This window comes from Populus nigra, chromosome 6, assembly GCF_951802175.1.
Source record: "Populus nigra chromosome 6, ddPopNigr1.1, whole genome shotgun sequence".
Lineage (NCBI taxonomy): Eukaryota > Viridiplantae > Streptophyta > Magnoliopsida > Malpighiales > Salicaceae > Populus > Populus nigra.
The window spans coordinates 11757890-11828917 of NC_084857.1; the positions used below are offsets into that span (position 1 = coordinate 11757890).

The 71028-nt window shown below is 32.9% G+C and overlaps 6 protein-coding genes and 2 long non-coding RNA genes across 11 annotated transcripts in view; 7 read left to right on the forward strand and 1 right to left on the reverse strand.

The window, feature by feature from the left end:
• The window catches only part of LOC133696775 (heat stress transcription factor A-6b-like), a 2710-nt gene extending 1982 nt beyond the window's left edge, over nt 1-728 (forward strand). Inside the window, exon 2 of the mRNA XM_062119051.1 lies at nt 1-728. This exon is cut by the window's left edge and continues 317 nt beyond it. Within this exon, the coding sequence (XP_061975035.1) occupies nt 1-454 (454 nt within the window). The 3' untranslated portion in view covers nt 455-728.
• Nucleotides 729-14656: 13928 nt separating this feature from the next.
• Nucleotides 14657-22651, forward strand: LOC133697923 (uncharacterized). Its single transcript, XM_062120751.1, has 18 exons — nt 14657-15106; nt 15327-15566; nt 16251-16314; nt 16399-16528; nt 16622-16766; nt 17197-17445; nt 17536-17620; nt 18071-18173; nt 19134-19259; nt 19353-19466; nt 19779-19897; nt 20025-20106; nt 20226-20318; nt 20421-20510; nt 20686-20805; nt 20910-21001; nt 21097-21154; nt 22294-22651. The coding sequence occupies exons 1-18, from the start codon at nt 14917-14919 to the stop codon at nt 22372-22374; spliced, it is 2181 nt and encodes a 726-aa protein (XP_061976735.1). The 5' UTR covers nt 14657-14916; the 3' UTR covers nt 22375-22651.
• Nucleotides 22652-25631: 2980 nt separating this feature from the next.
• On the forward strand, nt 25632-28286 carry LOC133696028 (transmembrane emp24 domain-containing protein p24beta3). Its single transcript, XM_062118042.1, has 4 exons — nt 25632-25987; nt 26892-27078; nt 27298-27405; nt 27991-28286. Exons 1-4 carry the CDS (start codon nt 25781-25783, stop codon nt 28122-28124), a joined length of 636 nt encoding a protein of 211 aa, XP_061974026.1. The 5' UTR covers nt 25632-25780; the 3' UTR covers nt 28125-28286.
• Nucleotides 28287-34194: 5908 nt separating this feature from the next.
• Nucleotides 34195-36792, forward strand: LOC133697789 (stem-specific protein TSJT1-like). Its single transcript, XM_062120564.1, has 4 exons — nt 34195-34470; nt 35316-35556; nt 35682-35802; nt 36357-36792. Exons 1-4 carry the CDS (start codon nt 34268-34270, stop codon nt 36545-36547), a joined length of 756 nt encoding a protein of 251 aa, XP_061976548.1. The 5' UTR covers nt 34195-34267; the 3' UTR covers nt 36548-36792.
• Nucleotides 36793-39054: 2262 nt separating this feature from the next.
• LOC133696854 (meiotic recombination protein DMC1 homolog) lies at nt 39055-43205 on the reverse strand. Of its 2 annotated transcripts, XM_062119138.1 has the most exons (14): nt 43089-43205; nt 42878-42960; nt 42177-42268; nt 42022-42093; nt 41887-41925; nt 41705-41762; nt 41539-41584; nt 41377-41422; nt 40788-40849; nt 40584-40650; nt 40408-40500; nt 40233-40301; nt 40073-40151; nt 39055-39839 (listed from the first exon to the last, which is right to left on the reverse strand). In XM_062119138.1, the coding sequence occupies exons 1-14, from the start codon at nt 43100-43102 to the stop codon at nt 39619-39621; spliced, it is 1041 nt and encodes a 346-aa protein (XP_061975122.1). In that variant the 5' UTR covers nt 43103-43205; the 3' UTR covers nt 39055-39618. The 2 variants fall into 2 exon arrangements, with proteins under 2 accessions (XP_061975122.1, XP_061975121.1); XM_062119137.1 differs by lacking the exon at nt 43089-43205 and having other exon boundaries at nt 42878-43052.
• Nucleotides 43206-46245: 3040 nt separating this feature from the next.
• Nucleotides 46246-56009, forward strand: LOC133697152 (uncharacterized). Its single transcript, XM_062119542.1, has 11 exons — nt 46246-47117; nt 48563-48827; nt 49638-49800; nt 49930-50683; nt 50795-51224; nt 51318-51499; nt 52823-52982; nt 53085-53312; nt 53854-54204; nt 55015-55116; nt 55331-56009. The coding sequence occupies exons 1-11, from the start codon at nt 46555-46557 to the stop codon at nt 55553-55555; spliced, it is 3423 nt and encodes a 1140-aa protein (XP_061975526.1). The 5' UTR covers nt 46246-46554; the 3' UTR covers nt 55556-56009.
• A 6592-nt stretch (nt 56010-62601) lies between these two features.
• On the forward strand, nt 62602-63597 carry LOC133695708 (uncharacterized). Its single transcript, XR_009842517.1, has 2 exons — nt 62602-62737; nt 63350-63597. It is a non-coding gene; the product is annotated as an uncharacterized LOC133695708 (long non-coding RNA).
• A 5486-nt stretch (nt 63598-69083) lies between these two features.
• LOC133696947 (uncharacterized) overlaps nt 69084-71028 on the forward strand; it is a 3549-nt gene continuing 1604 nt past the window's right edge. The window contains exons 1-3 of one of the 3 annotated variants that reach the window (XR_009842776.1): nt 69109-69673; nt 69851-69995; nt 70470-71028. The exon at nt 70470-71028 is cut by the window's right edge and continues 1604 nt beyond it. This is a non-coding gene — a long non-coding RNA (uncharacterized LOC133696947). Of the gene's footprint in view, nt 69996-70469 lie in introns of all 3 variants that reach the window. The other 2 variants (XR_009842775.1, XR_009842774.1) reach the window with 2 other exon arrangements.

Here is a 71028-nt window from a genome sequence, read left to right on the forward strand (position 1 = left end):
CTTGGCTAGAGCAATGCAAAATCCCACCTTTGTGCAGCAACTAGTCCAACAAAAGGACATGATGAAAGAGCTTGAAGAGGAGATTAGCAAAAAGAAAAGGCGACCGATTGATCAAGGGCGTAGTAATGTTGAGGTTGGAGAATTTGGCCATGGTGAGGGAGTAGGAACATTTGTTAAAATTGAACCTCGGGAGTTTGGTGGTTTTTCTGAGTTTGAAGTTCCAGAATTTGTCAATCTGGCTATGAACATGCAAGAACTAAATGAAAACCAACTGATCAACTTGGATGAAGAATGTATTGAAAAAGGAGAAGAATATGAAAATAAAGGTAAAGACTTTGATGAGGCTTTCTGGGAAGATTTATTGAATGAGGATATTGGCGAACAGGGTGAAGATGAGGAACATGTAAACGTGTTGGTTGAGCAGCTTGGTTACTTGGGTTATAGTCCAAAGTAGAGGGCTTGAGATTTGATGCTGCTTTTTCCTTGTTGCTTCTGTACTGGAGTAGGAGACTTTCTTAACTGTCTGAACTTTATGATTTATTAGTGTGTGTTTGATTCGGATATCCTGGCTGACAAAAGCCAATTGGGTATCTTCAGATGGGTTTGATTTGGTATTGACAGGAGACTGATAGTAAGCAAGAGCATGTTTTCTTTGAAACTGATGGGATCTTTAAAGATACTTTTTTTTTGCGGTTTCATTGAATGTTAACTGATAATTATTGTCAAAATCCAAACTTGTCTATCTAGCTAGGGCAGGTTGAATTTTTATATGTGGCTAGTAGCTATATATCACTCGGTAAGCGTGCATCTTATCTGGCATAGTAGCTAAGAAGCACAAGCTTGGAAAAGCATGTTCAAAGTATCCATCTTCCTTCGATATTACCATTTCTCTTTTTAAGATTCAGATTTATTTCTTGAGCTGGTTATGATTGTTTCTTTTGGTTGTGCGAAATTGAAACATTGAATGTTATGACGTGGTTGTTTTTTTTTGGGGGGGGGGGGGAGGAGGGGGGGGGTAATATATTTACTGATGCCTTAATTATGTAATAGAGTAAATCGAGCTCATTATATGGTTCTGATTTGGCTGAGCTTGATTTACTCTATACATTATGATGCATTACAGGCAAAAACTTGGAAGAGAATTCTCAAAGTATTGTCATTGTTCAGTAGATATTGATTAGATCACTATATATATATGGAATGCTCCTTGTGCCGGAATTGTTTCATATATGTAATAAGATCATAATTTTACCAGTTCAAACTTCAAGGTGTTGTTTGACACATAAATAAGCATATATGTTCAAAGTCTAGTTTTATTCTCTCTGACAAAGTTCGAGAGTGGAGGTAGGACTTGAATTTCATATATATCACGTTTTTGGCTTAATTTGATTTTGTCAAAATAGCTTATTTTATGATACAAATTTCATTTATCCAAATCTCATACAAGTTTTTTTATAAGCTCTCATATGTTTGTGTTTTTTTTTAGGATTCGTTATGATCTTACCTGTGAGATTTTAAATAAATCTGTGTGTAAATTAATTCATGAGTTAAACAAAACTCGACTTATTTATAAAATGGACCTTAAAAATGATCTAGCACCTTTACATCCCTAAATACTAATCATTAGATGTATTGATGAGCTTTTAGTCTAGCAATGAGATCATTTATTATTGTTATATTGCAGGTAAGATTAATTTTTTTAAAAAAAATAAAAAATAAAAAATAATTAAGCATTGTTAACTTATTCTCAAAAAAAAGTCCCCAAGGAACGTAGCGTGGTGGCAAAGGGCTTGAAATCTGCACAGCAGGTCTCGAGTTCGAGTCAGGGCGTGCATCTCTTGTAAGAGCCTGGGACAGCCGGGGTTTTACTTACTCACCTGGGCCCACAAAGTGCGTTTTCCGGGAGGTGGGGTTTCCTCGAATCCAAAAAAAAAGTATTCTCAAAAAAGAAAAAAAATAAATTATGTAGAGATTAATTTGATATGACTCAATCAACTTGATAAGTTAAAACAACTTCGATAACAAAAAAAACGTAGTTTGACTAAAAAAAAATTAAAATAATATTTTAAAAAAATAATGTTGAGATGATAATGTATTAAATTGATCAAGGTCAACATGAAAAAATCTACGACTCGAATTATGAGACCATAATAATCTTATAGAAAGTAAATCAAAAATCATATTGAAGCTTAATTTTCAATCAATCCAATGTTAAAGAATGAAAATTTTAAAAAATCAATTAAAAAACCAAAAAAACTAGAGTTAATCTAGGTTAACCTACCAAATCTAGATTATGAGACTAGGATAACCCAATAGAAAGTAAATTAAAATAAATTGTGAAGCTCAATTACCAATCAATCCAATATTGAATGATTTTTTAAAATATTAAAACAATAATATATGAGATCAATCCAGGATTAACATGTAAAATTCACTACCCGGCCGGGTCACAAGACCATAATAATCACATAAAAATAAAAAATATATATATTGATGCCCATTTTTTAGTCAACTCAAATATTAAAAAACAAAATTTAAAAAGGGATAAAAAAATTTAACTAAACTTGATTAATTTGTTAAACCTTGATCATGAGGTCGAGATAACATAATAAAAAATAAATCAAAATAAATTATAAAACTCTATTTTTAATTAATAACATTGAATAATAAAATTAAAAAAAAAATAGTCATGCTATTGCAACTGTTCCCGGTTGAAACATTATATATAAGAACATCAGGGGTCTTTAAACGGTGGTGATGTGAATAGTGTTTGAAAACTGAATTTCTTTGGAATAACTTTTGTTGGTTTTAAATGGCCTTGTCGGATTTGTGTGAACAACATTTTTTTTCTCTTGTAAAATATTATTCATGATCATATTGTCCAGAGCCCCAATATATACAAATCTTGGCTCCAGTGCGTTTTTTTCTTTGTCCGAGTACGTAGTGTTTGTTGGCTTTGAAAACTAGTTAATTTACTTTTGATAGCTATTTCATCTAGAGCCAGAAGAATTAGTTGGGAACCTTACACTTTAAAAGGAGTGAAATCAGAAAATGAGGTTTATGCATTATTAAGATCCACCACCTTTCTTCCCCACGCCGCCCTCATCACCACTCTCACCTATCTACCGCCACTCCCACCTTCACTGCAAGGTCGATGTGGTTGTCGATCTCTTGGATGAATCAATCTCTCCGAGGAATATGCCTGCACAAAACAAAACAAAATATCTCTCTCTCTCAATGTAAGAAATCAACAGCTAGTTATCAAGGAAACAACAAGAGAACCCAGTAGATCTAGAAATTAGCAATGAATCCTCATCAACAACAAGAAACCTAGTGGATCCACAAGAAAACACGCAACCCAGTTTGTAGCTGTTTCATTGAATTGGCTGATTACATTTATATTCAGTTGCAGCTGAACTTCAACAGTACATTAATTATACATTCATATCCAATGGCGAACTACATGTTTTCGATCATGCTGTCTTGAAATATTGCAGCACTTTTTTCTCTCTTGACTATGTTGTCGGTAATATCAATACTATTGTTCTCTGCGTTGTTCTAGGAGCTTTTGCATTTATATATAGTATTTAATTTAATATAATTTCCTGTAGCGTGGTGAGATTGGTGATGGTGTTACTACAAGTATCATAATTCTTGAAATCTCTATGGCATCTTGAAAAAAACGCATTGGAGTTTTCATTAGCCCTTGTCCTGTGTGTTTGATTAAAACATATTATTTTCACCAAAAAAATCTAGTGCATTCCAATGTTAAAATAAGCTCGCATTGCTGCTCATAGAAAGACATTTTTTTCCTTTTCTTTTCTTCTTCTTCTTTCTTGCTTATGATTTAATTTAAAGATAGCCACCGGCAAGAAGACAATGCCACGAAACTTGGTATTTAACGTATCCGCACCAACCAAATTCTATTGATTTAGGGTTTCTAGACTTGCATTTTTCAGACTGAAGAACAAGGTGAGTGTACATGTGTGTGTCACTTACCATGTGCGATCTAATTAATTTGTATCCTTGTCATGATTGCCAAGACAGAGATAAGAACATCAATAACAAAACTTAACTCATTTTTCGGGTAATTAACCATAATCTGGGATGTGGATGTTGTTGAAGAATCATATTAATCCAATAGTTTAAATTTTTAGGTAAGGTTTCAGGATATGATTTATATTATTCTCTAATACACGTCATCAAGTAAAAACTCTTTAAAATTAAAACTTGTAGAGACTCATGTTACCATGTGTTTAATTTTTATTAAATAAATAGAGATGATGAGATTCGAACTCGTGACAACTTGATCATCAAAGCTCTGGTACCATGTCAAAGAATCATCTCAACCCAATACCTTAAACTTTTAGGTGAGGTCTCGGAATATGATTTATATTATTTTTTAACATATGTAACAAGCCATTGCCTACATATATTTTTGGAAAAATAGTAACACCGTGGGAGCATATTAATTATGATATATGCCATGTGCAGCTCTTAAAGAAACTATGGTAACATCTTTATTTCCTCCTTTTATGAGCGTAAGGGGGGTGGAAAGGTAGATCATGATCAGGTCCCCCTAACGTAGGAATTTATGGTGCCACCACCAGAATTGAGTTGGATCACACCAAGTCTCTCTTTTTTTTCTGTCTTCTGAAGAGATAGGATTGCACATGCTGTGCATGAACATGATCAGCTAGCTAGTATAGTTGTCATGTGCCAAGGGCCTGAAAAGAACGGGAACAAGCCTGTCAAAACTCAAGTTTAATCCTGCCTGTAAGGTTGCCGGTATATATGCTTATGATATTTCCAACAATATTAACAAAAATCCCAGCTACAATTACATGGAAAGTTATTGTTATTCTTTTTCATTAAAAAATCATCATTATTATTTAACTTAGATGGGTTTTTGTTGATGTTGATAAAAGAATGATTTCTTTAATGTATTTTTTAGTTTAATACATTTTATTCTACCTTTCTAATCATCTAACAAAATCTATTAGCTGATCTGGATGGAATTCGTATGAAAGAGTAACGTTGAAACTATTGATTCAATCCACAGACATATGAGGGCTAAAACTGAAAACGATTTTATAGGCTAAAAGTATTTTTGTAATTAATCTTTTTTTTTATATGAATGAAACCCACGAACTCCCAGATCTCGTTGGCGTTAATGTCAATTTTCTTAAGGGGCATAGCGTGGTGGTAAAGAGCTTGAAATCTGCACAACAGGTCTCGAGTTCGAGTCAGGACGTGCATCTCTTGTAAAAACCTGTGACAGTCAGGGTTTTACTTACTCACTTGGATCCACAAAATGCACTTTTCAGAAATGAAGTTTTCCTCAAATCCAAAAAACAAAAAGTTAATGTCAACTTCTCCCAAGGAAAAATGATCTGGTCAATGAAGAGGTATGGATCTTTTCGTAATTTGATACTTACAAGTGCTTAGATAAGTGAAAATAAACCTTAAAATCTATTTGTTAGGTTATTGATCCATTCTTACATGTAATTAATAACTTCGCTTCTTTTTTCTTCTTTTATTTTTTTCATTTCTAATTAATTTGTATTTAATACTAACACTTTACCTTGTTAGCTTTTATTAAATAAATAAAAAGTCTTCTGTGGGGTTGGTCAGTTAAAGCCGAAACCCACCCCTGACCAGTTTGGACTAAGCATTCTTAATTTCCTGCCTTTTAATTTGAAATTTCGCATTAGAGCTGGCCCAATCTTTTCTTAACCGTGTCTACCATGTGGACGCGATCAAGAGTGAGATGAGATATGATAAAGCTATTAATAAAAACTTTTTTAGCAGTATTTATCATCCTGCACAACTTCTATTATAAAATTGAGATACATTTTTGTTTTAGATCGAGTTTGTTTTTATGTTTTAAAATTTATTTTTATTTTTTATTTTAAATTAATATATTTTTAATATTTTTAAATCATTTTGATACGTTGATATCAAAAATAATTTTTAAAAAATAAAAAATATATTATTTTAAGACATTGTTAAATAAAAAAACACTTTAAAATACAACTATAATCGCACTCTCAAAACAACTTAAATTATATTTGATTTATTTTTAAGGATTCATAAAAGATTTAAATGAATTTACGGTTTTAACTTTTAACTTTAAAACACGTATAATATCTAAAATTATTTTTTTTAATATTTGCCTTTTGTTCAAACATTATACATATAAAAACTCATACCAGTATGAAACTAGTATATTAATTGAAATATATCTAACTAGAAATTTAATATCTTCGTAGAAAGAAATTAACTTTTTCATAAATAAATAAAAAACAAACATTTGATTTGATAAAATTCCAATTATCAAGTAAACAGATTAATATTTACTAAAGATGTTTGAAAACATAGTCGTGATATCTGAAACAAATGTGTGATTATTAACAAATAATAAAAGCATGTCGGTCCAAACGAAATCACAAACGTTAAACCAGTGGACAATAAGATTTTTTTTGGCAGTATCAAGCGCAAATCTTTGACATCTCAAATAACTTTCTCGCGTGCCACCATGTCGAACTCCCTCTGTAGTTTTTGCCGAGATTATTTACACGCATCACTTTCACAGGCAGGTTGAACCCAGCCTCCGGTTATTTATAAACCAGACCAAGCCCGGTCCATGGTCTGTCTTTTCAACGACTTTAAAAGTTTGGCACGATTCTAGTGAGTTGGGTTTTCAACATCATGTAGTTGACAAACTCTTGTGGGAGTTTTTTCCATACAACTTAGTCCAAGATTGTACAGAGATCACAAACGATCATCCAAAGTTCGGATTTCCACCTCTCCGATTCTTTCTTTCTTTCTTTCTTTTTAATCCATCAATTTTGATATATTTCATGAAGTGGAAGAATGAGTGAAAAATTATTCTTTTAATTTTTATCATTCTAATTTTGATATATTCATTAATCATTGCTAATAATTTATTTTCTCTCTCTCACTTTCCACCAATATCAAACCCTTCAATTTATGAATATATCAAAAATTATTAAAAATAACTTTTACACTCTAATTTTATTCTTCTGTGACAATTATTCTTATAACAATTCATCCCTCTTTTTACCCTTATACAAATGCTACCTCTGATTAACGTAAGTCAGGAGGAAGGGAAAAATTTTATGATAGTTAACATCTAAGCCCAGAACACAAACCATGTGGGAGGAGGCGTAAAAATGATACATTATGATACTCCAGGAGACAAAAAAAAAAAAAAAAAGTTGATGGCAAGCAAATTGATTATAGGAGGGCAGTAGATTACATAGGGAATTGGTTGAATATGGCCATCAGCAGTTGACTTTCGAAGCATTCAATCCCCTTGACGTCGAACGATATATATTTACAGTGTAGGTAAGCTGAACGCTTGGAATTTTCCGGAAATGAATTATGCAACGGACGGACAGACAGACAGACAGACAGACAGCAAGTTCTAAGAGATCACATGGTATGATGGCAAATAACTTCGGTGTCAATTCGTGTGACTTGTTCCGCCCCTGTCCCGGGTTCGATCCTCTATGTGTACGCCTGTCACCCCCGCGGTGCCTTACATGCTCCTGGACTTGCAGGATGTCCAGCGGGCCGTGAGGAATAGTCGTGGTGCGCGTAAGCTGGCCCGGACACCCCACGTAAATCAAAAAAAAAAAAAAATAACTTCGGTGTCAATTACTCAGCGTTTTATTACTTGAAACCTTGTTTATGGAGATGTGTTTTGTCTACTAAAAATATGAAATTAATTTTCTATGATTATTCAGTCACTGTCAATGTGAGAAGAAATAAATAATACCGTGTTCTTTCTTTTTCAATGGCTTTTAAGGATTGTAGAGTGGAGACAACATAAAAAAGAAAAAGGAAAGAAAAGAAAAGAAACAAGGGTAGCAGACAATTACGAAGAAGGAGATATGGTCCTCGCAGTTATTTTGATGCTGATGATTGATAAAAATTACAAAAAAAAAAACTACGGGTTTTCACTTTTCGTTGTCGAGGTGAAGAATTGGTGACTTTGGTTAAAAAACGGTGCAGTTTAAGTTCAAAAATTTAAAGTGATTTTTTGGCACCATTTAATAATAATAATAATAAAAAGTCTTTTTTGTTTAAAATATGTCGTTTTAGCACCATGATCTGTGAGAAAGAAGCAGCAATTGAGAGAGTTAGAAAGGGAAAAGATCGGTGGAGACATCGAATTCCGGCCACGACCATGGCTTAGACTGCCATTAAATAAGAATTTGTGTTACGAATAATAGTCTATTATAACAAGTGTGTGCTTTTTCACCGTTGGATTTTGAACATTTTGTTTCAAAATTCTAGACATAAAAGTTTCAACCATAACTTTAATTAGATTTGTAATTTTGATATGATTATCGAACTTGGGGTGAAGTTTAATGTTAGTTTTTATGTTTATTTTAATGGTAATAGCGAGTATGGTAATTGTTTTTTTATATATATTTATTTAAAAATATATTATTTATTTATTTTTAAATTATTTTTAACATCAATACATTACAATAACTTTAAAATATTAAGTAAAGGATATTTTGGGTTGTTGACGCTTGGAATGGATATAAATTTTATATAAAAATGCATTTTGGTCTCTATTGTCTGGATAAGATATTATTTCATCTATGTATTTTGCATATTTTTTATTACGTCCTGATTTTGATTTCTTGAGCATTTTGTGTTCAGGACCTGGATTGAATTATTTGTTCTTTTGGTTTTTATCATTTTGTTTTCTATTGAATCTTTGCAATTTTAATTACAATTATTTAAAATCTTGTTTTTTCATGTATGATTTATCAATATTATTATACGTGATTTTTTAATGACATGCATTTCAAAAAACATACTAGATAATTATGTTATAATTAATAATTGATCAATTTATTGTGTGTAGTTTACATAATATTTATACTGATTAGATTTTAGATGAAATAATTTATTTGATTACATGAAATTCGTATACTAAATTGAAAAAATATTCATATGTATTTTAAACTCTGATTAATTTTTTTTATATAGAGACTTAATGAATTAAAATGGGATTTTCTAGTGGATCCACGACAAGTCGCGATCATTTAGTTACCGACAAAAAGGGAATCACGAAATTAAACGTATCGCGGGCATACTTTGAAAAATATCCGTTACATGAGGAATTGAGGATATTCAAATTTTGGAGCAAACGCCATGCTAACGGGGGCTTCTAGAATCCAGAGTGCCAAAAAGGACCCATGATTAGCTCAGCCTCTGGAGGTTATCTTAATATCTTTACCCGCCGACAGCACAACCCAAGATCCATCGTCCAAAACTACCCAACACTAGTAATTCATATATCTATATATTTGGCACTGTGTTAATTTTTGTAATTGTGGTTTGTAAGAAAAATAGATTTAAAAAAAAATAGATTTTAATTTTTAAATAAATAAATTTTAAAAATATATGTCTTTGTTAAAAATGTTGTGGGATGGATTTTTATATATAAAATAAATAAAACAACAAGTTTATATAAATAAAAAATATATTATTTTATTTTTTACAAAGTTAAAATATAAAACGCAATTATATGTGATTTAGTAAAAGCACATAAATTATTTTGTAATTAAATATTTTTTCCATGAAAAAAACATAAATCATATCGATACAATCTACATAATACGTTGAAATTATATTTTTAAAAATTTAAAATTTTTTGTTCAAAATTAATTATTTTTTATTTTTAGATTATTTTGACGTACTATATCAAAAATAATTTTTAAAAAATAAAAAATATATTATTTTAATATATTTCTAAACAAAAATTATTTTAAACTGCTATCACTGCAATATTTCCAAACACTGGATTATAGGAATTAAAAGATTTGAAAAAGTTATAACAACTCAAATTTGCTCCAGATGTTTGCCTTTATTTTTATTGAATCCTGAACTTTTTTTACTGTATTAATTTTACCCTGAATGTTTTAAACATGAGATAAAACTACCCCTGCACGTGTTCTTCTAATTAGCCCGAAAGAATATATAATTTGATCTAAATGGAGTAACTTGAAAAAGGTGAAGATAGTGTTAATAGTGTTGTCAAAGTTCTTGAAGTATATATTTTTTGAAATTATGGAAAAAGAGCATCAACAAAGAATAGTTGACAAAATTGAATAATTTGGATAGAAGGTTTTTAAATTGTCCAAACTGTGGGGTGATTTATTTTCAATTTTATTAGAATGATTGTGCAGCGAATTACGAGTATATATAAAAATAGTTATTTGACCAGGAAGAATGTTTATTTTGTAAAAAAGTAATATATAGGCTTTTTAAGGTGTTTTTGAAATAAAAAAAATTATCAATCATAAACCAAAATGTTTGTACACGTATTTAATTAATTAAATCGATATTTAATCAAGAGATAACCAGGATTAAAATATTTGATTTCGCGGCATGAGCCATGTACTTGATTGTGTTTAATAATTTTGTTTCTCATAGTAAATTTTTTATCTAATCAAATGACTATTAATGCCGATAAAAGGTAAAAAAATCATCAACGAAAGCGAGTTAAATAAAATCATGAAGCTCGACTATAAAACAACTCAATATTAAATAAAAAAACCAAAAAAAAATAATTAAAACCAATTTAATATCGAGGGATAAAATAAAAAAATCAATTTAGAAAACTTGCCAAGGTAAATCCAACAAAGAATGCAAAATAAAAAGAACTAAGATAACCCGAGTTATTTTTAAAATTAATGAAAAATTATATAGAAAGAAAATAAATAAAATCCTAGGCTAGTCTTTAAAAATTGCAATTTATAAAATTCTAAACTTTAACTCAATTCCAAATCAATTTAATGTTGAAGGATGAAACCGAAAAAAAAAAACAATTTAAAAAATCACCAAGATGGAAAAAACAACAATCAAAGGAACATAGATCAAATTTGATATGAAAAAAAATTGGAGTGGGATTAAACTATAAAAAAATTAATTTTAAAAATTATTTCAAACAAAACAAATAACAATTAAAAAAATAAGGTTCGAATCTGAAAGCTAAAAAAAATTGAAGGGGGGTGACATTTAAAAGGAATTCTAATTTTATAAATTATTCAAAATAAAACAAATAATAATTAAAAAATCCAGACCAAATCTAAATGAATAACAAAATGAAGGGCTGCTTGAAAAAATTAAAAGTAAATATACGGAAATCAAGAAGGATAGAAAAAAATAAAGAGACTGTTGGCATCAAACTATATGCTCGTTGGTCACATGTGTCGCCTCAACATGGAGGCGACACCGATACGATCCAAATATTATTGTGAGAGGCGACACATGTTTACTGAAGTTAGCTGCACGTGCCGTTCAAATGATGCAGGGGTTGCCACGTGTTCACGAATGCAACTTGTTTTTTTTAATAACATAGCAGCTTTTATTTAATAATATTCGTATATATTATATTACAAAACCACCCATAAACCAACCTTACCATAAAAAAAAAAAATGATTGCAATTAAGAAAATGCTCCTAAATGCAAGCTATAGAAAATCTAATTTTAAAGGAATGCAAATTATTTTATTGTTCTTTAAAAATGAAAAAAATGAAAAAGTCATTGTAAAGAGCTTTTAAAAAATTTGAACCTAGCAATAGAATGGTTATTTAATTATTTATTATAAAAGCAAAAAGATATAATTGCCCTGTTTTTTGTTTTTAAGAGCAAAATAGGTATTTCTTCTCAAAGTTTGAAAAAGCCATCAATATCCTTTATTTATTTATCACTTTGGTTTGATATCTTTTAATTTCATCATCTCCTGTCAAATTAGTCTAAAATAACTTAAAATTTAGTCTTATATAGACCAAATAAAAAAGAAAAAGAAACCGTTGTAAACAGCAAGTCAGAGGGGATCCATGATGCCATCATGCATAGTGTTTTGCTTAACATGTGTGGACTTTTAATTATCTGACATGAATGATGCATATCAGAATAATCTTGTCTTGCGATAAAAATATTTGAGCTGAGCTATTCTATTGCTAATGGTATATTTGAGTGTGGTTTGTTATTTTTTAAAGTAATTTTTAGTTAGAAATGTATTAAAATAATGTATTTTTTTATTTTTTAAAAATTATTTTTATATTAACATATTAAAATAATAAAAAACATTAAAAAATATTAATTTTAAACAAACAAAAATTAAAATTTTTAAAAACATTGAACCTGTTACTAAATAGTCCTCGGGAGAAATTTGTGGTTTCAACAAAAAAAAAAAGTATCATTATAACCTAGGAGCACCTCAAATCGACCTATCAAGTACCCCACATCCAAACCATCTAAGTGATGACCCAGTAGTAAAAGTTTAAGATCAAGAGATTTGTTCTTTCTGTTGTTTCAGGTTCGAGGCTTGTGGTTGCTCATATAATGACCACTGCAAGCTTACATGGTCGTTAACTTCAGGGTGCGTGGGATTAGTCGAGGTACGCGTAAGCTGACTTGCACATTCACGTTAAACCAAAAAAATACCCTAATAAAATCCAAAATAATAATAATAATGACAAAAATTACACGTCGTGTATGCATTTTCTCTCATGTAAATTGTAAATTATATACATGGGATGTCTACGCATACATCTTATAAAGATTCACGAAGGCGAGCAGAAGGATTGACCTTTTCTTATTCAACTTAACTTTACCGTATATTATTAAAAGACACGGAATCGTTTTCCTACATGTAGAGTACACTTCCTGAAAGTCGAGTCAATCCTAAAGTCGCTGAACTCCAGGTCAACGGTGATGAAATTTATGTGGACATACATCGGTGGCACGTCCAAAAAGGATCACAATTAAAATCAATGGTCGCTTAAGTGTGTTAAGAATTTGTTTTATGATCTTATTATTATTTGTTGCTTTTTAATTTTTGTCTTGAAATATATTTAAATAATAATTTTTTTAAAAAATATTTTTAATATTATTATATCAAAATGATCTAAAAAATACATAAAAAATTAATTTGAAACAAAAAATTATTTTTTTACAAAAACACTTTTCAACTACAAAAATAAACGGGCCCTAGTAATGCAGGGGTGTTTTGTATTTTTATATTATTTTAATATGATGATGTCAAAAAAATTTCAAAAAATATTATTAGAATACATCTATAAATAAAAATTATTTTGAAAAACAACTTTTACCATTATTCAAAATACCCTCCGATGAATGGTATACTTTTAATTAAAAATATATTAAGACTGTATTTTATTATATATATATTATTTTTATATTAATACATCAAAATTATAAAAAATATTAATTTAATATATTTTTAAATAAAAATAACTTGATAAACATTTTTAGATTAAACGCATAACATAAAAAGAAGAAAAGGAAAAAACTAAAAAGCCAAACAGAAAAGTGATTGGCGGGATCAATTAATGTGACGAACACAAAAAAGGAAGGGAAATACACGTGTAAGAACATTTTCAATTGGCATGAAATTCGCTTCACAAAAACTGAAAGGCAGTGAGCACTCAACTAACCAAGAGTTCTTCCCATAACCGACAAGCTAATTCTCCTGGTTATGGGTAAAATAGTGAATTAATTAAAAAAGAAGTGTTTGTAGGATAGTATTTAGCAGATTCCAGGGGCTGCTGCGGATGAAGCAAAAAACAGTGTGCAAATGACAACAAAACTGCGATTAATAGGGATACTCCACCTTCCAATTTTGTACAAAGACTTAAATGCCCCCCCCACCTTCTCATGGTAGGGACACTTTCCATTAATTTTTTTAGCGCCCATAACAAGGTATAGACACGCACATGATCCAGCCTCCCTCCTTATGGAAAAGGCGACTTTAAATTTTTTTTTTTTTTTTTAAGATTAATATGGATGCCCGGCTAGTTTACACACATTACAATTAATATTACATACTCTCAAATTAATAATTATGTAAGCCTCTAATAACTATCATATAAACAATCAAGAATTTAAATATGAGATAAAAAATAAAAATTTAATTCTAAATTTTTATCATAACCGAGGAAAGAGCCTCTCCACTTCTCTTTCCCTTTAAGGAAACAATAGCTTTTCTGGGGGTAACAAAAGGAAACGATATAAAATTTCAAATTAATTGAGACGGAGAGGAATTTGATTAAGGTCACAATTCTGCTGCAGCTACGGCACCGGTTGGCTACCCGGCTGGCTGTTTGTTAGCCAAAAATTTGATTTTTTTTTGTAAAATTAATTTTTTTATATTTTTAAAATTAATAAGTTGAAGTTAAAGATAAATAATGTTGTTTATGTTTTAAAATCGTGTTTTAATTTTTTTTAATTGTTTTGATGGGTTAATATTAAAAATAAAAAATATTATTTTAATAAATCACAATTCATATATATTTTTTAGTTTAATTGGTACCCTACATAACCTTGCCAAGTTAGTCAAATTAAATTAAAGAAAACAACTAAAACAAAACACCTTTGTTTTCTTTAATTACCAAATCTGTGAGGTTATTATATTTTTTTAAAAGAAAAATGAAAATAAATATATTATAAACTTAAATTAAAGAAAACATCTAAAACAAAATACGCATTTGAAAACTAAATAAAAACGGGGAGGACAAGTCAGTCAAATCACTAAAACTAATGAGCCATCATTATCGTTCCAAGATAAAACCCAAAAACAAAAATTTCTACCAAAGCCTTTAATAAAATTTCTTCAAAAACTTCCTTCCTAAGCTCCTCCCTCCCTTCACGAGCACACCTCGATATAATTCTCAGTGTCCATTTCCATTTACATTATCTCTAAAAGGCTAGACAGATCCGAAATCACCATAACTCCCTCACTCTCCATCTCTACGATGCTAACCAATTGAGATCGGCGGACTCGCTTTGTAACCAAAGTTGACTCAGCACTCTTAAACACGACCGACTCAATAATTCCAATGGGAGCAGTGCCTTCTACGCCGCGTCTCTCCGGCGCTCGCCCTCAGGACACGGCCGATTATTTAATCGGTTCATTTGTCGGTGAGAAGACGTTTCCTATAGGTTCTGACTTCTGGCAGAAACTTCTCGAACTCCCTCTCAATCTCCATTGGCCTACTCACCGTGTTCAAGAAGCCTGCAAGCTCTTCGGTCAGTTCATCACCAAACCTCTTTTCTTCATCCGTGCCTAATTCTGCATTACAGGATCTATTTTTTCTTTAATTATTACTACTTTATTTGCATATTAATCTCTTAATTATGTTCTTAGTGTCGTTGCTTGTCTGTTTATTGGATCTGCAATGCTTTGATAATTATAGAGATTATGTAGTTTTGTTTTTAATATTTTGTTCTGGTCTTCTTCTGTGTGCAGCACAAAATAATTGTAATACAAGGCATCTAACGAAGATTTTGATTCACTTATCGTGGTGTTTGCAAGAGTGTGTTTCGAATTCCGGTGCCCCGTCGGAAGTTTATGAGAAGGCTGTTAATGCGGTGTACATTTCATCAGTTTTTTTAAAGTATTTAATCGAAAATGCTCAAAGCAATAGCATCGAGGAATTTCATTTGTCATTGACTGAGAGCGAGCCAGCACCGAATGGTTTCAAAACAGGTACTTTATTTTGATACATAAAATATTTTATTAGCCGCCGGCCGGCCATTTTGATATCATTATGATTTGGTAACTAGTGCAAATTGCAGCCGGTGGCAGTGTGTAGCTTTGTTTCAAAGAATCTGGCAACATAATTATTTAGCCTGTTTTCTTTCATTATTTAAATGGGGTGTTGTTTAGCCATCTTTGCTTCAAAGGAAAATAATCTAATAGCAATGGGGATGCCGATAAGCTGCACTTTTATTGTAATATTTGAAATTAAGCTTTCCTACTGCACGCAATTGTTTCCTAGTTACGAGTGACAACTAGATTTGCATTAAGCTTATTATGAAAATAAATGCAATTGCTATAGAAGTTTCTGAAAGTTTAGTTAAGTTAAACATCTGGGTGAACAACTGCTGAACTATGCCTTTGTGGCTGGCTACACATCCTCAAACATTAAATGATGGAAAGTGATGGAGGTTGAAAGTAAGTTGGATTTAAACTTCTGGACTTTCAAGGTGTAATTTTGGGATAAAACTTGGTGTCTGACTGTTAGAATTTATTTATCCAATTCCCAAGGATGCCAATCTATGTACTTTAGACTCTCTGCTTTCAGTTTTATTGAATTTTTTGTTTGACAGCTATGCTTTCCAGTACTAGTAAATCATTGTAGGCCTGAGTTTTGGGTTTCCACATGTGCAGATCAAAACATCGAGAGTCTTGTCATGCATAATGTGCTTAACTTTATTGGTTCCGTAGAAGTAAGGTACACCATGGATTTCTCACCATGTTTACAATATTGAGATTTCGTGGAATTTGCTCTTCTAAAATGTATTATTTTTGTTACAAGTCCGAAGACATACCTTCTACATCATGAGTTACTCAATTTCATGCTTGTTGCAATGTCAACCCAACTTCTCTATGGGTCAGCACCAGGACCGACTGATATGAACCCTTTTATTGATGCAGCAATGGCTCAAGTTAGTGGATGAAATTTAGCTTAATTTCTTGCTCTAAATTCTGAATTCTTCAGATCTTTCAAACTTATCATGTATGCCTTCCATAATTTGCAGGAAAGTTCTTTGGTTGGTTTGGTTGTTCGGAGATTGCTACTTAATTATATAATACGACCTCGTATCCCATATAACAGTGCATCATACCCAGTATTTTCTGGCGGGAGTCAGCCTGGAGTTTTGCAAAGAGTTAGTTCTGCAGCTGGTATGATGTTCTCTTAGAGTTGTTTTTTTTTTTAATAGTCTTGAACTAGTTAGTTTTCTCACCTACAAAAGGCTTGAACCACACAGGTCTGTTATGTGGAACTTTCTAATAACTATTTACTTTCTTTTCCAATTGTCTCATTTGCATTGCTTGCCGCATGCTTTTAAATTGGGCCATATTTATCAGACTAATACCGAGGCTATCATTGTCATTGCATTGTAATTTTTTCCTTTGTTTAAAGTGGAGCATATACTTCTCCAACTTCTTTTCTCAATTTGATTTGCATGCTTTTGGTAGCTTTTGTATATCATTTTCTCAAGCCAAGGGTTTCAAGAATGCTATTTGAAACTCAGTGACAATTCTTAGGTTTTTCCTTTTCCTTTTCTTTTGCCATCAATGCTTCTGTTGACATTATATATTTGATTTGCAGCCACTCTTGTTTTATTGCCATTCAATTATTTGGTCAGTTCATCTGGTGATGGCTCAAGAAATCCATTGGCAGACAGCAGTCTTCATGTGCTGCTTATACTTAATTATTATCATAAGTGTGTTGTGGGTGATGAGTCCTTGACAGACAGAAGTGATGACAGTGCCACTTCAGATTCTCTCTCCAAAGGAAAAACATACTTCTCTGACAATCCTTACTGCAAAGCCTTAGAAAATGCAAGGGATATAGAATGTGAGATCTTCTTTTTGCCAATTTCCTTTTCAAATTGCTTTGGCATGCTGTAGGTTGTTGCCATATTGCTGAATAGTACCATGTTTTCAGTTGATCGTGTAGATATCGAGGGGAATGCGCACAGTGGGTCACATGTGAGATTGCCATTTGCATCTCTGTTTGATACTCTTGGCATGTAAATATCTTACTCTCTTACCTCCATGACGACAATAATTTCCTTAGTTTGAGTTATGCTAGTGTTTTCATTAGATTGGATGTATACATGCAAATGCATGTGTGGGTACCAGACAAAACAAAAACAAAAACAAAAACAAAAACAAAAAAAGAAACAAAAAGCTCATTGGCACTTGGTTTGTAATATCATTGTTGCTCTAACGCTGCTTGCTTGGTTGCTCCAATTTTCATTGTCCAAGTAACAATGTTTGAAAGTTTCATCCCCCAATCTATCTAGAGACATATCCGAGAAAGGCATTCAGAATTTTTTGTTGCCAAAGGTTGTTGTAGCTAGATATTTTGATAAAAAAATTGTAACTTCTTGAAGGACTTTACTGTAGCCTTTATATAAGAACAGGCTTAACCTGTCTCTATCTCGTGAAGCATTTCCTAACAGGTTCTCCCACTGCAGGTCCTTGGCTGATGAAACTGCAGTCCTATTGCTTTACACATTGGTGCATGGAAACTCTGACTTTTTGGAGTATGTTTTAGTGAGAACGGATCTGGATACATTGGTATGAAATACCAGCTCGATCTTTTTCCTGCTTGATGTAAAGAAACAAAAAAACTTTTTCAAAATTTTGAACCCTGAGGCATTACCAAATGAAAGTATAGGCACTGATGAAGCAAATTACATTCATTACCTAATGGAATTGGAAAGCTTTGTTGCCATTACCCAAGGTTATAGTTTTTATGATCATATCTGTAATGATCATTGCAGTTGCTGTGGCCACTACATTGGAAACTTGTCAATTTTTTACATTTTTATTTTACAAAGTCTTGCTATATCCTATTATTTATACATGCGTTAGATGAAATTGTTGAATTTTTTTTACCATCTACTATGTTTTCAGTCAGAAATTTTGTTGGGACTAGCATTGTCGTTCTAGCAAAATTATTAAAAATATGTATGTCAGACAATTTTCTAAAATTTGTAAACAATTCATGTTCAGTGGTTGCTACCATTATGCGGTCCTGATGACCTTGTAACTGCAACTGTGACAAAAAAAAAAAGACCACGACCATGATTATAAACCAAGCTACTAAATCCATTTTGAAGGTGGCGCCTTTTAGCCTTGGGCCTGAGGTGACTGCTACTAGCGTACTTCTAGCAGCTTTTACCAAGTGTAATCTACAACCACATGATTGTAGAGAGCAGAAATAAAGGGAGCTAAGGAACCATGATTATAGTCTTCTGTGGTGGTTCAAAACAATCTTCAAGATAATTTTGCTTTATTTTCATATTCCTCATAAATGTTACAGGATGTTGATGCAGTTTCTTGAATATACAAGCATATGCTATGCAATGAGTGTATTTTAGTTAAATAGGTTTTGCTTGACATGTTATTTAGCATGCAACTGGCTCTTGAAATCAATGAGATTATTAGGTTTTCTTGATATTTGAGTTGGCATGTGATGCTGTCACATCGCTGTAGTGCAGCTTAATAATCTGTTTTTCGCAATGAGATCTGCAGTTAATGCCAATTCTGGAAACGCTGTACAGTGCTTCAAAGAGGACGTCCAATCACATATACATTTTGCTGATTATACTTCTTATACTTAGTCAGGATTCATCTTTTAATGCAAGCATTCACAAGATAGTAAGAATCACTTTCATTTGCCAACTTTCAATCTTATTTCCAAGATGTGTATTATTTTTCTTATGTTATTATTTCCTTGTACTGTTCCCACAGGTACTGCCAAGCATTCCATGGTATCAAGAACACCTTCTTCATCGAACATCCCTTGGTTCCCTAATGGTCATAATTCTTATAAGAACAGTGAAGTATAATCTATCTAAGCTGCGGGTATGTTTTAAAGTACTTAGCTAATTAATTCATGTTCAAATTGTTGCAATGTCCCTCTTGAAGTTGTTATACCAGCCTGCCATGGCTCATGTTTTGGAAGTTGTTAAATCCAGTAGATTTTTAATATTGCAACAAACCGAAGTTCTCATATATTTTATCACAACAGAAGATCTATTAGGTTCTGCTACAATAGTCCATGTTCTTCTATTGATTCTAGTATATTCATATCTACTTAGTTTGCTTGTAACTGTTATATATGTGTTAAAAACTTCTTCCACTCTGCCTTCTCTTAACATTTTAAACTTGTAACAGGATCTCTATCTTCATACAACTTGTCTAGCAACTTTAGCAAACATGGCTCCTCATTTTCATCATTTGAGTGCATATGCATCACAGAGACTTGTTAGCCTATTCTATATGCTCTCACGCAAGTACGTCACTCTTATTTGGTTTCTTTTCTTCTTCATCTACCACATTACATTAATACTTTGATAACTCATAAGCATACTTTTCTTTTCTGGTATTCTTGCGTTATCTTTTGTTATATTGCATTTTTAGGTATAACAAACTTGCAGAACGGATAGATGATAAAATGGGGAAGAGTGGCTCTTTGGGGCAAGACAGCCTTGCTGAAGATCTGGTAGTCATTATGGTCGTTGTTTATGATATGACTCTCATAGTGGGAATATTATGCCATGGAAGGCTACCACTTTTTTAATTATTTTCCATGTTAGCTAAACTGGATTGTTTTTATTGCAGTCGGCAGAGTTGCATATTTACACGGACTTCTTGAGAATTGTCCTCGAAATATTAAATGCAATTTTGACTTATGCCTTGCCACGCAATCCCGAGGTATAATTTCATGTGCATAGTTAGTGTTATGTGCAATCCTCCTCCTTTACAAGAACAATCATGTACCTTCCCTCTGTTTGTGCTCATTTCTTTTTTTGGCAGGTTGTATATGCAATAATGCACAGGCAAGAGGTTTTTGAGCCATTCAAGAATCATCCGCGCTTCAGTGAACTGATTGAAAATATTTACATGGTATTTATTATCCGTAGTTTTTTGTATGTAAACATCAATGTTCCTGAATAAATCGAAGCAGAACTCTAGGCAGTTGTTTTTGTATCAGTCTATCAGCTTTTCTCAATATCTGGATAATGCTCTTTTCCTTTACCTGATTGTGTTTCATAGCATATGACTCTTTTGGACTTTGTAGGTTTTAGATTTTTTCAATAGTCGCATCGATTCCCAAACACATGATGGTGAATGGTCAGCGGAGAAAGTCCTCCAACTCATAATTATGAATTGTCGATCATGGCGGGTTGAAGGCATGAAGGTTAAAATAACTTTGGAAATCAGAAGCCTTGCCAAACTTTGAATGTATTGTCTGAAATGTATTTTTTTACATTTTAATGTGTTTTTCTTTATTATATTTCACAGATGTTTACTCAATTGCATTTCTCATACGAACAAGAGAGTCACCCAGAGGAGTTCTTTACACCATACATTTGGCGCGTTGCTTTATCCCAACGGTACCATTCCTCTATCTCTTGCCTAGCTCGGAATCATGCTAGATCTAGTTGGATATACAACTAATAACTATGTTTTTGTCATGTGCTCTTTTCAGTGGACTGAGCTTTGATCCCAGTGCCATAAATCTGTTTCCAGTTGATCTGCCAATAGAGGCAAGTTCTAGATTTGCTTTGAATTTCAAAGATATCAACATGTTGATCTTATAGTCCATCTTTTGTTACATATCCTTTCTGCTCTTCAAATGTTTCATCTTTCGAGAGCTATTGAGCCTGAGTTTAATGGCAAATGTTCTGTTTGTGGAAACAGCAAGCGGAAACCATGTTTTTGTCTTCCATTAAATCCCCTATCAATTATCATTCTTAAACCAATCTCTTCTTTTTTTCTCCATTCAGTGTTGGAATCTATGTCAAGCTGCACTAATTCTTGATTTGCTTTCATGACTAATCAACCAGAAGCACTCATTAGTTACTAGTTACAACCTTAATTATTCTGTTATCTCTTTAAAAATAACCCAATTTTTTAAAAGACTAATCAAAATATGGGAGAGGAGCACCCATTCATGGCCTCTGAAATTAGGAGTTTCTAGTTTTTTCTGTAAAATTCTATAGGGGGCGGTTTCCTCTAATTTTTACAGAGGATTTCTTGCAAGGGAGGCTGTGAGAATCCAACTAGACAGGTTAGGATAGGGTACTTTTTAAACATCATCAGACGGAAAAAGTGCTGTTACGGGTAGAATTCAGATATAAGAATGATAAATGGGGTTGCTGATACTTCACATGAAAGAAGGAACAAGAGAGGAACTTCCCGTGTCTCTGTGGTGTAGTAGTTCTTTTTTTCGCTTGGCAAGGTGATTTCACCCGCCTACTTGAAAGATAGACTAACTAGATAGTTTGCTTGGTTGCTGTATGACTACTTTATTCTGCATGTATCTTCAGTGAAATCCTCTTCGGATACTCAAAATGATAAAAGAAGAAGAAGAAGAAACAAACTATCAAAGCAACAAATTCTTAGGAAGCTTATGCTTGCAAAATTTTCTTAATCAGCTATAATATAATTGAAAACAACTTAAGGAGAGGTTTATGTAGACAAATACCAGCAGACATGCTCGTTTGCTTGTTTGTCTAGTTTTTGTAATTACACTGTTTTGAGCAACTACTCTTTGTTGGCTTTGAAGGAAGTGATAAACAATTCAAGACTTCATTTTGATTTATTTCCCTCTTAATTCAAGACTTCATTCAAGTTTTTTACATGCTACTTCTTTAGATTGACAGTTTGCTTTGCTTTGCTGCAGAAACCAAATGATGACGGAGATGATCAAAGTAAATTTCAAAACACGAATCTGAATGAACACAGGGTACTGCTTGACCTGTAGTGGGTGCAGCATTATATCTCTCTCCATTAATGTTCATACTTAGTGGTTATGTAAATAGTACTAAATACATGAAGTAGTAGTAATGTATTCTTCTCATTCTTTCCTGTTTATATGCTTGGAACACTATAGAGGACCCCCCCCCCCCCCCATATATATGAAAATTGAGATGTACGATGTAATGAATAAGAGAGGATGCTATGCTATCCATATCCTGGTTTCCAAGTATAGTCGAGGAAAAGGAATAATGAATAAAATCTGGATTCCAATTATTTGACAAGTGCTTCTTTACAGCGCGGATTCAAACTGAAAACAGGTACGTGATTGTTGCACTTGCGAGTCGTGACTAGCTTAAACATCTCTAGCTGACGTTGATTCATGAGATCAGGCTTTTGTTGTGGGGTCTTGTGATGCAAGATTGTTCAAGTTTAAAATTCCTTGTAGATCGAATGTTTTGAAAACTTTGCTCTATAATTGTACTCCAGCATAACGCAACGCGTCTACATATGCTCGGCAAACGAGCCTCTACTAGCATCGCAATTTTCCACCGCGTTGTTTTGATGCGTGCAACTGAGTCCTTGCTTGTCTCTTCATCAATGGCTATTAGTCAAGAAAATTTGTAAGCTGCATGTAGTTTTCTATGCTTCACAGTTCAGTGATTTTTTTTATTTGACTTGACACAAATAAATATACTTCAGAAGAAGTAACGAATATTTTCAATGCGGAAACAACCTTATTCGAAGTTTCTCATGTTATACCACGGTTCTAATGTCAGAGAAGCATGATCCCGTTTTGAAGGTACTGTATAAAATTTCCCTTATCTAGTCCCGAAAGTCTGCTAACATTTATGGTCATCATCTCCTATTCCTTTTACATCTCGTGTGACTGGCAGTTTCTGAGAATGATGTTTTTGTTAATACCCAAGTATGATCAAAGGTTAAAGTTGTTTATCTAATGTGTTGCACTTTCTGAGAATGAAAGATCCTGACAGTGACAGGGTTTGCTGTATGCCAAGAGTTTCTTACTACTGATCTCAAAAACTACCGGAACCATGTTCATTAAACAGCAAGTTGACGAACATAAAGTCCAAATTTTCTCTCTTGCACAGTAGATCTGTCAAACTGTACTAATGGATAAGGTATCATCTTCACTGAATAAACCAAACAAAAGAATCCACCTTCATAAACACGAGAAGAGGGCAATTTTAGAATGAAGTAGGGGGCTCATATACCAGAGATGGGGACTATGTCGTCTCCCTGATGAAGAAGCCATGCCAGTGCTAGCTGAGGAGGGGTGCAGCTGTGCTTTGTAGCCAAGTTGGCAAGTCGTGTATATAGGATTTTGTTCTTCTGCAGATCCTCCTCCACAAACCGCGGATGTGAAAGTGCCTGGAATTAATACAAGTGTATGAGTGACCATTTTACCAAGCTAAATTTATACTGCTATGCTGCCAAGACATTTTCTGTTGATAGTCACAGTATCCTCTATTGGTACTGAAGCATCCACGCGATGCTGGTAATAAAAGATCGATATAGTCCATGTCAAGTCGCGTAAGACTAGCTTCACAGCATTCTCGTACATATTCAGGGGTACCCTCGGATCCAAATTGGAAATCCTCACACAGAGTTATTCCAAATTTTGTTGCTACCTGAACCATTTCTCGGAGAAGCTGCTTCAAAGCCTAAAAACTAAAAAGTATCAACTTTCTTGATCAAAATTACATTTTTGCGTTGAAGTCAGGACTAATGTTCCTCGGGATATCATATGATATGCCTATCTCAACAGGATATGTTTGTTTAGACAACATTAAGCACATATATAGCCCATCAACTACAATCAAACCCTTGACAAATTGGATACATAACACATCTGCAATCAAAATCTTTCAACACAAAATACGCTGCATCAAACCTGTAAATCATGTTTTAGACCCCTTTGAACCCATCGCTTACTAACTACAGCTACTTGATGGTGATGCCATTATGTTGTCCTCACCACTGCCCCCCTCTTTTGATCTGTCTTTATTTATCAAAACCCAAAATGATCAAGTGGGAGCATATATTACCAAAACTCTAAAATGCTTAGGGAAATCACTATCATTTGTACAAAAAAAAACTATCCATTGCTATATTGAAATTATGTTTTTGTCCTTTGAAGAAAAAACAGAAAGCCTTGATTTTGATTTTGAAGGTAATTCATTCTTTTCTATGACTTATTAGTTATTAAAAACTTATTAGAGGGTTTATGCATCGATTTTATTTTTTTAAAATGGTAAAATAACTAATTTACTTCAAAATAAAAAAAAAAATTACAACTGTTAACCGAGAGTATTTAAATAATTGATACTTTTTTAATATGTGTTTTTAAATAAATTTTTTAATTTATGTTTCAATTAATATTACTCTCCTCTATGATTTTTTGTTTTGCTTATTTAACTTTTTTTAAATTATTTTCATATATTTAAATTTTAAAGATATTATTCTTATTCATCTATAATTATTTTTATGTTTTATATAGATGAATTTTATTTTATTTTAAAAAATATTTATTTTAGAAAACATTTCTAATATATGTAATCTTATATAATATCTTTTTCTCTTTTATTATATTTAATCAATTTTATTTGTATATTTATTTCTATTATTGTTTGATTGAATTAAAAAATAATTTTAATAAACAAATTTAATAAACATAACTAAGTAAATATCTAATATTGATGAGATCAAATATTTTAATTTACATCTATTTTTTTATTTTTCTAGTTTAATTTTTAATTATTATTTATTTATTTACATAAAAAATTATTAATTTATTTAATTTGATGATTGTATAAGCCTTTTAATTTGTATTTAAAAAAATTATATAAAAAAACATGTTAAAAATATCTATATATCTAGATAAAATAACTAGTTATTATTCTAGATGGTCGATGGTCATGATCTCTTTATTATTATTATAAATAAATAAATAATGAGCTTGTACTTTGAATAAGAAAAGTGTATTAGAGTTTATTTTTTATAATATTTTTATTTAAAATAATTTAAAATAATATGTTTTTTATTTTTAATATTATTATATTAAAATAATAAAAAATATTAATTTAAAACTTCAAAAAAAATTAGAAATTTTAAAAAACAGAGTTAACAGCAATGCGAAACGGCATAAGACTAAAGAAACGACTTTCCTTCGTTCATTTTACTTTCACGGGTGAATGAAACGACGTCGGATAGACGTAATAATAAGTATCAGTAAATAACAAATAATAATAACGCAAAAGGCAATTTCACGGACAAAAGAACCCAACTTTCTCTCATCTCTGCAATAAACGAAGAAGCTAAAATAGTTTTTATTATTTTTTAGAAAAAGAAAAAAATCACAAAATCCAGAGAGATAGAGGGATAGATCAGAGATGGAGAGGAGGAGAAAGCAGATCTACGTTGTGGCAGCTCTTTTAATGAGCTTTATTAGCCGCATCTATTCTCTCTCCGTCACCGTAAACGACGTCGAATGCGTTTACGAGTATGTCCTCTATGAAGGCGACACCGTTTCCGGAAACTTCGTTGTTGTCGATCATGACATATTCTGGGGTTCCGATCACCCCGGCATCGATTTCACTGTAAGTTGTTTAGTCTTTCATTTCAGTTTTTTTTAATTCATTTATTTTGATTTTACTTGGGGGTTTTCAATCTTGCTATGTTTCGTATCAGTTGAGATATTTTGGAAATTGAATTCATTATCGGTATAATTTGGTGGTATTGGTTTTCTGTTATTTAATTATCATTTTAGATTTGGATAATAGAAGTGAGAAGGGCACCAAGGAGGGTTAATGATTTAATTAATTAAAAAGAACCAACCTTGTATGGTCTGACGAATCTGTCAAGGGATGTAAAAGCAGGTTCCTTTTGGATTGATGATTGTCACTCGTTGTTGCGGGACACGAATTTCTATCTAACCATATTATGAATGTAAAAATAGAAATACCCTTGAGATTTTAGCTAGATCCTAGGAACTTGTTCGCAAAGTGCTCCCTTTAATCACCGGGGTCCCCTCCAGCTTCCCCCCACCGTAAACGATTACTAAAAAAAAGAGTTTTTACGCTTTGCTTTCAACCGGCCCTAGAGCTTGATCACTGAGCGAAAGGCCTCTTTTAGAATTTAATAGTAGTGCAAAAAACTCCTGTTCTGTACTAGTTTGCCAGACAAAGCAGTTCCATGTATTAATGTGAAGTATCTCTCGGAAAACCTTAGTCACTGTGATTATTTGATCATTAGCAAAAAGGGAGTCCTTCATTATCCTCCACCATGTGAACTTCATTATAATAAGCTGAAGTGCTCTGTTTGATTTCGCGTCAGAAGATGGTGCAAGCATCTTCTCTGTTTTAAAATGTTATGCACCTTTTGTTTACGTTCATTGTGGACTAATTTGTGAACAATCATGCACCTTGTTATTTATGGTTTTGGAATTATTTTAATATTGTTGTTCATTCCAATTTCTTTATCTTGATTTCTGCTGTCATGCAGGCAACATCTCCTGGAGATAATACGGTGCACACTGTGAAGGGGACATCTGGAGATAAGTTTGAGTTCAAGGCTCCAAGAAGTGGAATGTACAAATTTTGTTTTCACAATCCCTACGCAACACCTGAGACTGTCTCGTTTTATATTCATGTGGGCCATATTCCCAGCGAGCATGACCTTGCCAAAGATGGTTTGTTGATTTCTCTCTTAGTAGTTTATTCTTATATTTCAGATGCATCTGTAAACATAGTATCAGGTTGTAAGTTAACTGCAATAGTATTACAGCCTTCTTGTGAAATTTCAATTGCTTATTCTCATTGATTAGTCCATGTTAGTTAGGCTGATTTCCTCTGTGTGAATAGATTTTGTTCTGCTGTCCTTTGACCTGTATAGCATTTGTTCCTTGCAGAGCATTTGAACCCAGTGAATGTTAAAATTGCTGAGCTGAGGGAGGCATTGGAGTCTGTTACAGCAGAGCAGAGGTACTTGAAAGCCCGTGATATTCGACATCGTCATAGTAAGTTTCTTGCTCTGGCATTTTGTTTCTTTCTTTTCCTATCCCTTCTTTTAATCTTTAATTGATGGAATTGCACAATTTTAGGGTAATTCTTAAGCAATTTTTTTTCTTCTTGCCTTTTTCTTTCTTTTCTTTTCTTTTCTTTTCTTTTCATTTGCTTGAGAAAGAGGCATGATCTTTTCATGATATTTTACCATCATGGTGTTCAGTGTCACTAGTCGGAATACCATCCTGCAGATTAACATATCGTGTATGATAGATCCTTATAGGAAGTCTCGACTTTTGTGCATAAAAGATCTAAATATGAACGAATACCATCATGCAGGTTAACATATCGTGTATGATAGATCCTTATAGGAAGTCTCGACTTTTGTGCATAAAAGATCTAAATATGAGTGAATACCATCCTGCAGATTCAGGCAATCATTTTGTGCTGTGAAAAACCTGTTTAGTGTATATCGTGTATTCAGTTTTTGGATACACCAATGCCATTATTTTAACATGAAGAGGCTGCCTTATGAGCATGTTCTTCAAACAATTGCAATTTGCTGATTGCTTGCTAACTATGATTTTTTACTTGTGCAGCTAATGAGAGCACAAGAAGGCGTGTCATAGCCTACACAGTCGGAGAGTACCTTTTGCTGGCCGCTGCCAGCACACTCCAAGTCGTGTATATCCGTCGTCTCTTCAGCAAGTCAGTGGCATATAACAGGGTTTGAGCCCTGATTAAGTCATCGACTGTTGATTAATAACATGCTGAATTTGATAAGAATGGATGACTTTAGACAACTTTTGCACAAATGTATGGTCTGTTGTTTCATGGTTGTTTAGTTTTCGCATTTCATTTATAATACAAAGTTTAGAACCCATATTTATTTAAACTTCTCATCTTTTATTTTTATCTATTATATTCCGAATCTAACATGTTGACGTATTGGGTATCCGCAATGGTCATTATCTAGGAGGCGGCTTTTTTTGGGCCCTGGAAGGTGTAAAACCATGGATCTATAGATAGAATTCGCAATCTCTCTTTCTTTGAGAATGCATAATTCTCATGATTGCTTTTATTGAAAGGTAAGCCTGCGGATAAAATGCTTGGCATAATTTCGGTTAAGCATATTCCTGAAACAAGCAAGATCTTATTGGAAGGAAGAATGAGAGATTAAGGTAATATTTAAAAAGTTGAATGCCTGCCTGTTTATAAAATTTGCGTATAAAGCTTCTGGAGTGACTAAAAGCGTGTGCTTCTTAACATTAAGTTTGCCATGAGAATAGTATGCTCACAGCAATTACTATGTGCATGCCACATGATTAACTATCAATGTTGCTGTCGTGGGTTAGACCTTTTTTTCCTATAAAAAAATTATATTTACAGGTTTTTTAAATATATATTTGTATATAAAAAAGTTATAAAAATAAATTGAAAAGTTTATGTATGTATATAATTGAATAAATTGAGAATCATGTGTTAAAAAAATGTCATTAACAATAAATGAAGATAAAAATAGAAAATTAATAGATACATATAGATGAAGATATTTGACATTACAATATGGGCTTTTCACCTCATTGTGTTGAATGATGTTGTTTATTAAAATCAATTAATATTATGTAAGGTTATAGATATTAAAAATATTATCTAAAAAAAAAGTTTTATTTATATAAAACAAAAAAAATATAGATGAATTAGAATAATATTTTTTAAAAATAAATACATACAAAATAACTAAAAAATAATTGTCATTTAAAAGAGGCTATATAAATAAAATAAAAGAGAGAACGTGTATTAATTTAAATATTAATAAAAAAATAATTTTGAAAAAAAAACCATATAAAGGAAGCATTAATTAAAAAAATAGAAAAAAGTATTGTTCTGCTTTACAAGCAATGCCAACCCGCTTGGCTCATTTCATTAGGGTTGGGCACTTGAGATCATATTTTTTTTTTACTGTTGTTGTAGTGAATAACATGTTGTTTATCCTAATTTTTTTTGAAAAAAAATAAATTAAATGATGCGTTGTCTGATTTTACCTAAATCTCGGCCATTGTGGTGCTCAAGAAATTAGGGTTGACGATTTTTTGACACAAAAACTCATTTTCAACCCTTTTTGTTTTTATCTACAACACCTTAGAAACCTTGATAAACTCATGCATGGCCTTAAAAACCTAAGAACCATCCCAAAAACAACCCAACACCAAAATCTTCTTGGGCTCAAATGTGTTTTTTTAGGAATTTTCAAAGTGAAAAGGTACCTAATATGAATTTCCTTATCAAATAGAATCATTTGACACAAAGATTGACTGTTTTGATTGTAAAAATTGGCACCAATAATATTTTTCTTTCCTACTAGAATCAAGCAGCCTATCTCTCTCCTCACTCGAACCAAGATAAAAAAAATAACAAAAATATATTTTTGTATCAAAATTGAATTGAAAAAATATTAAACTTTGTGTGTGGACTTTAAAACCATCACTCATTTATAGTGCCTATTTTACTTTGATCCCTTGTCTTTTAATTTTGTTTTTAGTCAATAGATTTGATTCAAGTGCTCTTGATTTTGGCCCAAAAATAAAGCAATTGCACACAAAAAAATTAAAGGATCAAATTAAAAATAAAAAAAATTGAATAATAAATACATGGTAAAATATGAGAGGATGATCAGTGATATGTGCACAATGAAAAGGCCATGCCTTTTAGATTTCTATTAATTATTATAATCATAAGGCCTTTTGATAAGTTAAAGACTATTAATGGATCGTAAAGCATATTTTAAATTTGATTATTTAGAACTTTTGCTTTGCCATTCATTAGATGGGGTGGTATTGTGTCTAAACATGATTGGAGCTGCTTATGGAGATCCCATCGAGAGATGGTGTATGTTTGATATTGTGTTAGTTTTTTTTATAGTAGTTTAAAAAAATATATTTTTTTTAAATTGCTATGAAATGGATTTTTGCATACAAAATAAATAAGAAGTATTTCTTAAATAATGAAAAGTATGTTATTTTAACTTTCACATACCAAGATATGAAACGAAATTGCGCATGAGATTGAGTGCAAAGAACATAAGCTATTTGACTAATCAAATATTTTTTTTTCCATGTAGTTGAGTTTTGGTTTTTTCTCTATAGTTTGGGTAAAAAAAAAGCTACCACAATACAAAACTGTTTCAGAAACACATTAACATAACATGTATAATTCCTGAAGGTTTCGGCCGTATTTAGAACGCGCCACTAACATTAAAACATTGCCTAATTATTTTAAGAACATATTTAGTCTGTGTTTGGTATTGTGATGGAATATGCTTTTTAAAAGTATTTTTCAATTGAAAATATATTAAAATAATTTTTTAGATTTTTTAATTTTTAACATTAGTACATTAAAACTATTGAAAAGCATCTAGAAAATATTATTTTAATTTCTTTTCAAATAAAAAGTAATTTGAAAAACATAAACTCTCACAATGCCAAATGCACCGTTAATCTCCTATAAAATTATGATTTTATTAGATATTCTTCATTTTGAGAAGTCTTGTGCATTTAATTAGTGGTCCAGTAAATAGGTGGCCCGCCTTACACCGTGGGCCGACCCAAATTTTTTTCACCGTAAAAAAAATGTTAAGGCGACTTAGGTGTTTTTTAAAAAACCAACGTATGAGTCATTGACTTGATTAGATTTAATAAGATTATATGATTTTGATAACATGAAATGAAAAAATACAATGAAAATAAAATAAATTGACAGAAAAATTTGACAACGAAAAAAAAATTAAAAAAAAAACATTTCTCAATACCAGGGCAATCCCTTCAAAAGCATGTTGAATATTTGAGCTTAATCAGGTTAGTATGCCAAAACTATGACCCAATTATGATACTAGAGCAATCCGGTCAAAAACAAGTTAAATAAAATAATGAAGTTCAACTATCAAACAATTCAATATCGAAAAGCTTAATTGAAAAAAAAAAAAAACTAAGTCAATCTTTGTTAAATCGTCAGCTCGGGTTAACCCATCAGCCCCATAGTCATAGGCATAGAATTGGGATAGGGGTATAGACATGAAAGAAAAAAAAATTCCACAAAGATCAATTTCCAGGAAATCAAACAATAAATGATGAAATTAAAAAAATAAATTAAACAAAACCTAAAAAATAGTGAATTAAGCTCGTGATAAATATTTGAAATCCACAACTCTTGTTATGAGTCCGGAACTAATGCCATATAAAGCAAATTCTAAAAAATATCGAAGTAAAATCCTCAATCAAAATATACTTAGGGATGAAATTGAAAGAAAAAAGCAATAAAAAAAGATCTAAAATAAAATAAAGAAAATTAAAAGAATGACGACAAAATTTGAAATAAAAATAAATCAAGATCAAATACTATAAGATGAAATTGAAAACAAGATTCAATTAGAAAAATAATAAAAATAAAATAAATAACAATTAAAAGAATGAGGATCAAATTTGATACAAAAAAATAAAACCAGATGATGAAGGACTAAATTGAAGAAAACAATTAATCAAAAAATATATATAAAAAATTAAATAGCAATCAAAAGAATAAGGATCAAGAGGAGGATGAAAAAAAATTAAAAGACACATAAATAACAATTAAAAGAATGAAGATCAAAATTTATACAAAAATCAAATAAAATCAAATGACGAGGGACTAAATTGAAGAAATAAAAAAATTAAAAAAAATTAAAAAAATAAGAACTAAATTAGATATAAAAAATATATTTGTACTTTACCAAGGAGAAGGGAGAGAAAGGGGGAGGGGAAGAAAAAATTGCACTAGAACCACACTATACGTTTGTTGTCAACACATGCCCAGGAGAAGAAAATGTACATTGGAGCCAAACCGTATATTGTCACTGATGCGCTCCCAACTACAGTGAAGATCTTGGCAAGACGCTCCTAACACCGTTGTGAATGGTTGTGTTTGTCGGTTAGAGAAGCGCGCACGAGACGCTTGAAGGGTGCAGGTTCCTCTTACTCGCTAGTAAGTGCTCTGTAAATACTAATAACTTTTTTTTTATTATTATTATTTTAATTTATCAAAAAACCATACTACTTCTAGACCAACAAGATTTCAATGAAAAAAACTAACATAAAAAACCAAACAATCCCTTGTAGTAAGTTATATATATATATTTGCTTATAAGGGCACTTTAATAATTATATTATGCTTCCAAAAAATAAACCAAAAATAGCTTTGGCCAAAAGTTAACAAAAAATTATATTTAAAAAAGTATTTTAGATATCACACTTTACTAATAAAAACTAAAAATATTATTTCACCTCCTAAAAGCTTGAAATGATAAACTGAACTTCTTCAAAAGACGAGTCTGCTCCTAAATGCAAGCTATACAAGTTTTACTGTAAAGAATAAAATAATTATTTTATTGTGTGAAAATAAAACACGAGACCCTCAACAATGAAACTGAGCTCTTTTTATTTTTTCACTTAACAAAAAGTTTTTAAATCTTAGCCCACCGACCCTCCGCCACGCAATCAACTTCTTACGGATAAGATCGAATACTAGTTGTCCTAAATTAACAGCGATAAATGAATTTACTAGGATACCCCTCCGATTCCCGGGATTTAATAAAAGAAATTATTTTAGGTTCACAGCGTAGAATTAGACGATGGCTTTGTCTTCCCGAGTACACTCAACTCCAAATCTTTCTTCTTCTTCTTTCTCCCTCTCTCTCGAGAATAAATCAAGATTGTCCCCAGAAAAAGAATAGGAAAATGATATTTGTCATGGCTTGGATCGAGGAGGCCTCTAGTTAGAAAAGAATTGACATGTTTCTTGATTTGAGTTTCTTTGCTAAAAGGAAAGGTGCACCTGGATAGCTATGGATCTGTCTGCCTGCAATAATTACCTCTTATCATGACTTGGATGTGCTGACTGTGAAAGAACATATACCGAGTACATCTCAAACCATGTAATCGAGTAGGTGTCATGTGTATTAAAATATAAAAATAAAATAAAAAACGAAGCTTTCTACATCAATATTTTATCAACTGATACGCACAGTCAATCGACAGCAAGCTTTTTAAAAAATAAATTACATCAACATGGAAGGTTTTGTTAGAAGAACAAACCAACCACATATTTATAGCTAATTCTGTTCTTCTTAAAGATGCACTAAATTAAATTACAGGTAATTAATTATTACAAGTATAAACCCCAAAGTCTCCTATTCTTAGGGTTGAGAGGGTGATTGTGGTTATTTTTTAAAATGTTTTTCATCCTAAAATATATTAAAATAATATTTTTTTATTTTTTTAAAATTATTTTTAATATTAATGCATCAAAACAATTCAAAATAAAAAAAATTAAATATTTTAAAAACACCGGTACAACCCAATTTTAAAGCGCAATCTTAGACAACATCCTTGTTAATATTTTTCTTCATTTCATTTTACTTTGTTAAGTCTTCACTGTGGTAGGAATAAATAATAACAAGTTCAGATTTGAAAGGGCAGTAAAATAATATTTTTCAAATTTTTAGTTTTTTTTTTTAAATAATATTTTTTAGTGTTTTTTATTTTTTTAATGTATTTATATTTAAAATAATTTTTTTATTTTAATGTTTTTTTTAAAAAAATTAAATACAATGCACCGAAATCTGAAACGCTACCTGAATTAATACAAGATACAGAGAGGGATAATTGAATAGACAAGTCAAGTAATGTACGTTGCAATTTATAGAAAATACAAAGGGCAATGTGGTCAATAAAAAAGTATTGCAGAGCCTTCAACTATAACTACCTCAAACCTTCTGTTGTCTCTCCCTCACGAACTCTCCTTGCCTCTACCAAATCCTACAAGCATATTATCCAATCAAGGAAAATGTTGGCAGTTTTTGACAAAACAGTTGCAAAATGTCCCGATGCTTTACAGAGTCCACACTCTGCCCCTGCAGCTTCTGTATTGAAAGATGGCTTCTTGGCTAACCACTTGGCCTCCCTTCACCCTGGCTCCGTCACCGTCAATCTTGGCACTTCTGGTCTCATTGCTTACTCTCTTGATAAGCAAAACCCTCTTCTTCCAAGGTATTTCTTTTTATTTTGCCTTAAAAATGTGACTTTTTTTTTTGGTTCTTGGGACTGATCTGATCTTGATCGATCGCTTGAGGATCGTTCTTGTTTCAGTTTTGGCTTGTGGGATTTTTGCTTGATGATATTTAGTACTGATATTTGCATGCGTATGTTATGATTTGTAGCAACTTGCTTGGATAAATTCTCAACTTTTATTGATTTTTTAGTAGATCTTGTTTTTCATTTATTTATTTTTTGAAATCTTTTTTTAGTTATTTATTTGTTTAATTTGTTGGTACTTTCTTGCTATCAAGAAGGGTTGTTTCTTTTTTTTATATCTTTCTGTCACAAACTTTATGAAACTAAAGGTTTCGTGGAGTTGTTAATTGGTGTTAGGGTGGCATGAGTTTTATCTGGTCATTAATTCCTGCCATAAATAAAAAAACAGGGTTTTAACGCAGCATATAATCCAAATATAAAGATTTTGTTTTGTCTCCAGTTACATGCGAACAATTTATTGTCTCATTTTAGTTTTGGTAAAGAAAAAAGACAGATCTAGCTCACTTTTTTTTTTCAGTCATACTTCTACTTTAGATAGAAATTGTCTGTTCCCTTGGAAGCTTCAGGTTGATTTGTGGAATTGAATAGTCTCATTGGTATTTCAGATAAATTATTTAGCGTCCAACCTTCCACTTAATCAATGTTATATACTTATTTTAGTTACTGTGAGAATCTTTTTATGTACTAATTTAATCATGTAATTTAGATCTACTACTTGGATTAATAGTTTTCAACTTTTTACTCTCTTCTTGATGCCTTGCCCGTACATAACAGTGGTAATATCTCTTTTCTCTGGCTAGGTTATTTGCTGTTGTGGATGACATTTTCTGCCTGTTCCAAGGCCACATTGAGAATGTTGCTGTTCTCAAGCAGCAATATGGTTTAAATAAAACTGCAAATGAGGTGATCATTGTCATTGAAGCTTACAGAACTCTCAGAGATCGAGGCCCTTATCCTGCTGATCAGGTTGTGAAAGGCATCCTCGGGAAATTTGCGTTTATTTTATATGACAGCACTTCAAAAGCCACATTTGTCGCTGTTGTAAGTGATCCTTTCTGCTTGGACTGTTCTCCTCCATTGTCAGTTGTCCTTGTGGTCTTTATTTCTGATTGCTTCGTCTCTGTTACCAGCACAGCTTACATCATTCAAACTTTACCTTTTTGCAGGATGCTGATGGAAGTGTACCCTTTTTTTGGGGAACTGATTCTGAAGGCAATCTCGTTCTTTCAGATGATGTTCAGATTGTTCAGAAAGGCTGTGGGAAATCTTTTGCACCATTCCCTAAAGGTAAAGTTTTAATTCTGGTTCAATCTTCATACTTAAGATCTTTAGCAATTCCTCTCTGCTTCTTTTTGCATGGTTAAACTGTCCTTGAAGGGGAGAAAACGTATGTAAAAAACTCCAGGGCAACAGATAGATAGGCACTGAAATGCAATTAAGAGTGTATTTAGACGTGAGTATTTATTTACATTGGAGAACCCAGCAATGTGGGAAATGTTGGTGCATTAAAATTTTAAATACTATGTCTCGTGATGCTCTCTTAAAAGTTCCCTCCACTTTCCTCGTGTTTTTTTGTTTGTTTGTAGATGTCCTGTTCATTTTCTGCGTTGCATCATTTGCTGAAAGTTAGGGCCAAAATATCTTCACCCCTTTTGGTTATATAGTTTATGTAGAAAAGTTTACAATGATTTATTGTTCTTTCTTCTTACCCTTTCATCATTCCCTAATCCCTTGGTACTTTTGGATGGCCATTCAAGCTCCCTTGGCCTTGATGGGATCCTATTATGATTTGTGCACAAGGGCTGGTTGCATAATCTAAAAGTTTCTGCTGTGTTTATCAGGATGCTTCTTTACAACTTCTCGAGGTTTGAGGAGCTTTGAGCACCCCATGAATGAGTTGAAGCCAGTGCCAAGAGTGGACAGTTCAGGTCAGGTCTGCGGATCAACTTTTAAGGTGGATGCGGAGACGAAGAAGGAATCAGCTGGCATGCCTAGAGTTGATAGTTCTTACAACTGGTCTTCAAACTATTAAGCCTTAGAGTTCTTTTATGGCAAGGCTTTTGTTATATGGTGGCCTTTTGGATTGTATCTTTTTCTTTATCCTCCACTCTTATCTCCATCTTCCATGACACAACTGGCTAATGTGTCCAAAAACTCACCGCTATTAGTACTCTGAAATTCAAGACAGCAATTGATGCGGCTGTATGTTGGATACTCTCAAATGAATTCGAGACCTTTGCTGGATATAACATAAAATAAATTTTGCATTGCATAGAAGATTTCCAATGTGTTGGCTTCCTAATTGGTATTCAATCGTGTGTCCCCTTTTATGGAAATCTTGATGGGGATTTCTTTTTTCTTCAATTTGCTTCAGCTATTGGATGTCATTTTTTATGAATTGTATCATCCTGTTTTATAAGCAAAGTGTTAATTAAATCAAGCGACAAGTGTACTGTAACCCTGCTAATATTTTTATTTATTAAAGAAGGCATTTATCGAAATTATAAGATTTTCTATCATAATAATATACTTGATCATCGTTATTTTTTTTTTCATGATTTCAACAATTCCTCGTGTAATAAAAAATGGGAAGAGAAAAAACTCTAACGGGTCAAAGAGATCAAAAGACGTGTTACTCTATCCTGGCATAAAAGATCAGCAAAAGGAGGACTCTTCTCCAGCTCCACTCCTTGTTTATATATATATATATATATATATATATATATATATATATATATATATATATATATATATATACAGTAACGGAGTGGAAAACTACGCTTGGCATTGTCATTTGATACCAGTGCTGCGCATAAAAGATAACATGCTGACATCATCGTGCAGCAGTCATGGTCGGCACTCTGGCTAGTTCTCATTATATCTCGTCTTGTTCTCTGCTAAAAAGAACAGGTATAAAAGCCTTGGATCTATTGTTCTTCAGAGTTGGGCGACTTCCCCTAAAATAGCTACGGGATATAGCACATCCCTTCTTTAATTTGTCCGACTTCCCCTCCTAAAGTAGACTAACAGAAACTACGAACTTCGTCGCAGAGTCATCCATTCCAATTCAGCATCGGTCTAATTCTTCCGCAATTCCTCACACTGCATTCATTTCAAATGCTGAAATCTGTGATGTTCTAACTTCTACATGAGTCCACGTCGGAAGGGCATCATATGGAACTTAGATAGTGTGTGTGTGTGTGTGTCACTTCTTGCTGTAGATTTGGCTCCCAAAAGGGAATGGGGTTATTGATACTCGTGAAATCCCTTTTCTTAATACCTTTATCCTCCTTCAATACGAGCTAGCCATACTGGGGCTATTTGCACTATACTCGCAGGGATGCTAACACTGAGTAAATTATGCTTCAGCGACTGCCATTTTACTGGCTCTAGTATTTGCTATATGGTGTGAAAAATCTGCAGTAATTATTGATGAATATTGTAATAAAATTTTTATAAAAAAAAACATAGGATTTAACATGATTCAGCAATATATTTATATTCATAGGAGTGATGAACTTTTATTTTTTACTATGTTGAAATATATATTTATAGTAGTTCCTAAACCACCTAAAAAGCATAGCAGCTCGGCCCCTCGCTAAGAAATCCTAACCGTTATACGAGTATAGCACACTAGCTTTTGGGGAACCTTGTTTCACAGCTCGGCACCTCGCTACTCTCGGTTGTCATTTTCCTGGTGAGTTGGGATCTTTGGAATGGCTGAAACCAAGCATCTTGCTTTCATCTGTGCATCCAATTGAAGCAGATGGATTCTACTCTAAGAGGAAGCAGTGGGAAGTGACATGCCATCCTTCGATGAAGGGACATACCTTGCACTTGCTCTACCTTTATCTAACCACCTGATCCAAACATTTACGAGAAAGGCATGGACCTTTTGCTAGTATTTCCCCAGGTCAGGCAACGACCAACGAGCAAATAAGTAAGAATCAACACGATTACAGTGGAACCCTTTATAAAAACTAGTGAGAACCGAGCTAATCTGAAAGTAGGCACCGAGATCTAGTAAGGGGGGCTGCTTTAGTTTTTTGGAGGCTGTAATGTAAATTCCCGGATGGGATTTCTACGACTTGGAGGAAGAGAAACCTGTAGCTGGAGGGGGCTGAACCGCTGGATGTACAGCGCTTCAAGCCATACTCCGACTGTATTGGAGACCAGATTAAGATAAAAGGTTTGGGAGTCAAACATGCAAAGGAGATGAATCGGATAATCTGTTACTTTCAAGTCCCTATCGCAATAATTTGTCTCTAATGGTCAAGATTTGAAGAAAAAGAAGAAGAAAAAACTGACTTCGTCCTTGCAACTTCTTTGAAGAGCTCGTATGAAATAGTACACATGACTACTTGTACTTCTTGCAAGGCATTAGTTTATTTTATGGTCTACTCTTTACGCTAGTTTCATAAGAAAGCTTGAATTAAAGCAAGGGATGATGGAATGCAAGGCCCCTATGTTGTTTGGCTTGGCTTAGCTTGGATGTGCCATTGAACCAAATGGCTTGATTTCTCTACGAGCACCTGACCATAAAAAGGAACCTTGCAGGATTAAATTGTATAAAGGAAGCGGTACAGTGGTCCCATTTGTTTTCAACGAATGCTGCTACTCTACATCTAGGCTCACGTTTGTCAAAGAGGTTAGGAAATTCGAAGCATGGACAAGAGCGGCCACGTGGTTCGAAAACAAAAGGACAAGAACAGCCATGAGAAAACCATTTAAAACAGCATACAGATAAGTTGAATACTGTCAATGGCATTTCTCCAGCAGAAGCACGCATATAACAAATCTACGAGTAGATAGCAGGAAAAATGAGATATTTTACTACTTCCAACTCCTATAGCTCAGCAGAAGCACCTCTAGCAGTGTCATTTTCTAGTCCTTTGCATCTGCAATGCCTCCTGATGTTATCTGAAACACGTGCTTCGGTCAAGAATAACTTCTCAATAACTATTAAACACTTGGCTGGAAATTAGGATCAGAGAAGACGCATTATTGTTCTTCGGATTTTACTTCAGCAGCCTTTTTATCATTTTATCAAAAAAGAAGCCAACCCTGTATCATATAATCATTTTTTCATGAAAACATGATTAATTAAACCAGAATCAAAAGGTAAAGCAAAACCAATTGTATCGAGATTAAGGATATTGCTTCAGCCTCAGGCAAATTTGGGGCATCAAACACCTTGCATACCCGCTGTTCACCTTTGCCTTTCCTGAACATCAACCTGATAGTGGCTGCATGGGCAAGCACATGCCCTCCTGCTGGTTTTTTCGGATCTGATATGAACATTCCTCCACCTGGGTCAGCTATGACTGCAACCAACAAATCGATGTTATATTTCAGCTCTAAAATGCAATCACCAGAAATAAAATTATACCGTGCTGAATGCACCACCATGATTTTCAGCGAGCTACAGGTCATAGGTGTATAGATATGTGGGGAAAAACCAACTAGCTACATAAAAGAAGACCTTATAATGATGGAATCAAAGCTGTGTGGCAAATTATTTATAACTTCCATGAGTGATAATATAAGTCAAGATTACCTTGGTTGGTCATGTAGACTGCAACGTTAAATTCCTCAGCTATCTTTATCAACCGTGACAGCATCTGTGCCAATTTTTGCTGCGAAGGGTAGATGTTAATGTCATTGAAAATAAACGATACGGATATGATATTATAGGCACTAAAGACTTTGGAATTCACCTGACGCTCTGCAAGCTCTCCCCTTCCAGTAAAATCCACCCGAAAGAGAGCGATAACAGAATCAACAATCTGAACTCATAGGCGCACAATCAGACTTCATCATACCAAGCCTCATAGTGCAGGCATCACAGGCAAGTTGGCAACTCACCTTAAAAGAAGAGGGGGGGAAACTCACCAGAAGTCTGTATGGCTCTTCAGACATTTTTGCAGCCAGACCAAGAAGCAAGTTGTATTGATGCTCATAAGTATATGCACGGGCATAAATGATCTTCCACATTCACAGAAAAAACAGTGACAGAGGAGATCAGCTTCCATAAGTCAATTAATAATAGAATAGAAATTCATACTTACATTGTCAAGGACAGCTCCTGGGTCCATTCCAAATCTTTCAGCTATAGGGACAATTCTATCAGGTCGGCTGCAAGAACAGAGTTAAGGAAGCAAACAGGAACTGCCAAGGTATCATATGATTATAATTCTCCATTACTTTTTCATGAAAAAAGGAATTGTATATACTGGAACAGGTTAAGACGGAAGGGAAAACAGAAAGAATACAAAGTTCCTTCAGTATCAATGTAAGCAACCTTTCCATTTCCACCATGCATTTGTGTAGGAAGCTGCAAACGCAATACGAATTCATATTTAGCAAAGCTTAGGGCACATATTGTCATTTCCAAATCTGAAATTCAGATAATGAGTCTTCTGCATAAATCAATGGCAGTGCTACCCACGACATCACATCATGACTGGCACTCTCACTGAAGGACTTCATCAGAAAAACAAGAAATAATGTTCGTACATGACTTCAAATTCTTTTAACTGGAAAATAATTCTCAAGAAAATAATTGTGTTATGCCTAAATTTTGGCAGTAACAATTTGGAGATCAGTGGATCAATGTTGTCCATTTTTAGGCTCAGATTTTTGTAAACTTTTTACTTATTCCAAGAATATCCTTATTATTAACAGATAATCATATTTTTTTCAATTGAAGACAAATTCAACATTCCTTGAAACAGGCATCACCTATCATGCCATATTTTAACAGCACTGATGAGTAACAACTAATATTCTCATTTTAAACAGACACCACAGCCATAGATATTTTACCAGCAACCTTATTAAAGAGTAAAACGATAGAGGAACCTGTGTAGAGACGCAAAGAGTATGAGCGAGCTGTGTCTTCCCGGATCTAAAAATAATATTGCTATGGTTAGTGTACAAGTACAGAGATTTTAGGATCTGTGAGAACGAAGAGAAGATGTCAACAGAAAATACAGTAATTTATAGGAAAAGGTTTGTTCTTACCGGAATTCCCCAAAAGCTTCTGTGATAGCCGAAGTTTCAATCCCACCTTTCAAATCAATCAAGACGATCATATCAATCACAGAAAAACAAATTGCAGCACATTATGTGAATGCATATACACCAGCAGCACAGACAATTCTAAGCGAATCTAGGTATGATAGATTACCCCCTAAGAGTTCATCCAGGGCTTGACTTCCAGTTGTGATGCGAATCACAGATTTCCTCTACAGCATAAAAGCATAAAACAAGAATGAGATTTAAACTTGAAAGGCGATAAAAACCAGAAGCTGGAACTATAAGATTTGAATATCTCCTCAAATTTAGAAAGCAAGAGGAATTTGAACTTACTTTGAGCAGAGCATCACTTCCGGTTATATAGCCATAATTCTGAAAAGAAAATAAAGTGATTTCAACAGTGCATCAAAATCAAGCTTAAAAACATTATCACCATCTTGATTATTATCCTATAAAACGAGCACTAACTACTATCTTTTCAGCAGCTTCACAAATCTTGTCAACTTTGGCCTCGGACAATCCTTTGATTCCAGTCAAGTGCTGCATAAAAAGAAGGTAATGGTAATCAGATGGAGCTAAAACACTTACATTTAAATGACCAGTGTTGGAAATAAGTTGTATACCTTCTTCGTGAACATCATCAAGCCATTGCAGGTGTAAATACCTGCATCTTGAAGCTTCTTGACATCTCCAGCATTGATGCCTTGATTGATCACTGCACGAAATGCATAGATGCATCACAATTCACAAACAAGGAGACCGAGCATTGAGCAACAAAATATAATTAAGTTGATCTTCTCAATAAATCAAGTAAAATTCATCGACAGTAGTACACCAAATCTCAAGGCACGGAGAAAAATTCAAGTTCAATTGAAACAGTAAATACTCAGCAATGATGTCCTAGTTAATCTTCTCATGAATAGGAAAAAAACAAAGAGAAATCAAGAGCAGGACATGTACAATATTCTGTCGCCATTTTTATTTACATTTTTTATAGAACTGAGTTGAAAGCTAAATACTAACACAGCAGATAGATCAAAGAGGAAGCGTCTTTTACCACACCAACATCGAAGGATTTTCGTGTACAAATTCAAATTAAAATAATGAAAAGTGCACACAAATCGAGAATCCGAGTTAAGGAGCAGAAAAAAGGATATATATATATAAGTAAGTAAAATTCGAGTTGTGATTTAAGCATCCACACAAACAAAAACACAAAAGCAGATCATCAACACTGGGGGGGGGGGGGGGGGGGCGAGTAAAAATCGATAGAGGAAACAATCGGTAATGCAGAGAGAAAGAGAGCTTATAATTTGTATCTTACACTTTTCGATTGCTTCGAACAAGTCGTCTTCGCCATCCATTTCTTCTCGCTCCATAAGCTGTAGATGGTTTTGCTCTTCGGCTCTAAAAACAACCATCACGAGCACAGGAAAATTGAGGAATTAGTAAGTAATTGCTACTGTTAATCATGTCTCTGGTCAAATAAAGATCAGAGGAGGGATAAAGTACTGATTAGCTTAATAGACTTTTACTTGAGTGCGGTCATCTTCGCTGACTTGCAGTAGAAGAAACTTCAACTTTTAGACTTTTAGTGTTTGTTAATAGTGATTTGTTTAAGAGAGAGAGATTTTGATTTGAAATGCAAATTGTGTGAGACAGGCGTGAATTTAAAGAGGCGGGAGTATGGAATTCCGGCGGGGGGGGGGGGGGGGGGGGGGGGTTAAAAATTTATTTCACTCGTGGGTTTGTTTGGCGGTGTGGTTGCGGTTGCTTTTCAAATAGTTTTTTATGTCAAAATGCATGCTAATGATATTTTATTATTTTTGACATCAGCACATCAAAATGATTTGAAAACACTAAAAACATATTAATTTGAAGTTAATAAAAAAATAAAAAAATTTTAAATTTTGTCAAAAGCGTTTTTGAAACGCAGAAACAAACAGGCCCTAGTCACAGACGGTTGAGATCCACGATTATTTCATCTGATGCCGCTCGTCTTGTGTTAAGACAGCGTTTTGGAACGCGGCTGTGGCTGTGTTTCTAAAAAAATTGAAATTTTTTTTTGTTAAAATTTAATATAATTTGTACCTTTTGGATTATTTTGATGTGCTGATATTAAAAATGATTTTTAAAAAATAAAAAAACATTATTATCATGTATTTTGACACGAAAAGTTATTTAAAAAGCACATACAACTACGTTGTCAAACACGCTCTAACTTGTGATACGCCTAGTGGGAAAAGTAATAACACATAATGAGATATTACGAATGTGTTGATATGATTTATAAAAGGATTTTTTTTACTTTGAGTCATAAATCAAAACTATTTTTTTTTATGAATAACTTGTGATAAAAATGATATGTTTAAGAATGTTATTGGGGTTATTTTTTAAAGTGTTATTTATTTAAAAAATCATATAAAAAAATATTTTTTTAAAAAATTATTTTTAACACCTGTATATAAAATGATTCAAGATCACTAAAAAATTAATCTGAAATTAAAAAAAATACTCAAAAAATTTCAAAGGTATAACTGGATGATAATATCGAACGATATCTTAATTTAAAACAATAAAAAATGATTTAAACTATTTAAAAAAAAATGATACAAATTAAAATTCATAAATTAAAAGTTTAAAGTTTTTATTACGATTATGTATTTGATACTAAGAGATCATTTATAAATATATTTATGATATTTTATTGATATATATGATTGGATTAAAATGATGATAACATAAATCGTTTTTAATAAAATATCATTGCTAAATCTATAATATGTTTCTCATTTATCATGTTAAGCAAAAAATAATATTATAATATATGAAAAAAACCATGTCAAATAAATGATATGCAACTACCATGACTCTTATTAGTTCCTACTTAATTATGATATACGTGAAACCAATATATATAAAGTTTTAGTGTTACTCCATGCATATCATGTTAGTATATTTATAAAACCTTAAAAGAAAGATAATGTCACGAGAGCTGAGTGGAAGAATGTAAGATGTGACCCACACAAATAAAACAATAAGTTTTTAAATGATTTAATAAAGTATTAATGTTGAAATCTTATTGGTCAACTTTGAGAAATAATTTTTTATTTTAATAACTACACACTCGATAAATGTGTAAAATAAAAAGTTTTTTTTTAAAAAAACGGGTCATCTCTCCAATCATAGTAGTACATTTGATTCCATTAAAATTTATATAAAGAATATTAAAAAAAATTAAGAGAGAAATACAGTTTTCTGCATCAATTCATATTCAAATTTTTAATTCTCAAAGAGGTTTAATATGGATACATGCATACTTTCTTTTAAAGCTTTTTATAAATATCTATTTTGAATGTAAAAATCATAAAGTTATAAAATCATGGATATTATAATTTTATTTGATGTTAATGTTTACAATTAGAAAACTGCTAACAATAAAGACAAAGCAAGTTTGCTATGCCCTCGTTTCTTTGCAAGGGCTATAGCCTCCTGATGCTCAGACATTGTTTATGAAATAAATATTTTGTTTTTATATTTTAATTTTTTTAAAAAAAAATTTATAATATTTATAATATTTTTATTTGTTTTAAATTAATTTTTTTATGTTTTTAGATCATTTTGATGTTTTGATGTCAAAGATAATTTTTTAAAAATAAAATAATATTATTTTGATATATTTTTGAGTGAAAAACACTTTAAAAAATAACCACAACCATCCCCTAAATACATTATATTTGCTTTCCCATGAACACGTCAAGTCTGAGGTTGGTGGAGAACCTTTTGAATTGTTCGTATTTTTTGGTTATGCAGGTGAAACTTTTTTGAATTTATTTGAAAGTATGGTTGTTGTTTTTTTAAAGTGTTTTTCATATTAAAATATATTAAAAAAATATATTTTTTTAAAAATTATTTTTTGTATCAAAATATATCAAAAAAATATATATAAAATTTTAATTTTTAACAGTGTCCACCAAAATCTCTCGTTTAGCATCGCTATCTTAAGGATATCATGGTCCTTTACAGACAGAGAGGTACTTTATATTTCTAGGTGCGCGCGCGCATATATATATATATATATTAACATTTAAAGGGAGGAGGGAGGTCGAACCTGGATCTTTATATTGCTTGTGTTTTTTCCCTAAGAATATCTGTTTGATCGCCGCAACTACGTTACTTGCCTAATGTCTAGATTTGTTAATCGCTATGGTTAGCGTGAGAAAGAAAATAAAGCAATAATCATTTACCTTTCCTTTATTTTTATTTTAATTACGTAGTTTTTAAAGATATTTTTTAATTAAAATTATATTAAAATAATAATTTATATATATATTTTTCTTAATATTAAAATATCAAAATACTTGAATTTTTTTATAAATATATCAATTTGACGTATTTTTATCAAAAAAATAAAAAAACATATTTAACAATAAAAAAACACTCAACTAATATTTGTTTATTTTATTTTTTTGCTATTGTTGGGTCAATTTCTATGTTTCATCAATATTATTTTGATAACGTTTTAGATTAACAGAAAATGATTATTGCGAGAAATAATCATTAGGTGCCAAAAATTAATAAACAGTCTTGTATTCGGCTCCGAACAACCACGGTCGAATTGGGACTGCATCGTTCGGTTTGGCATAGGATAAATTCAGACACGTCTTGTATTTTCTTTGCGAAAGAGAAACGAAAGTTCCTCCCTACCCTTCCTTTATTGAAAAACGTAAATTGATTAAAATCACAGCAACTCCCTCTAGATTCTAGGGTTTCTTTTTTCGCGCAAACCAAAACTACACAGCAAAAGGGAGCGGTCCGCACCCCCCCCCCCCCCCCGGCTCCTCTAATTTCTCATGCTCCACTCTCTGTCCTTAATTGGTATTCTCTCTCTCCCAAATATCCCAAAAGATCTTCTCTTTCTTTTCACAAGCACAACATGCTCTGAACCACCCTTTTGCTAACAAAAATTCAATTCCTCTTATTCCCTCTCAAATTCACCCAATGCAGCCTTCCAATTCCACCGGATCCAAGTCGAATTCCACCGGATCCAAGTCGAATTCCACCGATAACCCCGAAAACCTTAAATCCCCAAAATCACCCTCCACTGAATTCAATGCCACCGCAACAGAAAACAGTCACAATCATGTCGAAAAAAGAAGTGCTAACGTGGATGATGAGTTGGTTCTTGATGTTACAGGCAAAAGCTTGGAATTTGATTTACTAGAAAAATCTGATGATTCAGTTGAGGGTTTGTATTTGTATAAGAATGCCTTTAGTTTGGTGCCCAAGTCGGTGGGCGGGTTAAAAAAATTGAGGACGGTCAAGTTTTTTGGGAATGAAGTGAATTTGTTTCCGGCGGAGTTTGGGAATTTGGTGGGATTGGAGTGCTTGCAAGTCAAAGTATCATCGCCAGGGTTGAATGGCTTGAATTTTAGTAAATTCAAAGGGTTGAAAGAGCTTGAGCTCTCGAAAGTGCCGCCAAGACCTTCGGTTTTGACGATTTTGAGTGAGATTTCTGGGATTAAGTGCTTGACAAAGCTCTCTGTGTGTCACTTCTCTATAAGGTAAGTGTGTGTGTGTCGGTTTTGAATCATGTTATGTTTTTCTATAGTTTAGAGGATTTAGGAATGGAGAAATGTGAAAATCTCAATGAAAGAAATTAAACTGAATCTTGTTCTATCAAGAAAAAAGAAAGGACACTACATGGGGTAGCTATGTAGTTACAAATTCCAGTCAAATTAAGAATTTTTAATTTATTTTGCTTGCTTTCGATCTAGTAAGAGGTAATTAGTAGGTTAGCAAAAAAAAACTTGCTTAGGAATGATGTTATGAATTCCAGTAAAATTATGAAATTATATTTGATTGTTTATTGTTTCGCTGGCATATGAAAAGAAATAATAGTACTTTCTTTTTTTTGAGGGAAAACTATCATTTATGTTGGAGATGGTGATTTTAAATGTTGTTGATTATTGTGTTCTTGTAAGAACCGCATTCAAGGGCGGTTGTTGGTGAAAGAAACATTATGTTTGAATCCAATAATCTGATTCTTTTGTTTTGCTCTCCTTTATTGTTATTGTTAGCTTCGGTAATAAAAGAATTCCTTTTCAATTTATACGAGGTAGAATTTTTCTGAATGGAAGTTGGACAATAAAGGTGTTGGCTGTAAGAAATCAATGTGTTGCTGAATGATCACTTCTTTTATGGGGAAAACTTACAACTAAGGATAGGTCTAATAGCGTGTGATGTAGGCTACCACATGGTCTGAAATAAACACCACAAGAATGAATCATGGGCATTGTCTGCTTGACCTATTATGCTTGCAAGTATGCATTCGACTAGCTTACAGAGTTCTTCATCCAGACCTTTGTAGTTTAGCTTGTGGAGAAAAAAAAAGGAAAACATTTTCAGTCAAATTATCTTTCTAGGTGCCTGACTCCCCCCCTTTCAACACCTCAAGTTTATCATCTATGTTTTGCTTCCATTGTTTCCATGTTGTTAAGTTATAGAATTATCTTATTCAAAACAATGGTAGACATTTTGAGACATCTTTAAAGGGCTTTGCCAAATCCAATGAAACAAGATAGAGTGGCTAATGCTTGCTATTAAAGAAATAGTCAAAGGTTAACTGGTAAAAAATATCAAGGAAGGAGAGAAAACATTGGGAGCAGAGTCACCTTAAAGTGATAAATTAAACAACACCATTGATATGCATCATATTCTCGGAAAGGTAGACAGGACATAATCTTTAGTGTTACCCTTAAATTTTGGCACCCTTCTGAATTGTTGGGCCTCGATAATATTTGAGTGCTGTGTAATACCTCCAAGTGAATCTAAAATGAAATTCAGTTTCGGTCCTCAGCATTTCCAAGAAGTTGTTAGTACCAAACTTTAGAGATGTAGTTCTTGAATAACAACTCACAAATTTAGTTAGCTACATACTGCTTATCAGAAATTTGAAAAGAAGAAGAAGAAGAAACAGAGAGATCTGATGTTGTACTTTTTCCTGCAGATATCTTCCTCCTGAAATTGGCTGCTTAAGTAACTTGGAGTACTTGGATCTTTCATTCAACAAGATAAAGAGTCTGCCAAATGAAATAACTTATTTAAATGCCTTGATATCATTAACAGTATCTAATAATAAGTTAGTTGAACTACCCTCAAGTTTGTCCTCATTGCAAAGATTGGAGAGTTTGGACCTGTTAAATAACAGGCTGACGTCACTGGGATCTCTTGAACTTACTTCAATGCATAGCCTCCAGTATTTAAATCTTCAGGTACTTTTCTGTAATGAACTTTTAGGGAAGGTTGTGATTTACATTCAGGTTCCAGATGTGTAATGGTACTTCCACTCGGTTCATTGATTAGTCTAGGATGTAATAATCAGCTCTCTAGAATATTACTTGATATGCCTCAAAAATTATGCTGCTGCTACTACTTTACTCAACATGTTATTCTAACCTTTTGCATCAAGCAACTTTAACCATTTCGGTCGTTCTTGTTCATGGCCCATATCTCTGGTCAAAATGCTAAATAATCACTTTCTTACCACATTACTGCACTTTCTCTAGAATCATGTTGATTCTGTTTCTCTGTTAGAACATCTATAATTCGCTCTTCTATTTTTCTTAAGGTTTAAGTTGTTTGTACTTTTTTTTTTGTGATGCTAACTTATACTTTTTTTTTCTTTTTTTTTTTAGTTTAGTGTTTTTCAATACTGTTATTACACCCATGGCATTGGCTGTTTGGTGTGTTTAGATCTTTTATTCATTGCATCTCCTTGCCTGTTGTACTCAAAGCTAGGGGGGAATTGGAGATTATATCTGGTGACTTGGCCACACCTAATTGTGGTTGCAAGTAGTTCATTCTTGATATCGAGAACATGATGGTCATGCAACATTTTGTAGGATATGGCATGAGCATTTTAAATTTTTGCTGGAAATCATTTTGATATGTCAGCAAACTCTGTAATGGAAGGGTGGTCCTGTGGTTAAATTACTTAAATTTTTATACTTTTGCGGGTTCAAAGTTTGGATGGCCTAAACCTATCATGTTTATTGATCTTCTTAATGCTTATTGTTTTCAAGAACAATAGGCTACTCAGCTTTTGTCAAATACCTTCATGGATATGCTGCAAATTGGAAGGAAATGGAAAGGACTTATCAAATGATGATTTCATTAGCTCTTCAGTTGAAATGGACGTGTACGAAGCCTCCTTTCAGGACGATGGCAATAATTTTTCTTGTAATGGTGAGGACTTTTGAATCACTTTCTGTTTATATACTTGAAAAGCTTTTTATTATGGATGTCTTAGGTTTTTTATTCATTGGCTCTACTTTAGTGTCAAATGAACTTTTGATGATCAAAAATGTGATGCAGGTTCCAATCATGCTGCATCAAGCATAGTGACTGTGCCTTCATCAAACAGCAGATGCTTTGCAACTCGGAGGTCCAGTAAGCGGTGGAAACGGCGACATTATTTGCAACAAAAAGCTCGTCAAGAACGATTAAACAACAGCAGGAAGTGGAAAGGTGAGGGCCATGCTGAAGCTTTGGATCTGAAGGAAAGTGAAAGTTTCAAATTGAACAATCTTGATGTCCGTAACTTCGAGATTTGTGAAGAGGGTATATCAGACATCGCAGGTCTGGATGATGATGATGATGGCGAAAAAGTTGAACTTTCTGGAGAAGCTGAAGTCGAAAATCTTCTTATCAGTGTTGAAGCTGATAAAATCAGCTCAAAAAAGGGCGTGGAAAGCTGCTCATGCGACCTTGGGTCTATAAATAAAAATGAGGAAGAAGTATGTTGTGTGCAAGATGAATCTCTAGGTCCTTTACAGGGTGAAGCTGGTAGTCAGGATGAAAATCCATCTTCAGAAAAATCCAAAATCACCTACAAGTCAAAAAGGCATTATGATAGGGATCTTGATAATCCAAAACCTTGTAAATGTCGGAGACCAACAGAAGATAGCTCAAGATTGTCTTGCAAATATAGCAACCTTTCTTTTTGCAGCATTGAGGACCGACTACCAGATGGATTTTATGATGCAGGACGCGACCGACCTTTCATGCCACTGAGGAATTTTGAGCAAATCTTGTCTCTTGACTCACGCGAGGTCATTCTTTTGGACAGGTCAACTCTTATTCAAGACATGCTCATACAAAACACGACTGCGCTATTACTGTGTGGTTAGATAATGCTTATTTAGTGTTAATGACTGTGGTTGCTTATTGTTTCTTTTAGGGAGAAGGATGAACAGTTGGATGCAATAGCTCTCTCTGCTCAAGCATTGGTGTACCGTTTGAAGAGATTAAATGGTTCTACCAAGGAGAGGAATAAGGTTGCTGTTGATAACTTGCAGATTGCATCATTGCTTGCACTTTTTGTTTCTGATCATTTTGGGGGCAGTGATAGAAGTGGTGCTGTTGAAAGGACAAGAAAAGCAGTGTCTGGTTCAAACTACAGGAAGCCTTTTGTTTGCACATGCTCAACTGGAAATAATGAAAGTATCAGCTCTGCTGGTAAACAGACTTTGGAAACTGTAGATGATATTTGTTTCTCCGATCTCTGTGAGAGATCTTTGCGATCTATTAAAGCAAGACGAGGTTCCATTGTGATTCCCTTAGGGAGCTTGCAGTTTGGTGTTTGTAGACACAGAGCGTTGCTAATGAAGGTAATTCTTGTCTTGTGTTTTCTTTCAATATTAGTTGTTGAATAATTATGTTACTTGCAGTACATTTTCAGTTATTAATAGAAATTGCTCCAGTATCTATGTGACCGAATGGATCCTCCATTACCTTGTGAACTTGTCCGGGGTTACTTGGACTTCACGCCACATGCGTGGAATGTCATTCTCAGCAGGAGGGGTGATTCACTGGTCCGGATGGTGGTGGATGCATGCCGTCCACATGATATTAGAGAAGAAACAGATCTGGAATACTTTTCCAGGTCAGTCCTGCTATTTAAAGTGGCGATGGCAATGTTGTTTCGTTATATATGCATGCAGATGCTAGAATTTGTATGCTCAAGTCCATAATATCATGCAACATTGATTTTTCCCCTGGTGTGAATTCTTTTATGTAAAGTTAAGTTAAGCAGGAGGTGATAGGGGTGAAAACTTACCCCTGTAAACCTTTGCCTCTTTTAATGTTGTTGGGTAAGACAAACTGTTGCAGGTTAAAATTACAGTAGGGTGACATTTCACCCCAAAAGTGGGGTGGGACATTACTCCCCAGTCACGGGGGTAAGATCCACCCTTAATCTTTTTTCTTGAAATTGGTGTTCATAACTTGTCTCTATTTCCTCGAACTTGATGTCTCTTTCTCCACCATCTCTCCTTGCTCTCCCATCCAGCCATAGCGATTATCCATGATCTCTCAAACACATCCAACACATATTTCTTGGATTTTTTTTACATGAACTTGCCTATTGCTTAAAGCCTTAATTAGCCCTATCTTTCCCATGTGCAAAAAACTGCAATCTCATTCAGCAGTGATGAGCTTGCACTGATCTCAAGTTTCCAGTATGATAAATCTGACACTCACAACAAAAGAAAAGAAAGATGACTTGAAGCAATTGTTTTGAAGAATACAAAAGAGATTGTAAGATACACAACTAGTGTTTGTTATTAAATTATTAATATATGCAAGTGATTTGTGAATGCTACCAAACAAATAGTTTTTTACCCCCCAAAAAATCCCCCCCTTAAAATTTACACCTTAAAACTTACTCCCTGAATAATTCACGCCCACTCTTTTTCACCCCATACCAAACACAACCTAAACATTGAAGAATATATGATTATTTTCGTGTTTGAGCAGAACTGTTTTGCAGAATTAATATGCAGTTCTAGTGCTATTTAGAGATTTTTTATATTTTGATAGTGTTTTTGTGTCCTGTTTACCATTTGGCGGGTTCTTTTAAGGGAACTGTAGATTGGAGCGCCTTTTTTGTGATCTGTGTTGCCTGTTTTTCTTTATTGGAATGACTTATTTTCCAGCTATCTTTTGTACAACTACTTCATAATGTAACATGTTTGTTTTTCTTCATCTAAAAATAAACAAAGATTTAGAGGGTAAATTGTGGAAATGGAAGAGCAAAGTGTGCACTATATGAAACTTTAGTTGTTCAATGCACATTGAATTACAGGAGCACACTAAAGCATTTGTTCCCCAAACAAGCTCCAAGAATAAGATTATCTTCTTGGTCAACATTCACTCGTCTGCTTATACATTTGATTTCATATTCTCATGAATTTGCTTGTTGCTTCAGGTATCTTCCACTCAGTCGGGCTGAAGTTCCCCTTTCAACCAAGAGCATTACCAGTCCTGGTTGTTCATTTCCTTCTCTGTCAACATCTGATGAGATAAGAAAGGTGGGTTCCAGTACTCTTATTCGGTGCAAATTTGAATCGGTTGAAGCTGCAGCAAAGGTATGTTCAGCTTTTGCAGGTTTGTATATTCATAACCAAGGAATTTCCCCTGTACAACATACAACGATTGCTGACTCTATCTAATGAACTTTTCTGATGCAGGTGCGTACTTTAGAGGTGTGTGAGGCTTCAGCAGATGAAATTAGGAATTTTGAATATAGTTGTCTTGGAGAAGTAAGAGTTTTAGGTGTGCTACAACACTCTTGCATAGTTGAAATGTATGGACACCAGCTATCTTCAAAGTGGATTCCATCAGAAGATGGAAATCCAGAACGCCGCATTTTACAGTCTGTTATTCTTATGGAGTATGTTAACGGGGGATCTTTAAAGGTAATTTTATTCTTTTGTTTTTTTAGTTCGCAGATGCAAACATGATAGTAGCAGAACTAGTTACATGCCCTGGCTTTGCTTCTGGCAACTACAAAGATTAATTTTAGTTTGGGTAATGGGGTTAGTTTTAAACGATTACGTGAACTATATTTTAATTTACCTATTCTGAAAAAAAAATTCCTGCAATTTCACAAGACTGCTCCTGAAAAACCAACTATTTATTGACAATCAAAACCTACAAATCCCTCATCCTTGTACCACATGTCACTCAATGCTTCATCTAATACCCTAACATTAAGCAGCCACTTGTAACTATCCCACGTTTGTAATTTCATATGTAGTATAATTATTTTGCAGAAAAGCTTGGCCTTGGTAGTTTGCCAAGGAGAAATAGGATTCACATAGCTTGCCCTAACTAGTGTTTGTCTGAGACATGGTTGAGTTTAACTGTTTTTCTTACATAGTTATCTGTTTTTTTTACACAATTATTTGATCGCTTTCCACATATTTCTTATTGATTATTGCTCTCATGATGCACTAGAATTATGTAGAGGAGTTATCAAAAACTGGTGAGAAGCATGTACCAGTGGAGATGGCATTTTGTATAGCACGAGATGTTGCATGTGCATTGGCAGAGATTCACTCCAAAGATATAATTCATCGTGACATAAAAAGTGAAAATATTTTGATTGATTTGGATAATAAGAGAGCTGATGGCATGCCTTTAGTGAAGCTCTGTGATTTTGACAGAGCTGTGCCACTCAGGTCTCTCTTGCATACGTGCTGTATTGCTCATAGAGGTATTGCACCTCCTGATGTTTGTGTTGGAACACCACGCTGGATGGCTCCAGAGGTTTTGCGGGCAATGGATAAACGCAGCACATATGGTCTGGTATGTTGCTTCTCCTGTCTGTTAGTTTGGAAAATCATTAATTCTTGGTGCTTGGCTAGATATTTTTTTTCTCATGTGATTGTTAACATTTCCAATGCACTTGTGTTACAGTTATGTGGGTTCCATAGAAGTTAAATGTTTGGAATGAGAGTGATTTTAATCGGTCATTATGTAAACATAAAATTAAACACGTGCATGAAAAATTATAAACACATGCATGTCTTGCTCTCGTTACCTTGAATTGAATATGGAGTGGAAGGGAGGATTTTTTTGGATTGTTAGCAATGATGTGGACAAATTTTAATTGCCCTTTAAGGTTGAAGGGATGTGACAGCTGTTTACCAACACCTGTGTAGTCTTTTAAATGTTTTTATCAACTGCAACGAAGTGTGAAGCTAATTATTACTTCTGCTGTTCAATACTTATCCTAATAATGTGTATTGTCCGGGATTCATAAAATTGAGGGCTTACCTCCATGAATTGGACTGGCTCTATATTCTAAATGAGTTTTTATCAGCAAATACCAGCATTTGAGGAACTAGTTGTGTTGCATATCATCAGATGCAGGATCAAATTTCTGATTTCTCAAAATGCCACCAGTTTAGGTACAAATTTTGATCCCTGTATCAAAACTGTATTAACATTGGCTATACTACTAAGACGGACTATGCCAAATATGTGCATCTTTGTGATGAATTTGTGTTGGGCTATGGCCCCATATTGCATGCAAAAACATACTGCTTTCCATATGCTTTAGTTTGTGAATGTTGATAGTAAGAGTTGTAATGGGATTTTTTCTTTTGGTTGTAGGAAGTGGATATTTGGTCATATGGATGCCTGCTTCTGGAATTGTTGACTTTACAGGTGCCATATTCCGGCTTACCTGACCTACACATACACGAGCTTCTACAGGTACATCTCACTAGAAACTGAAATTTTCTAATGGATAATTGAGGGTGGTTAACACTTGGATGCAAAAAGATTTTAGTGTTGCCGTTGCACTGCAAGCATTACGAATCAGTAAAATCTTTTTCTCCCGTGGTACTATTAGCTTTTTGGTCAATGCTTGATTTTGTTACCTCTGGTCTTGAGCTGTTCTTTTATTGGTTTCTCTTGATATAAGCAGTCAGGTAAACGACCACCACTAACTGATGAGCTAGAGGCATTGGGATCCATTGACGAGCATTTGGCGACTCAGTCTGGCTCAGATCTGGAGGGACCCGAGGTTGAGTCAGAAACTCTGAGATTCCTTGTTGATGTATTCTGTCAATGCACCAAGGAAAATCCAGCTGACCGTCCCACAGCTTCAGACATTTACAAATTGTTGCTTGCACGGACAAGCATTAACTAGTTGAAGGAAAGTTGGGTACAGTTTTAGATTAATCTTTGGGTAATAGTTTAGTCCCAACCCCAAATTTTTGTAGCCTTAGGATGTTGTGTTATTATATTTAATATTAAGGCTTCTGGGAATCAAATCTTTGGGTTTTCTCTAGAGTTAGTGTACCATCATTGTAGTTGAAGAGCTAGAATTAGCAGCATCTTTCAACTTTCTTTGTGAGTAGTGTTCAGGTGATGGGTACAAAGTGGGCACTTGATGTCTTTTTTTTTTAATCTGGAGGTCTGTAAATTTTCTATGTAGTTCTGTGTCTGATTGTGTCATGTCGCGGCTTTGATGTATTTTTCAATGTAAGTAGGCATTCTAATAAGTTACTAACATTCTCAAAAAGGTAAACAAAGCTTTCAAACTTTGATTTACTTGTTTGGAAAAGGAATATGAACTGGTCATGGTTTTGATTTCTTGCCTATTTTGGGGAGGATATTTTTACTTGTTCTAACTTCTCGTAGTAAGTAGGTTGCTAGACTTCTATGGTTATTTTGCAGGCCAAGATTTTTCTGTTACTGCATCATCACGTTTAAACTTGAATTGAAGCACCTTGCATCTTATGGATGATATCCTGGCCAAAGCATTCTGCAGTTGACTGAGCTGAGTTGGGGCTCTGTCGCATAGTTTTGAAACCCAACCCGGTGGTTGACCCGATCTAATGAGTGGGTCACGGGTCAGATGGGTTGACCTGGGTCAACCCGGGTCAACCAAAAAAAATAATTATAATACTTTAAGTGACTGTAAAATCTATTGCCTTGTCACTCTCTGCTTCAAAGTGATCTTCTTGTCAACAACCATCAAGCCCCCACTTCAAATTCTTCACTATCTCTTAAAATCCAGCACCAAAAACTCAAAAAAACTTGAACTTTGAAACAAGAACCTCTAAAATTAGTGAGAATTGGAAGAGATATGTGAGAAAGAGAACAAGGGTTGTGGGATGGATCTGACTTCTGAAGGGAAAAGAACAAGAAGTCAGGGAAGAGAACAAGAGAGAGAAACAAAGGGAGATTCAAAGGGGTGCTGCAGTGATTGTTTAAATAATAAGGAGAAAATTAACTTGTCTTGTTAGTTTAAAGTTACGAGCGAGGAGAACTTGGTTAAGGAATTTGAAATTTTAGAGGTGTGTTTTCAGGTGAGGTAGGGGATACTGTTTTCTTCTTTCTTTTTTTGGATTTCGCTTTATTCTGGCATTGAAATAAATCTATTGTTTTTCTCATCTGTGACTAGATCCCATCAGCTTGGCCCGTAATCTAGGGCTTCAATTCTTATTTTCCCAAATTAGTTCAGTGGGGAGAAGCTTTTGATCATATATGAGAAGTTTCTATGGAGGATTTTGGAGAATATTTGAAAACTTTTGCAAGATTTTTGTTGAGATATTGAAGTACAGATTGGAGATATCTAGTTGTTGAAGGAGGGTTGTCTTCTTGTTTTCAGGCGAGGTAGAGGATACTTGTTTTGATTAAAAAAAAGAAGAAGGTAGCCGGGTCTCAGCCGGGTTTACCCAGGTCAACCGAGTTCTGGATCGACCGGGTTTCGCCGGGCTAACTTCCCAGCGGGTTTTTACTTAGACCCGGACCGATCCCAGGTCCGGGTCGGCCAAGTCCCGGGTCGACCAGCCGGGCCGGTCCGGGTTTCAAAACTATACTCTGTCGAGAACAGGCCAAGTCAGGATATGTTTTACCTAAAGACTAAATTAATCCGACTGAAGAACGTCTCACCCTTGGACTGATTTTGGTAAAACAGCATGAACAGGCCAATAAGGAATCGGTGTTCGTTTTGACGTTATATGTGTTTTGCAGGTAATATCCAATCTGCAGTTCATGTTGGGATGTGGCTAAAACTTCAGGGCTCGAGCAGAGGAGAATTTTCGCACGTTGAACAAATAAACCCTCTATTTTATGATCACATTAACACTGCAAAACCTCCTCGGATACATGGTTTTCCCGTTCTTAAATATGACGGGTTTGAGAAAAGTGTGTGGGCACGTATTCAACTAAAGCAATCTCCTAGGAAGTGTTAACCACACGAGCATACCTGACCGTAGAGCTGTTGGCTTCCGAATAGAGGCAGAGCCAGCAGGCGTAGATTACTTGTGCTCGACTTTCTACAAGCAGGTGTGTGTAATCATGTATCCGTTTCCCACATCTGCAACTGTTTTGGTCAGAGAGAGATGCATGCTGTCTAGATCTAGAGATTATAAAGGAGGGAAAAGTGAGATTTTATGAAAAAATCATCAATCATTCCAACTCGTCATTGCTAGCTGGTTGGTGGCTACCATACCATTTTATACTCTTTCGTCTTTTCAGTTTTGTTTCTTGCGAGTGGGCGCTATATATATGTGGAAAGGAAATTCAAGGTGGGACCAGCTTCACCTTGTATCAGCGCACTGCAATGCACGAGGAACCGTTCTTGCTGGCAGCTCGACTGCACTGCGCAGTTGCCTAGTTCTATGTAACCATACATCAGAAAAAGGATGCAAGTTTGCTAACGCAGAAAGGGAGTGAAATGTTTCTCGTTACTGTACATGGTTGCGGTCATCTAACAATACTGTATGGCCGGGGACCATTCAAGCTACATCACCTCACTGTACCCTAAATTCTGCTTGCCGAGAAAGACCAGATGGGAAGATACAAGAGTTTTCAATAATCTAGGCTTACAGGGGTTACTAGAAAACAAAAACGCCCCTGTCCCTCCCTCTGTGCGTGTATGTTTATGTAAAGTTGCCGTGAAAAAAATAAATTCACCAGCAGAACTGCAGAAGGACACCAGGTACATAGAACCGCGGTCCCTCGATCAAGATCCTCATTGGGTTGTTGACACGCGTGTTTTGACGTATCTAAGCATTTTAGGCCCACGAAGTATGGCCCGCATATTAATGTCTTTGTGGCCCAGCAAAGGCCTCTCGTCAAACATGAAGATTTAATAATTTAGATAGTTTGATTTTTTTTCTTACATTTTTATTTTTTATATATAAATTTAAAAATATTAAATTAATTTATGAATAATTAGCCTTACATATTTTTTTTATAGTCAAAATTCACATGAATTGTTTTTTAACTTTTTGATATAAAATAATTATATATAGTTTACATTCACATAAATTATTTTTAACTTTTCAATGTGAGATAACTATACTAAATTTTATTTTTTTATAACTTACATCTATATGAATTATTTTTATATGTGAAATAACTATATATGGCTATATTTACATGAATTTTTTCTTAATTTTTTCATGTGGGATAACTATACTACACATTATATTTTTTTTATAGTCCATATCTATAAGATTTATTTTTTAATTTTTTAATGTGAGATAATTATATATAGTTTACATTCACATGAATTGTTTTTTAAGTTTTTGATATGGAAAGTATACCACACTTCACATTTCTTTTTTATAACCTAAATCTACATGAATTGTTTCTTAACTTTTTAATGTGGAATAAATATACTACACTTTATTTTTTTTGTAACCTACATTCACATGCATTGTTTCAAAAAAATTCCATGTGGAATATTAAAACCCAAAATATATTTTTTTTTTCTATTGACCTGAGTCAATCTATATGACTTGGGACCCAGCTTCTTGGCTGGATCAATCCCTGATCGAGTTTAATAACTATAAAATATATAATAAATAAATAGATGGGTTGTTTTATTTTGTATGCATTATCCATCAAGACTCATTTCAGTGCTTACTTCCATGTTCAATATCTTTTTTCTTTTTAACCCCTTTTAAGATTTGTTTTTCATTTGTCATTAAATTTTATTTCCTTGTAATTTCATTCTTGCTAGTTATATTAGCATAATTTTTTGTGTTGAGATCTATTTTGATTTGCATGTTGTTTTATCAAATATTTCATATAATATTTCAATATTTATATAATAGAATTTTAGGTTATTGTTAAAAAAATATAAAGGATAAAGGAGCAAAATTGAAATTAAAAAAACAAAGGCTTTTTTTTTCATTTAAGGTACGAAAAACTTCAATTTGATTTCTAAAATTTCAATTTTATACATTTGGTCTTGTTCTTTTAGTTTTTTATATTTTTATCCTAAACTTTATTTTTCATCAATCATTGTATTTTCACATAGGAGAGAGAAAATATTTGATTAGTCACACTTTCATTATATAAAAAATTGATTTTAATGTTAATGAGTTGAGAGTTCAATGTAAATTATGTTTTTCATCAACCATGCTGAAATAAGTAGATTGAAGTCTAAAAAAAAAATTATCCGACTTGATTTTTATTTTTTAAAGTGATTCGAAGATGTTTGAGATTGGAAATACGTTTATTTGAGAGACTTTTTAAAATGTTTTTGATGTATTTTATAATGAAAACAAGTTGAAAAATAATTTTTTAAAGATTAAAAACTCAAACCTCCAAAAATTATAATAGTAAATGACACATCGATTTGCCTAGGTGAACAATGTGTATTCCAATATTTTTTTAAAAAAGTTTTTGGATGAATAATGTTTTAAACAAAACAAGCACAAGGTCATGAGCTTTTTTTTATTTGATTTTGGTTTTTTTTAATTAATATCTTTTAAATTTGTCTTGTTTGACTATTATCTCCTGTTAATTAAGTAGTCTTTTGAAGAGTTTTTATAATTTCATAATAAGAAATTATCGTATTTTATTTTTATTTTTTTGTTAAATTTTAGACAAATTTATTATGTTTGTATTATGCATTATTTATTTGATGAATAATCATATGTGTTTATCAATCAAACTAAATCTTGGAGATAAATGTAAGAAAAATATATATAAAAAAAGAATAATTCTAAGTTAACTATTTGCATTTTTATCTATCTTTTACCTTTTGTTACAAAGATCAACTTCTTGCTCTTTTTTTCAATTAGTGTTTACAATTTTTATTTACGTATAATTTAATATTTTTCGCAATTCATTGTATTAAACATAGACTATCTTTTAATTCCTCTAGGACACAAATTTCATGATTCTGAAAAAACATATTCACACTGTTAACTCCTTCTTCTTTTTTATATTAAAATTTAACTTGAATTAATTCTACCCGCAACATATGACACATGGCATATATATATATATATATATATATATATATATATATAGAGAGAGAGAGAGAGAGAGAGAGAGAGACGGAGAAAGTAGAGGTATATTTTTATTTGTTTCTTGTTATTAGAGTACAGAATTTTACTTTCTATCTCTATTTTTTAAACTAAATACAATTTTATCTTTTTCTATATAAATTATCTTTATTCTAAAATATTAGTCAAATACAATCACAATTAAAGAGAATCAGCACATTTTATATGCATGAATTAATAAAAATTAATTCTTAATATCTAAAATATATATTTTAAAATTTCTATCTAGACATGTACTTCTTCTTCTTAAATAACCATCTCAATCTAAAAACTTAAACTGTTAGATGAGGTTCTAGGTATGATTTATATTATTCTCTAACACACCATCTCAGGTGAAAGCCATTTGAGCTTGAAACTTACACATGTCCACATTATCTTGTGCTTATTTTTTATCAAATAAATAAGGATAATGAGATTTGAACTCGTAACCACTTGGTTATCAAAGCTCTGATATCATGTATCTCAACCCAAAAGCTTAAGCTGTTAGATGAGATTCTAAGATATGATTTATATTATTTTCTAACACTTCTTAGAGATTTTTATAGCCTTGTTTACCATCTTCTTCCATTCGCGTGTAATCATTACCTTGATTTTTTAAAAATATTAAATATCAATAACAAATAAATTAAGGGAAAATAACTATCTATTCAAAGAAAAAGCTAACTAAAAATTGTAGCATTAACTTGCTTTTCAAAAAAAAAAAATTTGATAAACTCACTTTTAAATAAAGGCATTCATACAAATATGAATTTAATGATAATTTTTTAAAACTCAAAAATTATAATATTAATATCTAATTAATATACTTTTACCACACTGATTTAGTTTGAACGTTTAATCCAAGACTTTTAACTACATCTTTTTTTTTTAACCGCTATTTTATTTGTAATCCACAAAGAATCCAAACAATTTTCGATACTTTTTATATCACTGAAGTTTCTACTTTAATTTTCACAAAAATAATTCTCAACTAATAATTTAATAATATCATGTGTTAATAAAGTATATTACTAATTGTAGTCAAGATAATAAAATGGACTCTTTAGTAATATGTCGTAATCGCGCGACGATTCTAAAAATGATCTCGATTATGGAAAAAAAAAAGATTTTTAACATTTTATTCTTTTAGAGAAAAATATTTTGTTTAAGGAGTCACCACATAATATTATGGTCACTAGGAACCCTAACTGGTCAACAGAGATTCTATAGTACGAGACTGGTTACGTAAAAAGAAAGATATTATCACCCATTAAACGTTCTGCCTAAGGCAGACTGCATTGCTGGTTTTGTCTTAAATTGCTAAATGTTTATTAGTTTACGCTATGATAATTTGTTTTTAATATTCCTGACTCTGGCGCCAGTGAATATTCGAGCTCGAATAATTCCAACTTTGACGTTAGTAAAAATTCGTAACTATAAAAAAAAATTAGATCAATATTTTTTTATTCTCCACTCTAGCGCCAGTAAATAAATAAATAAAAATAAATTTATTTTTACCCATGCACATATTTTTTTTATTTTTTGAGCTAAATAAAATAAAATATAACGAATAAAAATAATATAAATTTAAACCAATATTTTTATTCTTGACTCTGACGTCAGTGAATAAACCAATAAATTCACATTTTATTCTGCACATTTTTTTATTTTTTTCTATATTTTTTTATTTTTCTAGTTTTCTATTATTTTTTGGCTGGGCCCAGCTCAGCCCACATGGGCTGGACTGGATCCAGCCAGCCCGGCCCGGTCACTGGCCCAAGCCAGTGACCCGGCAGGGCTGCAGGCACGCGTGGTTCAAACCACGCGTGCGCTGCACAGGACGAAGGTAATTAAATTACCTTCGCCCCGTTCTCTTCTCTATAGAATCAAATGTGCAGAAACGAAGATAAAAAGGAAAGCCTTACCTGGCGATTCGAAGGCGCAGGCGACAGCAACAGTTCGAGCACTCCCGGAGAATTCTCCCTTCCTCCTCCTCTCAGTCTCTTCTCCTCTGTTCTTGTGCTTCTGTTTGTTGGGTATTTTTACTTACTCTCTGCTCTCCTCTGCTTTCCTCTTCTGTTCGTATGTTATGCTTGAATTTTGGGACTAAACCAAAGATGGGTTTACCTCTCTGTTTAACTCCTTTTGTTCACTCTACTCCTGGGTTTTTTGTTCTCTGTGTCTTTTTTTGCTCTGGTTTTCGGGTCTTTCTTAGCTCAATTCCCCCTGTTTATTTTTCTTCGTCTCTGTTCTCGCGGTTCCCCCCTCCGTTTTCTTCTTCTCTTCTCTGTAATTTGCCTTTTTTGGTTTTTTTTTTCTCTTGGTCTCTCTCTCTGTTCAGCCTCGGTTCTGCCTTTTGTTTCCACTCTCTCTCTCTCTCGGCCTGTTTCTTCTTTCTCTGTCTAGTCTCCTTCCCCTGGCTTTTCTTCGTGTATTCTCTGCTTTGGTTTTTCAGCAGTTTTCTCTCCGGTCTCTCCCTGGTTTTTTCGTGTCTGGGCTTAGCTTCCCCCCTGTCTACTGGGGTTTTTCCGTCTGGGATTTTTAGCCTCTGGGTATTTTTTTTCCTCCTCGCGTGCATAGACTATCTCTGGCTTTTATAGCCAGAGAACAAAGCCGTTTCTTCAAGCCATAAATTGTGTTAATTGCAGGTGTAATGGTGGGAGCGGCGGTGGGCGTCCGTTTCAGTCGGGAAGAAGATGAACAGTAGCTGGAAACGGCGCCGTTTTTGGTGTTTTGTGTTTTGATCCTTGACATTTTGAATATTTGCATTACAGTCCTTGAATAAATTGTAATTGAACCCCTGCATCTCAGCACCATTTACACATTGGTCCTTGGGTTTTAATTTCTTTCAAATGTGACAAGAATCAGCCCTATACTTTGATAATATTTTAATTAAGTCCCTGATTTCATTAATTTAATTAAATCCAAGTCTAATTAAGTCTCAAAACTTATCAATTCTTTAATTAAACCCTTAATTGGTTTAATTAAATTAATTTCAAGCTTAATTAAGTCTCAAAACGTATCAATTCGCCGATTAAACCCTTAATTGGATTAATTAAATTAATTTCAATTTCAATTAAGTCTCAAAACTTATCAATTCTCCAATTAAACCCTTGATTGGATTAATTAGATTAATTTCAAAGTTTAATTAAACCCCTAAACTTCCAATCATGTTGCCCTTAATCTAAATTTTAATTCATTTTTCAATTATTTTATTTTTATTTGCTTTTTTAATCATTTTTTCAGTAAATAAAATAATTAAAATAAAAGGGTAAAAAATTAGGTTGTGATATGATAGATATTAAATACTAGAAAAATATGCACAATACTTTACCTAATTGACATCAAAACTATAGTATTTAAGCATCCATGTATAATTACAAATGCCACGATGTATTTGAATTTCCTATCATTTATTTTTTTAACGTCTTTTTAGGAAAGAAAATAATATAACCTCAAGCACATATCTTAAGGTGCAAACTTGTGTATGATATAAAAAACTATATATTTTTCCTTGTGAATTCTTTTGATTAAATTGAAATAATAAACTTAGTTTTCACATTCATAAACTGACTTGAATGTGACATGAATGATCATATAACAAGAAAAGAAAGAAAAAGAAAAACTATATCACCTTTTATGCACGGGAGTATTTCGAGACGAAGAGATAAAGAAATTGAAAAATTTACTTGGTTTTAAGGAGAAAAAAACACTATTTTTAAAGTGTTTTTTTTATCATAAATAAATAATATTATCAAAATATAACTAAGCCCATAAAATCTCAAAAAAATAAATAAATAATACAAATATAAAAATACATTCATGAGTATTAGTTTTGTATTGTAATAACAAATTTTGTTAATACACTTGAAACAACACAATAGAACTATAAATTTTTTAAGAAAAAACAATCATGTTCTTAATTAAATAGAATAATTGTCATTAAATTTAATTTCACCGGTAATTTCTATCAATCAATTAAAAACAAAAATTAACAAGATATTAATTTAAAAGATTTTATTTTGTTTCTTTTAATATGCAGGATTATAAATTTATAAGACATATTACAATTTTTTTCTTTTAATATACAAGATTATAAACTTATATGTAAGATATATTCCTGATATTAAATAAAAAATCAAATTTTTTTTATGATGAAATTAGAACAGTGAAGTTTTTAATCTGATAAAATAAGAATCTTCTTATTGAGAATAACTTTTCTTAAACTTTAGACAGACTAAATGTTAGAAAACATAATATTTTCTTAGTTTATATTAGACCAATAACAATGTAGTTTACTTTAAGTAAGATGTATTAGGGTGCTAATGCATTCTTTTTATATAATCAGTCCCATTATCTAGACTCTGAGACCAATTAAGATTTTCAATGATTAAAATTTTAAGTGGTGACTTCTATTTTTTTCTTTTACTTACATAATTCTCGATGATCCTGATCCAGAAAGATGATTATTGTGACGCCACACACGTGCAACAATAACATACAATTTTTACTCTAATTTTTTTTATGAGATTGTAGCATGCACCATATAATATAAACAAGTGCTATTTTGTGCAGCCCCTCTTGTTTTTCTTTTTTAAGATTTTTTTTCTAATTTTTTTTTGTTATATTTCATAAGCTTGTCTATTTTTTATTACATAATTAAATAAATAATAAATTAAAATAAGTTTTCATCTTCAATGTTTTTTATATATTTTTATTAGAATTATCATTCCTCGAAAAACTTTTCTGTCAAAATTAGCCTCGTTTTATTAAACGTACGCGTCTTCTCAGCACGCGATATTTTTTTTTCTTGGTGGTGAAAAACGCATTGCTGATGACTAACATCTTTTTATTGAAAAAATAATAACTTATTTCATCCCGTGGCAAAGCGTAGCCACTACACTACTTGTTTGGTAGTGTAGTTGTGAGTGCTTTTCAAATAATTTTTTATGTCAAAATACATACCAATAATGTTTTTTTATTTTTTAAAAATTATTTTTGACATTAGCACATCAAAATGATCCAAAACGTATAAATCATATTAAATTTTAGTAAAAAAAAAATTAAATTTTTTGAGAACGCGAGTTGAACCGCGTTCCCAAACATGCCTAAAGAAATGTTATCATAAATGAACCCGACCATGAACCGATGAAGCTCCCAAGTCATTGATGTTGTGGTTCGACCAGTGGATTGTAAATATTATTTTTATATATATTATATTATTTTTATATATATTGTGTTGGAATTTTCTATATAAATTAACTTTAGTTGACGATCTTTTTTATTGTTCACAAAAATGGGGTTCGGATCGCAGCAGCCACGTGCCTTTTTCTTGTGTGTACATATGGCAACCATATTTATCTATATATATTCATTTTAAACAAGTCGAGCCGTGGCCAGCTGGAGAAATAAAAAACCTTTTGGACAGGTGGTCTTCGGTTCAATGCTCAAGCAAACACTTAATTCTATGTGTTTTTATTTTTAAAAAAAATTAAAATTTTTTCCATCTAAAATTATTTTTTTATTTTTTTAGATTTTTTAATGTTAATATCAAAAATATATATTTTTTAAAAAATACTATTTTGATGTGAAAAATACTTTAAAAAATATATATATTTTTTTGGTGACTAATGAATGCAAATACGACCCCTCTCGAATTTCACAGCTGGTTCATATTTGCAATTGGCACTTCATCATGAGTAATAGCGCGCAGACCGAGCAGACAAGTGTCTGGTGAAGTCGAGATACACACACACACTTACATATGATTCGAGCTAAAGCTAGCTAGGGTCTAAAATATATATATATGGCAACAACTAGTTCAACAAATATAGGCTTATTATGTAATTCATCGATCCTTGGCAGTCTTCATCGTCGAGAAGTTGGGTGAAGATATGTGGCAGACCTTTATTAACCGATATTAAGGTAATTTAAATCTCAAATGGGAATCTTTGAGATTTTGTGAGGGTCATGTGCATGGCCACTGCATCAAATCATGATTCTTGCATGAAACTCCTTGAATCCGTGCTTCATATGTTGTGGTTTAGCGTGGCAACCATTTATTTTGGAATAGATGCTATACTGGATTTTAAAACTATATATCTTATTCTCTAATCCAGTTTCTATTAAATAATAAATTACTATATGTTTGATTGAATGCAACGTGATATATAATATAATTGAATGTGTAATATTGTAATGAAAAAGAATATAATATAACGAAATGGGATGGTTTATTATATTCATTTGTTTGGTTCCAATGTAACGAGTGCGCGTCCAAAGTTTTATTTCAATTCTTGCAAGTTTTGAAAATAGTTATTGTAGTCCTTTATAATATTTTTTTCTTACAATCATGTCCTTGTAACACTACTCTTCGTCATATAATAGTTTATTACATGATTTTTTATATAATGCCTGAGATGTAATAAGTCATTATATATAGTTGTAATGATCTATTACATTATAATTTTAAAAATCACATCATCAAACATAAGAATATAAGAAGTCATAATCGTATTTTATAGTCCATTAATTATATCTAATTATCAAACGCGTAATTAATTAGTTTACACAGTATTTTAGGACGAAATATTAATTCGTAGGCTACTGACAATTCATTGATTTTAGAAAGTATTCAGCAACCAGGCAGATCAATTATTGGCACAAGGCAATGTCAGGTATGCTGAAATGGAGAGAGGGGCTGCATAAAAGCCAAATCAAGAGATGGTTACAAGCATGTCAGTATATTATCTGGAACATTTACGTACAACCATATGTAGATATCAGATATGATCCTGCATAGATACCGAAAGAAATGCCCATCTCTCTCATGCAAACCTTTCAGTAAAACCGCACTTAGATTGCTTTCTTATTCTAAGAGAGAGAGACATTTGTTTAAAATTTGCAATGCTTATATACAATATATATACACAGAGAGAGAGAGAGAGAGAGGGAGTCGGAGGAGATTAAAAAGGAAGAAGATGCTTTATATACAAGAAACAAAAGCAATCTACAGATTACCAATTAGAAAAAATAAACTGTATTTTAATTATTTGCCTCACATTGTCTCGATCGTAGCCGATTGTACAAATTTCATATGTAAGCAATCTAAACCAGAGTGTTGCGCATAACATCGTATACTACCACTACTTAACTGCAATGTCATATATATATGTGTGTGTGTGTGTAATGATCACACAAGCTTAATTAAGTTATTTGAATTGTTAGTTTCTGGTTAATTAGTTAAGGGTTTTGTCGTCAGCCATGAGCTTTTTTTTGGGTGCAGAGGCATGAAGAATGAGATTCAATCAAGTTATTATTCCAAGCTTGATAAATTAATGAAGTAATTCATCAATACAATATTAATTTGTATAGTTAACTAATAAAATCGTTGGGCACCGAGTATCTAAGATATGTAGATATGCGCAGAATATATATATATATAAGCTATAAAACCCTAGATGAAGGGAGATAACCTAGATCTGCATATAGTATGCGGTTTAATATTGAAGTGTTGAGTGTTTATAATTGGCCCACATCAGCGTAGGTACAGTTAACTTGCTTATGATAGAATGCATTCATATCACAGGAAGAATATAACAGCCAAAGGGAATCTATTCCAAGAAAGAGAGGAGATTTTGAAAGCAATGATCATCTATTGGATATATAAAATAGATGTTGAAATCAGAAAAAGGGATTCATTTGGAATCTTGAAATCGGTAAATGATATCTCAAAAGGCCAAGGCAAATCTAATCAGGGTCTGGGAACACAGATCGATCAGCCATATGTTAGGTTATAATTGAATCGCAACATCCATGAACTTTATTCTCGAGAATGGCTCATGGCGTTGCTAGCTAGCTTATGCACTTGGTTCCATCATCACACCAGGTGCAAAAGGGCTTCTAAAACAAAAGAAAAACCTAAACAAACAAGTCGTTTTCCTGATTGTCTAGATCAGATATATGTTTCTAATTAATTAACAACTACACGCAGCAGCTGGCACCAACCAGGTGTAGGATCGGCAAGTATCCAAGATATGGCAAGTTTGCAAAGAAAAGGGTTATCATCAGCGAACAAAGAAAAGATGCTTATATGGAATTGGGATAAATACACATCACATTATCGTCAGAGAGAGAGAGAGAGAGAGAGAGAAACAAGCAGCAATGAGAGATTCACAAATTAAATTTCCTTTCTTCCTAGTTTATGTGTGAACCTTATGCAAACCATGCAAGATTTAAGTAGATATGGTCCCCTCATATGCTCTCCTAGCACTCGTACACCCACCCCTTTTGGCTCATGGGTTTGATGCTTTACTCCTCACAGTCAGAGAGATAGTCCCCCACTCTCCCAGGGCCCAGCCTAAGAAAGTATTTAATGCTCCTACAATATATATGGAAACACTCACTAACTTGTCTGCAAAACTGCATGGTTCTCTTCTTGGCGTGACAATATTCAATTTGCATCATCAGGGACCACTCCTTACATTTTCCATATATAAATTTTGTTTTTATTTATTTTTTCCCTGTAGCCTGCTTTCTCAATCTTCACAGTCCTCCTATATTCCATCAACAACAAAAAATAAAAATCAAATTAATGATAAAATAATCCTGATAATTCATAACTCCCCTTCAATCCCCTCCTCATCCTTCTATTTATACCTCCTTTATCCTCTCTCACCCTCTTCATACCCTCTCATCTCCTGCTGCTCTTAAAGTACTAGCTATAACATATGCTAGCTAGCTCTTCTGAGATGACTGTGCATCTTCTTATCGTGCACCTCTATCAGTTGAAGCTGCCAGCATGATCTTAGCCTTCCTCCTTTGTTGAGGAAAGAAACAGATCATGTGGCAGTTTCACCTGTTGGTGGTATCACGAGAAACCCTAATTCCAAATAAAACCTAATCAATTTCCTTTCTTAATTACATGGCTAGCTAGCTAATATTAGGGTTCTCCTTGTCCAGTCCCTAGAAAGGTAAGTGATCTTCTTTATAGAGTATATCATTTAGTCTCATCTGGGTTTCTTGGGTTTTGCTTCTTACTGTCGTGTTTGCATTAAAATTTTGCCTCTTTTTTTTGCCCGTGTGTTTAGTGTATTGATTGTTGTGTTTCTGCTCTTTTATTATGTGAAACTTATGAGGAAAATTTTCAGTGCGAAGGTTTGTTAGGGTTTTGGGTAACAGGATTTTTGCGTCTCGGTACAGTTTGACGGTTTCAAGATCCGTCCTGATGCTTTGGTGATTGAGCCCTGAGGTTCCTATAATTAGCCTGCCGTACGGATCTTGTTAATTAATTTGGTAAGCCCCTTCTATTTCCTGTAGATTATATATGTACTATATCTTATTTTTCTTTGTTTGGGGTTTATAACACGGTTATATGAATTGATTCCGGCTTAGATTAGCGGCAACAAATTTCAAAATAGCAGCACTCATTTTAGGGTTTCAAAAAACATCTTATATGCACCTTCCCATCATCACCTTTATTTTAAGTTGATTTGGAATATAAGCTCAACTTACTATTCTGGCTAGGGTTTCTGTGAAGTGCATTCCTTTCTAATTTAACAACTCGCAAATCAAAGTGTGTATGTGTGTGTGAGATCAGAGAAAAGGAGAGAAGTCAATGATTTCTTTAAATTTTGTGCGTTTTTGAGACAAACACTGTTTTTTCTCTCAATTAATCGAGTTACAGATTCATGATATAGAAAGCAAGTTTTTTTCTTGTTATGTTTTGAAAAACTTGCTCTTGTATTCCTTGGTTGTTTCCTGTTTCAGGTTCTCATGATGTTGGTTAATTTATCCAGTCTTCTCACTTGGTGAGTTGGATCTTGGTCATTTTACTGCACAAACACAAGTTACACACCCACAAACCACCCAGAGTTTTTCTGGGAAGCAATTGAGATCTTAAGACGTCATCATCTGAGATTGGTCAAGAAGAGAGCACTCGGTATTTTTTATGTGCGTGTGATTTTGCAATTTTGAGTCGTGTAAGATTTTATGAAATTAAACAGTAAGATTGAGAGACTGCTTGAAATTTGGAGAATATATCTGGTACAGAAATAGAATAGTAAGCTTGTCCTATTTGAAAAAGTTCTTTCTTTAACATTTTATAGATCATCTCGTGGATCTCTTATCTCTTGTAGCTTAAAGATTCACGATGATGAAAGCATGGGTTTTTTTTCATACATATTCTTTGAAGTTCCTTATCTCTTCTGATCACTTCCGTGTATATCTCTTCCAAGTTTGATGATGAAGAAAACAATGGTAACGATGACACTGAGAGGGATTATTAAAGATGACAACCTCTTAGTCTTTAGTTTGAATAGCTAGGAGA

What these genes read in the sequence shown, in the direction of transcription:
- LOC133697789 (XM_062120564.1), top strand. Translation starts at nt 34,268, where the DNA reads ATGTTGGCAGTTTTTGACAAAACAGTTGCAAAATGTCCCGATGCTTTA. An exon ending in AAGCCACATTTGTCGCTGTT is followed by an intron (nt 35,557 to 35,681) that starts GTAAGTGATCCT and finishes ACCTTTTTGCAG; the next exon opens with GATGCTGATGGAAGTGTACC. An exon ending in TTTTGCACCATTCCCTAAAG is followed by an intron (nt 35,803 to 36,356) that starts GTAAAGTTTTAA and finishes TGTGTTTATCAG; the next exon opens with GATGCTTCTTTACAACTTCT.
- LOC133697152 (XM_062119542.1), top strand. Translation starts at nt 46,555, where the DNA reads ATGCAGCCTTCCAATTCCACCGGATCCAAGTCGAATTCCACCGGATCC. An exon ending in AACGCAGCACATATGGTCTG is followed by an intron (nt 54,205 to 55,014) that starts GTATGTTGCTTC and finishes TTTTGGTTGTAG; the next exon opens with GAAGTGGATATTTGGTCATA. An exon ending in ACATACACGAGCTTCTACAG is followed by an intron (nt 55,117 to 55,330) that starts GTACATCTCACT and finishes TGATATAAGCAG; the next exon opens with TCAGGTAAACGACCACCACT.
- LOC133696028 (XM_062118042.1), top strand. Translation starts at nt 25,781, where the DNA reads ATGGAGAGGAGGAGAAAGCAGATCTACGTTGTGGCAGCTCTTTTAATG. An exon ending in GCATGACCTTGCCAAAGATG is followed by an intron (nt 27,079 to 27,297) that starts GTTTGTTGATTT and finishes TGTTCCTTGCAG; the next exon opens with AGCATTTGAACCCAGTGAAT. An exon ending in TGATATTCGACATCGTCATA is followed by an intron (nt 27,406 to 27,990) that starts GTAAGTTTCTTG and finishes TTACTTGTGCAG; the next exon opens with CTAATGAGAGCACAAGAAGG.
- LOC133697923 (XM_062120751.1), top strand. Translation starts at nt 14,917, where the DNA reads ATGGGAGCAGTGCCTTCTACGCCGCGTCTCTCCGGCGCTCGCCCTCAG. An exon ending in ACCGAATGGTTTCAAAACAG is followed by an intron (nt 15,567 to 16,250) that starts GTACTTTATTTT and finishes CCACATGTGCAG; the next exon opens with ATCAAAACATCGAGAGTCTT. An exon ending in CTGTTTGATACTCTTGGCAT is followed by an intron (nt 17,621 to 18,070) that starts GTAAATATCTTA and finishes CTCCCACTGCAG; the next exon opens with GTCCTTGGCTGATGAAACTG.
- LOC133696854 (XM_062119138.1), bottom strand. An exon ending in GTTCGAAGCAATCGAAAAGT is followed by an intron (nt 42,269 to 42,877) that starts GTAAGATACAAA and finishes CATTTCGTGCAG; the next exon opens with TGATCAATCAAGGCATCAAT. An exon ending in TGATGATGTTCACGAAGAAG is followed by an intron (nt 42,094 to 42,176) that starts GTATACAACTTA and finishes CTTTTTATGCAG; the next exon opens with CACTTGACTGGAATCAAAGG.